Here is a 72,089-nt window from a genome sequence, read left to right as displayed (position 1 = left end):
TCCAGAATGGTTTTTAAAGGTTGACAACTAAGAGTGTTTTTTCCTAAGTTATTTTGTAAATTTCAAGTAATGAGATGATATATGTTGAACTAGGATGGAAAAATGGTATGTATTGGTCAAATTTGATAAAACAAGATTAAGAATAAACATTTGAACCACAATGTCTTTACTCAGCTAGTATCAGAAGAGCATACACACATGTAGCCTTATTCTTTGTTTTTTTTATTAACAAAAATGCAAAAAGTGCCATAAACCAACACTTTTTCCTGATTCCCATTGAACCACCACACAATTCTTGTGATATGATGTAAGATGTGTGGTAATTGTTACAGTTGCCTTTATTTCCTTGCCAATGTGGCCATAATTACAGTATATATACATTCTGTATAAACAAAAAATATGGTTATATAGAAAATATAAAAAAAAGAACATTCATATATTTTTCCAGGGTAATTGTTATCACTTTCTCTTATTGTAGCTTATCAAAGAAATATCTTTGTGACTATAAAAATACTGTGACTATTACTACCAATATGAGAGAAAAAAAAAACTATGACCCATTATACTGTGGTGGCAGGATACAGTGTGTTTTCTAATTTACATAGGAATTTTACGATTTTTTTAATCTTAAAATGTGGGGGTCGTTAGTAAAAATTTCCTATTTTTTTTAGGTGTTGTTAGGTTTATGGTTGTTGGGATTCTCTGTGTCACGCTCATGAGACAGTAGTGTAATATTAGTCAATTCTTTACCCACCATGGTATTACAGTGGGTCTGTACCTGTAAAGACCAATCATTGTGTGCTGAAAAGGTGGTTGTCCTTAGTATTGTGTGGTATTGTGTCAGTCCTGGTGGGAGCAGCCTTAGCTATTTGTCTCCAATGCAAAATACTATAAAGAAAGCAGCATGATTGTTGTTAGCAAGTTGTGAAATTAACAATTTGCATTCTGGTATCATCAGAATTTTATGTCTCCACCCATATGCAGTAGAAAAACACACATTGTTCATTCGGTGTTATAAAGGTGACCATTACACAAAGATGATGTATGCTCTATTAAAAATGTTAAGGACCAGTTAAAAACGTTTTATTTATAAGGCAAATTAAATTTTTTTCATTTTGGACAACGAACATATCAATTTCACCAAAAAGAATGGGGGAAAAAATCTGTCTTTTATGTTTGTTGTTGATGTGTGACAATTCTGTCTGTAATGTGTAGGGTTTATTTAAATTAAAAATTGAGGATCTGTTTCAACAGGCTATAATTAGATAATTTAAAAGGGTGAGGTCTTCAAATCAGAACAGCTTATTTAAACCACTTGGGTCAGGTCCTGTATCTGAACTGAATACAAAGAAAGATAAAAGCAAGGTCGAGCTTAAGCATTTCTATTTGTCATCGATATATTTTGCACTGACAGAATGGACAAGAGTCAGTTGCATAAATTTATGTCCTTTTTGTATAATGTACCTGGCCTTATCCTCTCTTTCCCTGTACCATTTCCCCAGGATTTTGCATTGCATCTAAATATGAAATTTCTCTTTAACCGAATATTAGTTCAGCACTTGGGGAATTGAGGTACTCTTGTAATCTATTTTGCTGTCATTCCTGTTCAACTCCATGGGCAGGTGAAGCTTCCTATGCCCAACAATAGTATTCTATTCCAGTAAAAAAAAAACTTTTACTTGAACACGTTAACATATTATCAGTTAGTCATAAAACTAGTGCATAATATTATGTCCAGGAAAGGGAAGTCTAGCTGGACGACTTTTATGTAATCTTATGGAATTTTTGGTGAACATTCTGATATCTGCTTATTACTACTGACATACAGTGGTGTGAAAAACTATTTGCCCCCTTCCTGATTTCTTATTCTTTTGCATGTTTGTCACACTTAAATGTTTCTGATCATCAAACACATTTGACTATTAGTCAAAGATAACACAAGTAAACACAAAATGCAGTTTTTAAATGATGGTTTTTATTATTTAGGGAGAAAAAAAATCCAAACTTACATGGCCCTGTGTGAAAAAGTAATTGCCCCCTGAACCTAATAACTGGTTGTGCCACCCTTAGCAGCAATAACTGCAATCAAGTGTTTGCGATAACTTGCAACGAGTCTTTTACAGCGCTCTGGAGGAATTTTGGCCCACTTATCTTTGCAGAATTGTTGTAATTCAGCTTTATTTGAGAGTTTTCTAGCATGAACCGCCTTTTTAAGGTCATGCCACAACATCTCAATAGGATTCAGGTCAGGACTTTGACTAGGCCACACCAAAGTCTTCATTTTGTTTTTCTTCAGCCATTCAGAGGTGGATTTGCTGGTGTGTTTTGGGTCATTGTCCTGCTGCAGCACCCAAGATCGCTTCAGCTTGAGTTGACGAACAGATGGCCGGACATTCTCCTTCAGGATTTTTTGGTAGACAGTAGAATTCATGGTTCCATCTATCACAGCAAGCCTTCCAGGTCCTGAAGCTGCAAAACAACCCCAGACCATCACACTACCACCCCCATATTTTACTGTTGGTATGGTGTTCTTTTTCTGAAATGCTGTGTTACTTTTACGCCAGATGTAACGGGACACGCACCTTCCAAAAAGTTCAACTTTTGTCTCGTCGGTCCACAAGGTATTTCCCCAAAAGTCTTGGCAATCATTGAGATGTTTTTTAGCAAAATTGAGACGAGCCTTGATGTTCTTTTTGCTTAAGTGGTTTGCGCCTTGGAAATCTGCCATGCAGGCCGTTTTTGCCCAGTCTCTTTCTTTTGGTGGAGTCGTGAACACTGACCTTAATTGAGGCAAGTGAGGCCTGCAGTTCTTTAGTTGTTGTCCTGGGGTCTTTTGTGGCCTCTCGGATGAGTTGTCTCTGCGCTCTTGGGGTAATTTTGGTCGGCTGGCCACTCCTGGGAAGGTTCACCACTGTTCCATGTTTTTGCCATTTGTGGATAATGGCTCTCACTGTGGTTCGCTGGAGTCCCAAGGCTTTGGAAATGGCTTTATAACCTTTACCAGCCTGATAGATCTCAATTACTTTTGTTCTCATTTTTTTCTGAATTTCTTTGGATCTTGGCATAATGTCTAGCTTTTGAGGTGCTTTTGGTCTACTTCTCTGTGTCAGGTAGCTCCTATTTAAGTGATTTTTTGATTGAAACAGGTGTGGCAGTAATCAGGCCTGGGGGTGACTACAGAAATTGAACTTTTAACTGTGATAAACCACAGTTAAGTTATTTTTTAACAAGGGGGGGCAATTACTTTTTCACACAGGGCCATGTAGATTTGGAGTTTTTTTTCTCCCTTAATAACATAATCTTCATTTAAAAACTGCATTTTGTGTTTAATTATGTTATCTTTGACTAATAGTTAAAGGTTTTTGATGAGCAGAAACATTTAAGTGTGACAAACATGCAAAAGAATAAGAAATCAGGAAGGGGGCAAATAGTTTTTCACACCACTGTATCATAAAGCATGTATAAGTTAATATATACCACGTACTGTTTAGTCAACATTATCTCACATTTGCAAAATTCATCATTTTTATGAATTAATTTTTTTTTACCATTCACAAAACAGTCATGTAAATAGCTTTCTAAATGTTATATCAAGTTTCACAATGTAGCCTGCTTTTTAAATAATTAAGTCATCTCATTAAGCCAAGTTTTGCACTATAATTGTGTGTCTACATTCAAAGCTCACTGAAATAAATTGTGTAGATGATAGACAGGTTTGTTATGTATTGTAAATGACAAGGATTACCCACATCACACTAAACAGTATAAGATACAAGGATTTGAGAATTAGCATTAAATTAGCATTATATGTGATAGTAGGCCACGATGTCCATAGACATGACCCGAGACATAATATTTTCCTTTTAAAAGAAATACCAAGCAGGAAAGCATGTTTTCATAGAATGTTTCCCATTGTAACCAAAATAGCCCTTTGTAGACACCATCTTATCCTACAGCTCTGTGGTGTTCCCATGTGTGCCTTTTCTTACTTCACCTAGCTGCAGGAAAATGAGTGTTTACATTTTGAACAATAAGTTTAATCAACACTCAGGGTGCCATTTTTCAGGGTCTGAGAGGGATTGGAATCATGTGTACTATAGGTTTCTTTAAACTGTCATCATTTATATATTGTTTTTCTTTTTAAATATAAAAACACAATTTATCTTTAAAAACAAATCTACCCAAACACACTTAAGAAACTGTGACACAAATTCACACTGTTGAGGGAAATGAAGGAACTATCCAAAGTGAAGCGATTGTTTTGACTGCAGTAGGGGTCTGTACATTTGTAGTAGATTAACTGCATTGTGTTAATTAAACTTTATTTCTCAACAATTACCCCAAAAAATGCTATTTGTGATGTTATATACAGCCAAAGCTTGTCCTGCTGAGTCCTTTTGTTTTTTACAGAGATTATTTTTGCTGGTGATTTTGTAGACATTGGTACTTCCAAAAAAAAAGAAATAATAATAATAAGCACTTCCTTACATATAGATTGTATAGATTTTCATGTGGACAGGCTGTGGCTGTAGCACTTTCACATCTTCATTTGGAAAGTGTGTAGCTGGGTGTGGATCGTGACTGTGTTTGTGTACTCTTGTATCTGTGCTCCCCCATATTAGTGTTACAGGAACAGCAATGTCTTTTATTGTGGAAACATCTTTTCCTTTGTTTATTTCAGTGTTATCTATGGACAACTTGAATAAAGTTGACAAAACAGCAATTTTTCATAGTGTGAATTTTTTTAATCTGACTGTTTTGTGTGAAATTGATGCCCTATTTTCTTCCTTTACAAATATACATTTGTTGTAATATGTAATAAGCAATACTTACCAGTAGATGGCAATTTTAGAGACAGTTCTAGTTTTTTTATTTTAAAAAAATGTATATAATAAAACATGATACCAGGAATGACACCTGTATGTTGCGGATTGTGAGCAATATATTTGCCTTTAACAAGATGGAGGACAGAAACACAGTACATTTAAAAAAATTCAACAAAAATCCTTTAATAGATTTTAAGTTGAAGGCATAGATACGTATATGCAATTTTGCTGACCTGAGCAATTCTATAATACAAGACTGTAAATGATTGCTCTTGGTATTTATAAGAAAGTCAGAGAGTGTCTGTAGCAAGAGATATAACTCATCTGAAAAAGGCCATTTCAAATATGTCAAACTAGAACGCAGGCACAATAACATCTGAAAACATTTACTGAAATGGCAGTACTTCTGAAAAGGCAACTGTTGTCCTGTGTCTCCAGAAACAATTTTGGCCTACAAAAATGGGCAAAACAGATGGGACATAAACCTGCAAGCGCTGTGATATGCATCATAAACCAAGGCAGTGCCCTGTAGTTGGTAGGTGTGTTTCAAGTGCAGTGGTAAAACAGTGATTCTCCAAAAAGAAGGGTGGACAAAAAGCAGGATTTTAGGGCACAGGGATTCTGAATGACACAACTATTTTGTTGTTGCTGTTGTTGTTTGGCATTGTACACTGTAAAACACCAACAGACAGAAGTACACTGAGGCCCACCCAGTGTTAAAGTAATGGATAGCATGTGTGTGTATGGTACTCAAAGCTGTTGGCCTGCATGATTTTATGCATTGCTGCCACATTATTGCATGATTAAATAACAGCATGAATCAGTAGGTGTTCTTGTGATCCTAATAACAATGTGTGCTCAGTCAATATGTATGTATGTAGGTATGTATGTAGGTATATATGTTTGTATGTTTGCATGTTTCCTTTCAAAGGCTACACTCGATGCTGCGTGAAAACGCTATGGGAACATATTTTCGTGTTGCTGGTTGTGAAGCAAATGTGTATCAAACACGCCAAATTTTGGCTTATATAACCTCGGTCAGGTGTCGTCGTCTGATGAGACGCACCTGCAGGTTATAAATAGGAGTAAACCGGGAACATTTCTCAGATCTTTTGTCTTCATTACCGCATTGTGCGCGTGTGTCACAAACAAATCAAGGCAAATTAAAAAGCAAAAAAAAGTGTTTAACTCACCGATATAATGGTGGAGTTTAAAGTGAGATGCGTCCCTCCATGCAAGAATTTCCTCTCGGAGGGCGATCTCCACACTTTTTGCTTCAAATGTTTGGGTGAGTCACGCTCTCCGAGGGCTTCAAGGAGACTGTGAACACTGTGATCTTCTTCTCATGAAGGTGCTTCGCGCGCCTCGCGTTCTTTAGAGAGCCACGAGCCACGTTGCATTCCTGGGGATCACAAGCCGATCTGGCCCAGGCGCGCGAGATGAAGTCTCCCCTCCTTTCTCTCGCCCTCTCTTCCGATCGAAAAGTCTCTCCTTCTACTTCACAAGCGCCCTCCGGTGCTTCTCGTGAGTGTGTAGAGGAGAGTCACTCTCTTGCTTTTGTAGAAATGGAAGTAGCTACCTCAGAACGCTCTTCTAAGGAAGATAAAGAATATGAGAAGCTGTTCAAAGTCATAACGCGTGCAGTTGAGCGGCTGCACATTGATTGGCCACAGGAGCAAGCCTTCCCCAAACGTTCAAAATTAGACGACAGATTCCTGTCGGGTGGCCAGGAGATGGAGCTAAAACGCTGCTCTCTCTCCTTTTTTGACGACCTCTATTGTTCATGGAGCAAGCCTTATTCATTCCGTATTTTTGTACCATCGATTTCGTTTTATGCGAATATCGTTGATGCAAAAGCACGTGGTTATATGGTGATGCCCCAGATAGAAGAGATAGCTCGCGGGCTATCTCTCTCCTGGGACATAATCCTCACTAAAGAAGCCAACACTTCCCTCCAAGCTATGTAGAACTTCTTCTACCCTGGTAGGAAAGGCATTTTAAGCAGCAGGTCAAGCCAGCGCTTCTTTGCACACCATGGCGGTCTTGCAGGCGTACCAGGCCAACCTGCTAAAAGATTTGAGCATGAGCAGATCTGTGAATGAGTCAACATTCACAGAATTACGCCGGACAACTAACTTGTCCCTTCGTGCGACCAAGCAGGCGGCCCGTGCTATCGATAGTTCCATGGCTTCCCTGGTGTCCGAGAGAGGTACCTGTGGTTGAATTTGACAGGCATCAAGGAAAAGTTTTGAACATTCCTCCTTGATGCCCCTGTCTCACCTTCCGGCCTGTTCGGCGACGCTGTAAATTCCGTCGCCACCAGGTTTCAGGAGGCTAGGCTGTATGAACAGGCTTTGGGAAATTTCTCCCATGGCGTGCTCAAAAGTCGAGACTGTCGAGTGGCTGACAGTCTCGATCAGATCTGATTCTCGCCAGATGGAAGGCGCTGAAAGAAAGCACCAGCAGGCGGGCACTCCCTTGTAAAGACCCGAAGAGGGGCGCGTAACATTCTTTCCTATAAGAAGGTGCCCTCCCCGGCACCCCAGGTATGTTAGTCCTTCGGTCATATCCTGCTGTACTCCAGGATGCCGAACCATTAACATCCCCCCGTGCAGCCAAAGTGCCTAAACTTGTGCCCCTTTTGGAGAAACTGGCTGCGTGGAAGCTACTGCCAGGCATATCTCCCTGGGTGTTAAAGACTGTAGAAAAAGGCTACAGGATTCAGTTCGCACATCGCCCTCCTCGTTTCAACGGCGTGGTCACCACTTCCGTGATACCGGAAAGGGCGCATCTGTTGACTCTCGAACTGCAGGCGTTGCTGGAGAAAGAGGCCATAGAACAGGTTCCCCCTCCAGACATAGAGTCAGGCTACTACAGTCGTTATTTCTTGATCTCCAAGAAAAACAAGGGGCTGCGTCCAATCCTAGATTTTCGCGGGCTAAACCGCTATCTCAAAAAGTACAGATTCAAAATGTTGACTGTCAAAATCATTGTCTCACAAATCCAACTAAGGGATTGGTTTGTGACAATAGATCTGAAGGATGTATATTTTTACATAGAAGTCTCAGGAGCTAGCGCTTCGACATCGGGATGTTGTCCCAGCTTATCTCCCTTCTTTAGGATTGAGACTCAACGCTGCGAAAGCGTTGCAAAGCGTTCTCTTTCCGGCTCAGAGGACAACATACTCAGGTGTCACATGGGACTTGATCGTTATGCGGGCACAGCTGTCTCCTGAGCGTACCGAATCCATTCTTAATGCACTGAAGGAAATCAGGCTAGACCAGAGAGTGACTGTACATCACTTTCAAAAATGTTTAGGCCTCATGGCAGCTGCATCCACGGTGATACCTTTGGGCCTTCTGCACATGAGAGCTTTTCAGTTGTGGCTAAGAGCAAGGGGATTTTATGCAAGGGCCAATCCCCGAAGGCAAATAAAAGTTACGCGCAGACTTTGTACCCTTTCTATGTTGTTCAGACCCCGGTTCCTGACTTTGGGTCCCACTCTAGGTCCATCTTGTCGTCGCAAGATGCTAACAACAGACACTTTCCTTACCGGCTGGGGTGTGGTCTTGGATGGCCGTCCAGCCCAAGGGAGCTGGAGAGGCCATCTTCACGCATGGCACATCAATTGCACCGAAATGATGGCTCTATTCTTGGCGCTACAGCATTTCCTCCAGCAGTTGAGAGGCTACCATGTTCTAGTGCGGGTGGACAACACATCGGTAGTCTCCTACATAAATCACCAGGGCGCACTGCTCTCGCGCCGCTTGAACAAGCTAGCGCACCAGGTTCTGTTTTGGGCACAGAGTGTCTGTTGGCCGACCAGAGTGTGATTCTCGGACCTAATATCTCTCCTCGACGGCCCACCATTGGTGATTCCAGTGAGGAGGGATCTTCTGTCTCAGGCGCAGGGGACAATATTTCATCCCCGGCCCGAGCTTTAAAACCTTCACGTTTGGCCCCTGAATGGGACCAACTAAGTCAAGCTGGTCTTTCAGCCAGCATAATTGACACTATTTTAAATGCTAGGGCTCCCTCCACTAGGAAAGCCTATGCCCTCAAATAGAATGTATTTGAAAGTTGGTGCATGACGAAGCAGGTTGACCCAGTCCACTGCCGAATTGTTTCAATGCTGGAGTTTCTGCAGGAAAAGTTGTCCTCGCGCTTGTGCCCTAGTACTCTCAGGACATACAAGCTGCTATTTTAGCCTGCCACGTTCCGACTAATGGGGTTACGGTGGTAAAGCACCCTATAGTTGCCCATTTTATTTGTGGAGCTAACAGTTGAGGCCACCCACTAGAGCCACTGTCCCGTCATGGGATTTATCTATCATGCTCGAAGGTCTAATAGACACCCCTTTCGAACCACTAGAGTCAGCGCATGTCAGGTTTCTGACCCTCAAGATGGTTTTTCTAATGGCCATTACCTCTCTGAAGAGGATTGGAGACCTGCATGCCTTGTCAGTCTCCCCATCCTGCCTAGACTTTGCCCCAGGGCTCGTCAGGGCCCTTTTGCATCCTCACCAGAACTATCTTCAGAAAGTTCCATTTTCAACCATGCACCCTGTTGTTCTTGAAGCCTTCTGTCCTCCACCTTTTACAGCTCAGAAGCAGAAGAGACTTCACCTACTGTGTCCAGTACGTGCTCTTTAGATTTACATCCGCCAGTGGCGTAAGTCTGAGCAGCTCTTTATATGCTATGGGGCCGCAACCAGGGAGCGGCCGCTACTACACAGACTCTGTTACATTGGGTGAGAGATGCTATTGCCCTCTCCTATGAGGCGCGTAGGCTCACTTCGCCTCTAGGAATTAGGGCTCATTCAACCAGGGGAATTGCCTCATCTATCGCTCTGGTGAAAGGTATTCCCCAGCAGCAAGTGTGTGAGGCGGCAGGTTGGTCTAACATTTGTTAGATTTTATAGCCTGGATGTTCATGCTACTCCAGGCTCACAGGTCCTTGAGTCAGCTTCCCAGAGATAGTTCTAAAACCTCCTTGGCCTTTGTGCACACACGCTACACAACCTGTGGGTCCAGACACTTGCAGTGGGGCGGCGTTGGTATTCTCGTTCCCATAGCGTTTTCGCGCAGCATCAAGTGTGGCCTTTGAAAGGAAACGTCTCGGGTTACTTTGCTGTAACCCTGTTCCCTGAAAAGGAGGGAACGAGATGCTGCGCTCCAATGCCGCACTGACCGCGTGACCGGATATCCCTTCAGACAAAATCGATCTGAGGAATGTTTCCGATTTACTCCTATTTATAACCTGCAGGTGCGTCTCATCAGACGACATCACCTGACCGAGGTTATATAAGCCAAAATTTGGCGTGTTTGATACACACATGCTTCACAACCGGCAACACGAAAAGATGTTCCCATAGCGTTTTTACACAGCATCTCGTTCCCGCCTTTTCAGGGAACAGGGTTACAGCAAAGTAACCATAGACGTTCCCCCCATGATTGCTTCTCATATTGCCTCCTAAAGTGCAAAGTAGGTCTGCGTCCTGTGATGCCCTAAGTTTCCTTTCAAAAGCTACACTCGATGCTGTGTGAAAACGCTATAGGAACGCTCCTCACATGACCAGTTGTTGAAGCAAACACGCCAAAGATTTTGGCATATATAACCTCGGTCAGGTGACGTCATTTGATTAGGTGCACCTGGAGGTTATAAATAGGCATGAACCGGAAACATCCTCAGCTCTTTTTATCTTCAAGGACTGCATTGTTGTGTTCGTGTGTTCTTTTTTTAAAAGAAAGCAAAAATAGAACATGTCTTATTACTCACCAGGAAGATAGCAGAGTTGGACAGGAGTCCTTCCCTCCGTGTAGAAGAATATCTCGCTGAGGGCGATCTCAACGCTTTCTGTTTTTAGTATTTGAGGAAAGAGCACGCTATCCTCGGGCTTGAGGGAGCACGTGAGTACTGCAATTTCCCCCTATTAAAGTCCCTCGCGCTTGGCTTGCCGTCTTTAAAACGAAACCGTGAGTCGCGGTGCATTTCTTGCGTGCAAATCTGGCGGAAGCACACTTGACGGAATCTTCCTTTTTTGGCTTAATGATGGCCCCTCCCCTTCTTGGCAACTTCCATGATGAGTTAACTCTTTCATGGAATAAGCCGTATTCATTCCGTGTTTTGTGCTATCGACATTGATTTGTTCAAATGTTGTTTATGTGAAAAAAACGTGTTTTTACATGATGATGCCCCAGATTAAAAGAGACGCTTGCGGGCTATCTCTCTTCTGGGAGCTCATCCTCTAGAAGTTTTCAATAAGGAATACAGACTCCTTCCTGGTACCCTCAGAAGGCCGTGGTTCAATCTCCGTCACCACTAGTGTTTCGGGGAGCAGCGGTCTCCAGCGAAATGTTAGGTGTTCAGTTCCTTCCTCCCATGTTTCAGGATGCCAAACATCTAACACACCCATCTAACCAAAGTGTCAAAATTTGTGCACCTTTTAGAGAGGCCGGCAGCAGGAAACCTACTGCCAGGTATGTCTCTTCAGGTACGAAGCACTGTGGAGGACCAGCACCCTCAGGAGGCCATGGATCAATCTCCCCCATAACTGGTGTTTCGGAGAGCAGCGGTCTCCAGTGAAATGTTAGGTGTTCAGTTCCTTCCTGCCATGTTTCAGGATGACGAACATCTAACATCCCCACACAAACAATCTAGCCGAAGTGCCAAAATTTGTGCCCCTTTTGAGAAGCTGGCAGCGGGGAACCTACCGCCAGGTATGTCTCTCTAGGTACAAAGCACTGTAGATTCTCACTTTGCTGGAAAAGGTGCCAGACAGAGAATCAGGCTATTACAGCCAAAATTATTGATTCTCAAATCCAACCAGAGGATTAGTTTGTGACAATCGATCTGAAGAACGCATATTTTCACATATAAGATGTACGGATGCAGCCCTGGCTCTATGATTCCAGGGCATCCGTATCCTGAATTACACAGACGACTGGGCGATTCTGGCTCAGTCTTAGCAGCTAGCGCTTTGACATCGAGATGTCATCCTAGCTCACTTCAATTCTTAGGATTGAGATTTAACGCCATGGAAAGCATTCTCTTTCCTGCTCAAGTACGACATATTAGAGGGATTTGGCCGCAATGCGGGCACAGCTGTCTCCTACACGTGTCGAATCCATTCTCAATACCTTAAAGGAGATCAAGCCTGGGGATTTCAGCCAAGGGCCAATCCTCCAAGGGCCAATCCCCAGAGGCAATTTGGGTTACGCGCCGAGCGCTTCGAACCCTTTCTATGTGGTTCCGACCACAGTTTGACTCTGGGTCCCACTTTAGGTCCATGTTGTCGTCACTAACTGCTAACGACAGATGCTTCCCTTACGGGCTGGGGTCTGATCTTAAATGGCAGTCCAGCCCAAGGGATCTGGAGAGGTCATCTTCTCGCGTGGCACATCAATTATCTCGAAACGATAACTCTATTTCTGGCCCTGAAATACTCCCTTCAGCAGCTGAGAGGCTAGCAGTTCCTAATGCAGATGGACAACACTCGGTAGTCTCGTAAATAATCGCCTGGGCAGAATGTGCTTGCGTCGCTGGGAAAAGCTAGCGCACCAGATTCTGCTTTAGGACATAAGACAAGTTCCTGTCCCTTAGGACAATTTACATTCCAGGGCATATGAATATGGGAGCAGACTCACTGTTCAGGCAAGCTGTGACACACAGGGTTTGGAAACCCCACCCCGAAGTAGTCAGGCTCCCTCCACTAGGAGAATTTATGCCCTCAAATGGAGTGTAATAAAAATTGGTGCATAGTAAAACATGTAGACTCATTCCACTGCCGAATTGTTTCAGTGCTGGAGTTTCTACAAGAAAATTTACCTCGGGCTTATGCCCTAGTATTCTCAGAACGTACGTATCCGCTATTTCGGCTCGTCATGTTCTGACTGATGGGGTTTCTGTGGAAAGCACCCCCTTTTAAACCACCAGAGACACTTACAGTAAGAGGGTTTTTTTCATGGCTTTGCAGGCTTGATGCCTCCCCATCTTGATTAGACTTTGCCCCTGGGCTAGTCAAAGCTATTCTGCATCCTCACCCTAACTATCTTCTCATAATTATGCACTCGAATCCTCTGTTCTCTGCCATTTACAGCTCAGGAGCAGGGAAGACTTCACTTACTGTCTATACCTCGTGCTCTTCAGATTTACTTTGGGATTTAGGGCTCATTCGACTAGGGGAATTGCCTCAACAATTGCATTGGCAAGAGGTGTCCGCTTGCAGCAAGTTTGACGCGGCAGGTTGGTCCTTTCCGAACACATTTGTCAGATTCTATGGTTTGGATGTCCATGCTAATCAGCATCCCAGCATCCCAAAGTTTCGTCGGAGACCTCCTTGGCTGTTGTGCGCACACAACACAACCTTGGGGGTCCAGTAGGTATTCTCGTTCCCATAGCGTTTTCACGCAGCATCGAGTGTAGCTTTTGAAAGGGAACATCTTGGGTTGCTTTACTGTAACCCTGTTCCCTGAAAAAGTGGGAATGAGATGCTGCGCTCCAATGCCGCACTTTCAGACAAAATTGACCTAAGGATGTTTCCGGTTCATGCCTATTTATAACCTCCAGGTGCACCTAATCAAATGATGTCACCTGACCGAGGTTATATATGCCAAAATCTTTGGCGTGCTTGGCACACATGCTTCAACAACTGGTCACGTGGACAGCATTCCCATAGCGTTTTCACACAGCATCTTGTCAATCCCGCTTTTTCAGGGAACAGGGTTACAGCAAAGTAACTCGAGACGTTTGCTGGTAAAGGCTTTCTGTGACCCTACAAAATTTAGGCATAAAGATAATGTATGCAGGCGGCACGGTGGAGTAGTGTTAGCACTGTCGCCTATTGCCCAGGTTCAATTCCTGTCTCTGTGTGCATGGAGTTTACGTGTTCTCCCCATGTTTGGTGGGTTTCCTCCAAGTACTCTGGTTTCCTCCCACAGTCCAAAGACATGCAGATGAGGTTAATAGGGCATTTCCAAATTGCTCAGAGTGTGTGAGTGTGTATGTGTGTGTTTGTGCCCTGCAATGGATTGGCATCCTGTGTACCACTGCTCATGCCCTAGGTCTCCTAGGATAGGCTTAAGGCTCCCTGTGACCCTGAATACAGGATAAAGCATTTTAGACCATGACTGAGTGAGTGAGTGAGTGAGATGATGCATGTATGTATCCATGTATAGCCAGATCCATAAGTATTTCGACAAAATATAAGATTTTATTTACTATTTGAACTCAAATTATTGCAGCTAGCAATCCATGATTAAAAGCTAAGCTGATTGGGAACGCCAATCAACCTAAGAATCAGGTCTACATGTCTTTAGACTGTGGGTGGACACCAAAGCACGCAGAGGAAACCCACCAAGCACGGGAAGAATATGCAAACTCCATGCACACAGAAATGAGAATCAAGCCTGGCTGGGAATCGAACCTGGACTCTGGAGGTGCAAGGCAACAGTGCTAACAACTACACCAACGTGCTGCCTATTTTAGCTTCATTTTTGGGACTTTCTGCTTTTTATGTTTTGTGTTCACTAACTGATAACTGTGTTTAACTGGGATGAAGACAGGTGACCAACTCAAACCTTTAAGAACATTCTCTTCTTTAGAGAACATATTTCTTTAGCTCTTAGGTTGCTTTTATACATTATGGTTTAGCTCATTATACATCTGTACAATGACATGCTGTTTTATAGCATTTAACCTGTGCAGAGGTATATCCCTATACCCAGTATTAATTCTATTACTAATTCTGTTACATTATCAGTAAACACTGTGAATCAGTGCCACCACTGGGTAAACCCAGAGTGTAGACTCTAGGGTGTAGCTGATTTGTCTAGATGTTGTGAATTAGTTTTTATTCACCAAACAAAAAAATACTGCAATTATCCACGTCAGTTATTCTTTGTGGTTTTCAAGGCCTGTTGATGTTGCTGAGCTCACCATCACATTCTTTTTTCAAGAATGTGCCAAATTGTTAATTTAAATTTACTGCTTTTTAAGTGTTTTTTTTACCTTACCTAGCCTAAGAATTGCCTTCTTTAATAGCATTAGCACCTCTTTGGCCTGCATATTAAGAGCTCTTAAACAGCTATAGAAAGTATTTAATTCAGAATTTCTGTCTTCTTAATTTCTGATAAACTGATGGCCACAACTAATTCTCTAATTACCTTAACTGCCATAAAAATGGAGGGACTTTGTAAGAATAGGCTGTAATTCCTAAACGGTTAATGCAATATTTTTGTCAGTCTCTTGACTTAAAGCTAAACGTGAGACTTTTAGTGAGTCATTAGAGTTGACGGACTGGAAAGGTTTGTTTTTTACAGACTGAAAAAAAGCCTGTGAGGCCAAAAGAAAGCCACTTGTTAGTGAGACTAATAAAAAAGACTTCAGTTTGCTAGACAGAATAAATATTGGTCTTTGGATCAATGAAGAAAAGGTCATGTGGTTTGCCCTGTAGCATTTCTGACTAACAGTTGTAATTTAAAAGAAAACGTACATTCTGAGACAGAAAGAACTTATAACCAAAAGGCTATTCCCAGCTTTGGAGCGCCTTTAAATAACAATGGTTATAAGCTGCTGAGCATTTTCAGTTACAACTGCCCATTAACAGAAATATCTACTCAGCCATCCACATAGTAGCATCTCTATGCATTTGGGCATTTAGATGTCTACAGATGGCTGTAGTGCCAGATGGGCTGGTCTTGAGTATTTCTGAAATCGCTGATCTACTGGGATTTTCACTCAGAACCATCTCTAGGGTTTATAAAGAATGGTCTGGGAAAAAAAAAACCAGTAAGTGGCAGTTCTCTGGGGGAAATTGCCTTGTTGATGCCAAAGATCAGTGGAGAATGGCCAAACTAGTTTAAGCCGATAGAAAGGCAACAGTAACTTAAGTTCTCAAACTGCGGTATCCCGAAGAACATCTGTATGTAAATGCACAACATGTTGAACTTTAAAGCAAATGTCCGATCACACCTGGTGCCATTCCTACTGTATCAGCTAAGAAATTGGACAATACATAACAGGTAAACATTGCCTGGTTTGATGAGTTCCAATTTATGCTGCAACATTTGGATAGTAGGAGCAGAATTTGACATAAACATAAAAGCATTTAACCATCCGGCTTTTATCAGCAGTTCAAGTGTGAGTGGGGTAAGGTGTGGGGATTTTTTCCTGGCACACTCTGTGCCCCTTAATACCAACTGGGTGTCGTTTAAAAGCCACCTACTGTACTACCTGAGAATTGTTGCTGACCATGTCCACCCCTTTATGACCAGAGAATAATGTGCCATGTGACAAAGCTAAAATCATCTCAGACTGGTTACTTGAACATCACAATTAATTCTCTGTACTCAGATGTATCTATGCCATGAAGAATTAAAGCACTTCTAAAGGGAAAAGATGCAGTACTACAGTAGCAAGATATAGTTAATGAAGTGTCCAGTGATTGTAAAGCCCATTGTCTCTATTGAGTGTCTCTTGTTGCCTTTGATTGATTTGACTGATTGTACAAGAGAACATTAACTCACATAAACATTTATTTACATAAATTTTAATTTATATATAAATAAAAATCTACAGTGTCGTTCTGAAAAGAAATTCCTATTATCAACAAGTGAAGTTTATCCTATTATCTTATTGTCTGTATTATGTAAATGTTTTGGTTAATTATTAATATACTGTAGTTAGTCAGTCATAAAAAAGCTCTAAATGCAGAAGTCACCGTGTCAGTTATACATCAGCATGTGAGGATCAGCGCCATTGTCAGCATGTCAGTTTAGCAACAGAGGCTAAAAAAACAAAGATGTTTTATTGTCAGATGGTGACCTCTGTTGGTATTTCACAACCATAATCAACATCCTGCACATAGCAGCATCCATTTTGTTTTCATGTTTAAACTAAGTGTTACATCCCAGGAACAGCAACTATTCCCAGAATTTATGCTTAATTTAATGTTTATTTACTATGGTATTTAACAGAAAGGTAGATACAAATATTATCATAACTTTAAGCCTTTTTACTAGTTTAAACAAAGTGAAGACAAAATTTTGTGTTATTCAAGCATCTTTGTAGAAACACTTTTCATTGCAGAGTGGAATCCTCAGCAAGCATTTAAATTAACGTTTTACATCTGACAACATCAAATTTTTTCTTATATATTGCATCTTAATTTTTCTTTAAGAGAGTTTTAGATTCCAATAGCATGACTATATTATGTTTATAGACTCTACAAAGCGCTTCTTAAAGTTTAGGGCATCTTGTAAAATCTTGTAACTGTCCATATTTGGTTTCTTTTGTCCTGCCTTCTTTAATAGTGCTGAAAATATATTCACCGATTCAAATAATATCTCTCTCATCTAGTGACCATGTCTGCTTTGAACTTTGATCTCTGCCTTAAACTCTGCTTTAAACTTTGACAAAGTTTGTGCTTGAACCTACATATTTTGCTTGCTGATAACCTGATCTTTGCCTGTGATGTGACACTGTTTTGTGATACCTGTGTTTGATTTGATTAGTTTTGTCGATTTGGTTCCTGTAATAAAATCTGGCTTTTCCCTGCGCACTTGCATCTTACTGTTGTTAATTGTTAACAGTACTCTTACATATAATTAACAAAATCATTTTTACGTTGCATTGCATTCTGTACTTGTGAGTATTGTGTTCATGGTTCATAAAGAAGATTAATTTTCATTTATCTTGCCCTTTACTGTGGTAATGCAGAACAATACATGGTTAAGGCATAAAATACCAAAGAACAACTGCACAAACTAAAGCAAACAAATAGTAACTAGCACCTAAAGAAATACATTGAGTAACTTGCTCTTCAAAGCAGCACAAAAAACTGTAATGTTAATTTTAGTAGTTACGTGATAATCTATCTACATGTTTGCAAACGTACTAACTAGCTTACTAATAGTTACATGGGTAAGGTTCAGAATTTGCTAGTAGACTTTATTTCGATGCTTCACCTTAGCCGGGCTCCGTTAGTCAGGTTAAGTAGGCTTGGAATTCTCCCCTGGTTTCCTGGAATCACCATTTGTTTGGCTTCTACTTTGGCAATAAGACCAATAAACATCACTTTTTTAGTCCCCTGTACTTACTACACACTCACGAATATCCAGAATTAGTGGTAAATAGTCCCCCTTGTGGTTTTTAAACAAAAAGAGATGTATTACATATAGTACATCTTGATCTCAAAAAGGCACAGGAAGCAAGATGTACTTTACTTCAAAAAGGATTTTTTAGGAATCAGACTGACATTAGCTAAAATGTTATCCACTTGTTATTATTGATTAAAAGACTTGAGTGCTGCTCAGCTAAACTAACATTTAAATGCTGTCACTCTACAAAATCCCTATTTTGACGTCATGTCAGTGGCTAAATGTTTCTTAGTGGTGGCATAGATTATGTTCAGATAACCAGTAAGTATATAGGTTAAACAGGGCAGTGGCAGAGTACAAACCCAACCGGACAGGGGTTTTACACTGGTAAAACAAAGTTACCAACAGTACCCCATGCCTTTATACAAAATAGGATCCTCTTCTCTGTCAAAAACTTGTACCAGCACCCAATCTGGTCTTAGAAGCTTCTGTGTATCTGGAAATTAGCAGTTGAAGTTGGGGTTGCCTAACGAGAGGGGAGCTGGTGAGTTGAATTTTCAGTTATTGAAATGCCTGCTTCCAATCACTGCGCTTTTTTTAAACTGGCCTCTCCCCGTACGGCCATAGGCTGTGCTAAAATTGGTCCTTTTTTGCTTCTGGAGTAAGAGCCAACTGAAAGTCATTATACAAACAAATACTGCCATCAGGTTTGTAGACTACGATAATGTGCATAGACCTGGGTTTAGTGGGCTCCACTATGACATCATCACAGAGCGTCACAGTACAGCTGTAATGACTAGCCAAAAGGAGTTTTAAAGTTATGCATACCCAATAGGTTAGGGAGATGTGGAAAACAAATCACTAAATCTGTAAATTATCATTCAGTTCCTAGTATTGTTCTTCAGTGTGGACCTCCTTATGAGGACAAAGAGTAGCAATAGCCGAGACAGCGGGCAGTGGTTCAATCATTTTTTTTTTTTTTTACAAATCTATATTTAATCACTGGCTTGAATGGAGTTGGCTCCTCTTCCCAGGCTTTTTTTCGCACCCTTCAACCTTGGCTGACCAGCTTATTTTTAGCCTTAACCTGTTAACTACTTCTACAAACGATGCAGTTTGTATCTGGCGGTAGTATTTCAGCGAGTGTGATATATTTGGCAACTTTGTATATGCAGTGGTGAAGGAAATTTCTCAAACCTAATATAACTGAGTACCTTTTTTTCATAAATATAACAAAGAGTAGTTATTTAAGTTAGTGTAGCCTTCCTCTTGGCATAAATCAGTTTGTACATTCTCCAACTTCTCTCATAAGGTGTTTCTGTTCACAGCTGTCTAATACCACCTCAAACCGCATACACAAATACCCTGGCACCAACAACTGTGCCATGGTCAAAGACATTAAGATCAATTCTTTTATCTGATATCTTATACTCTGATCTTTTATCCTAATTAAAGTTATTGACCTTGCCTACATTGTTTTATGCATTGTGCTGCTGCCTCATGATAGATTGATTAAATGCATTATATAGCCAAAGTAAGTGGAAACCCATCCTTTATTTGGTCCTTTCTCAAACTGTTCCACAAAATTGGAAGAGCATAATTCTATCAGATGTCTGTGTGTGCTGTAGTGTGCTCAGTGTATGATGTCACTGATGCCCTCGTGGCCTAATGGGCAAATCCACACAGGAATTCAGCAAAATATAGTGGGAGAGAAGTTAATAAAAGGGGACTAAATCTGCAATGGAACAGACAGGTGTCCACAACAAGCCAAAAAGTTTGAATGACTGAGCAGGTTGACTGCGCTTCCAAATGCATTGTTTAGTGAATGCACATTACGGTAGGTGGTTAGTGATCTCAAATGTATTCTAGGTGACAAATTTGTCACACACCAACTCTGGTTGTCACTGTTATTCTTCTATACCACATTTGATGAATACTGTTTAAAACTATTAACTGTATAATAGTGTTGGAAATTGGTTGTGCATTTAAAGTTGTGTACACGATGTAGGTGTTCCACTAATAATCAGGATTTACCAGACTGGCATAGGTTAGATGTTCTCCCAGCTGTAGGATTCCAGTGCATGATGTTTGAAACTGGTAGGAATGGACTGTATGAGGTACACTATATGGACAGAAGTATTTGGCCAAACCTGCATTGTATCCAAATACATATATATTTCAATGTATAGTTGGTCACTCTTTTGCAGATAGAACAGTATCTTCGCTGTTCTTGAAAGACTGTCCACATGATTTTGAAGTGTTTACATGGAAATTCGTGCCAATAGAGCATTTATGAGTCGGGTACTGGTGTTGGATGAGAAAGCGGACTCACAATCTCTGTCAGTTCTTTCCAAAGGTGCTCGATGGGGTTGATGTCAGGGCTTTGTGCTCAAGTTCTTCCACACCAAACTCATCAAACCATGTCTTTATAGTATTTGCTTTGTAAACTGGAGCATTCCCCCATGTGTTAACACAAAGTTGGAAGAATAGCATTGTCCAAGATGATAGAAAATACTTTTGTCCATGTAGTGTAGGTATGGGCAAACCATAACCAAATCCATTAACTGACATTAACTCGATTTGCTGAACTGATTTAAGAACTTCAACTTTATAGTGATGTAACATAAGGGAGAGTAAATGTACTCTGTTGCCCACAGAATGTACACTTTAAAGAGTCTCAGGGTATTTTAGACAGGGAAAACACTGACGCTGTACGTGTGTGCGTGTGTGTGGAAGATGAGAAGTTCCGTGCCTCAATTTAGGGTGTAGATTCGAATCTCGTTTGTAAAAATATTTTACAAGGGTAATAGAATAACTCTTGAATCTTTCATTTTAAACTATACTGTGTTTATAATCGTGTCGCACATGAATTCTAGAAGGCTGTGCTGATTCCGCTTCATTTAGGAAACGCTCGTGTTTTGGTGAAACACAACTGGCCAATCACAGGTCCGCGTGACGTCAGCACGTCACGTCAGCTGTTCTGTGTTTACATCAGATCGTTTTTTTCTCTCTCTCTCTCTGTGCCAGTCAAGTTCAGCGCTGTTGTTTTGCTGTATTTGAACGTCTCCATAAAATCTGGAGAAACAGCGTCCGCGCGATCGATGGGCAAACACGCGCGTGAAACAGTCATCGAGTCCGCCATCGTTTCGCACGGTGAGGGCAAATGGAGGCAGGGACTAACATCGACAGGGCTGGCAGTGCCCGTGTGCGTGTGTGATCAGCAGCGCCAGACTGTTTTGTTTTTCTTTTTTGTTAGTGTTAGACAGATTTGCACTCCTGTCATTTATAAAAGCGAACCCGTGTCTCCTTTTAACAAATATAAACAGATCATACAGTACAGTGTATATAGTGTGTAATAGAGTTTAATGTTGCTTCTGCTGCTGCTGCTGTTGTTGTTGTTGTTGGTTCGCTGTCGCTGTGCCATTTTAATCTTTCAACTTGGTGAATACTGCAGCTGCATTTGTTGACGGAGCACCATTTTTAAAGGTTTTCAAAGTCGCAGTGTTGAAGCTGTTTTATATACAGTATATACAATAATTATTATTATTTTATATTATTCTCTTCCTTCGTTTGTTGCGTTACTGTGTTCCTGCGAAAAGATAAACCCTGAAGCGTCACGTGTTTCACGCTACATTTCACAGATTTGAAGTGTGTCACTTCCAATATGACCACTCTTCTTCTCACACACTACTGAACTGCAGATTTTATTTCTGCTCAAACACAAACAATTCACAATAACATTTGTTCAACAGCAAACTTAGTGCAGTTTATGCCCACAATTCATGTCATCCTCAGGTCAGAGGTCAGAGGTCAGAACGGGTCAGCAGCAGATGGGTGTGAAGCTTGATTTCTAAATTTTCTGTCAGTTGTTTCAAGATTTTTTTTTCTTTTTCCTTGCCTGGTTTACACACAGTAAACACAGCCTCTGTATTGTTTGACATCTAGAAATAGCTTGGCATACCAACTCCACATGAGAGATAGTGACAAAAGCATATTGTGCCACGTGGCTACTTTTTAAAGAACATTACAGTTCAAGAAAGAGTACTCATCAATGTTGTATTGTCTATTGTTGTAGTGTGTTTAAATGATTATAACAGGTAACAACCAAATAAAAATTTTTTAAAAATTCAAAACCTTTCAGTTGCATTATAAAAGTAAATATTTTTTTAAGTTTTCATTTAATTATGTTTCTGATTGTCATAAGTTATAATTCAACTCAATAAAAATTTTCTCAATGTCGCATAATATCATTTTATGCCTATATGTACTTATTGTTTACTTTTGTTTAATTTAATGTTATCATATTAAAAAAAGAACTGTATATTATATAAAAGACTATATATTTAACACATTTGATTATTCCCTGGGACTGGTCTAGGCCACAGGCATACACTCTCTTCTTCACCATGGGTGGTGCTGTGAGTGCTGGAGAGGACAATGATGAACTGATTGACAATCTGAAGGAGGCGCACTACATTCGTTCAGAGTTGGTGGAGAGGGCTTTCCGGGCCATCGATCGTGCCGATTACTACTTGGAGGAGTACAAGGACAGTGCCTACAAAGACCTGGCCTGGCGGCATGGCAACCTCCATCTCTCCGCACCCTGCATCTATTCAGAAGTGATGGAGGCACTAGAACTGCAGCCTGGCCTTTCCTTCCTAAATCTAGGCAGTGGAACAGGCTACCTCAGCACCATGGTGGGCCTTATCCTGGGTGAGTTGGCTAGGATAAAGATGGTGCTGATCATTATTATTGTTGTTATTGTTATTTTTGTTACTAATTATGTAGTTGTTAGTCTTTCGGTTGCTCCTGTTAAGGCGCTGCCACAGCAGATCATCTGATCCGCAACACAACTTGGCACAGGTTTTACACTGGCCTTTCTGATGCAACCCTCCCATTTTATTTGGGCTGGGGATTGGCACTGCATCCAGTGATTGAGGTTTGGGCATTGGGTGGGAATCAAACCCAGGCCTTCAGCATGGCAGGGGGGAAAATCTACCACTGAGCCACCAAAACAACAATAACAAAAATAATAATAATAAGAATAAAAATTATAATGATGATCACCATAATCATTGTCATAAGCATCAAAGATTTTATTTAACAATTGAGGCTGTTTTCTTTAAATAAATTTCTCCCCTGCAGTAGAGGTAAGTTTTGTTCTTGCTTTTCTGGCCTGGTCTTCATGAGAGCCAGTTCCATCATGGTGCTTGATGGGTTTTGCAAATGTACTTAACGAAACTGTTCTTCCTATTTTAGAAAAGCTGATCTTTGTGTCGCAAAATAACAACTAACTGTATTATGACATAAAACATATTTACAGGTTCATTTGGTGTGAATCATGGGGTTGAGCTGCATGCAGATGTTGTTCAGTATGCCTACCAAAAGCTTGACTACTTCATCAAAACCAGCGACAGCTTTGACAGGTGAGATATGAGCAAAAGTATATTTTAAACTTTTGAAATTTTAAAATATTTTTGAAATATTTGTACTTTTTTTTTGCCACAGTACCTATATATCTTTTTTTTTTTATATAACTTATTTTTCCGCAGTAATTTATTGCATTGCATGTGTCTTACTCTATGAGGCATTTTTATAGTAAACTCACTACATTCCCGGTAGGATTAAGTTAAAAATTAATTCCAGGTTAATTCAAGATCAATTCCAGATTCTACAACAATAGTTGTTTTTGCTTTGTTATGATTTTATGTTTACTTTAATTAAGCAATTACTGGAAGGGCAACAGGAATTTTAAAAAGAGATGTATAAGTAATAGCATAATTTACCTTTTCCAAAAAAAAAAAAAAAGGTTAAAGTATAACGGTAAGTAAATTCAAGTGATGTGTGTGTGTATGTGTATATAGGTTTGAGTTCTGTGAGCCATCATTTGTGGTGGGAAACTGCCTGGAGATTCCTCCAGAGAGTCGCCAGTATGACAGAGTATACTGTGGGGCTGGTGTCCAGAAAGAATATGAGAACTACATGAAGAACTTGCTGAAGGTTGGAGGAGTCTTAGTGCTGCCTCTGGAGGAGAAGGTTTGTAAGTGTGTGTGTGTGTGTGTGTGTGTGTGTGTGTGTGTGTAGCTCAGAAATGTTCTTTAAACTGATCATTCTGTCAATATTTTTTAAATAATAAAAGCATAATATGCCGACATTATTTAATAAACAGTAGAGTGTATGAAATGAAATATATGATGAATTTATTATCACTTAAGGAGCTTAAGCAGATAAAATCAGCTTTATTTTCCATCTTGTAATATAATCCCACTTTAAAGCTTCTATCAACACTTCCGCCCTTTGGATATTTCTTCCAAGATTGTAATTCCATCTTCAAGTCATAATATACATTCTGTGATTTATTAAGGGTGAAACTACAAAAATCATTTACAGATTTTTCATTAGAAATTTATTGAATCAAAAGAAACTATGGTATGCACTTCTAGGACAAAACACCAGGCTAAGAGCTGAGTAGATGTCATGAAATAGCTCTGTTACCCATGACAGTTTTAAAGCAGAAAACAATATCTGGCAAATTACATAATTTTGCTCTTCATTTGAAGTATAGCACTCAACAAGGCTAATGTGAAGATATTAATGGAAAACAATTAGTGTGGCCAATTCACTCTTTCCTCTGAAGTAAATTATCTTGATGGATATAATGATGAATGAAATCCATCAGGGTGTCATCTGAGCACATGCCTTCGTAGGAGAGATTAGGCATAAAGATTTTACAAAGCAGTTAACCAGTATATATATATACATATATACATATATATACAATATATATATAAATTTTAATTGTAAATAAAATAAATGAATAAAAAAATCATTTTAAATGCAAATAAGAACCCATATTTTTCCCATTGGTGTGAAAAAGGAACCCACTGTTGGTTGAGTGCTATCATTTGTCTCCGTCCAGTAGAACAGGCATAAATAAGAAATTGCAACTATAGTTTTTGAATTTTGCACACACCCTCACTAACCGTTCATCTTTTTCAAGTTCCGAGGATTCGTTTGGTACCCATGCCGAACCACTTTGCTTCCTTGACTCCTAGCTCAGAAACTGAGCTTTCCAAGAGCTTTGTCAAGACAGTTACTGAAAGATAATTTAGCACAGAACTGTGGTTACATGCTTATGAGTAAAACGACAGTATGTGCTTTGCAGTTATTTTACTTAGTGATGGCTTACTGGTCTTTTGCAGTTGACCAAGATCACACGCACAGGACAGAACTCCTGGGAGACAAAGAAAATCATAGCTGTGACATTCGCGCCTCTGGTGCAGCCCAAACAAATCCTCAATGGGAGAAGCAAAAGTGTGCCACTACGTGAGTAGACTGCTACTACTTTGTCACTTAATATAATGATTTAAGGGGTAATATAAAATGATTCGACATTTTTCAGCCCAGTGCATTCTTTTTTTATTTTATGTAGAACATGCATGTTTAATCAATCTCCTATTTATAATTAAAGACATTATTTTTTTCATCACTTTTCATAATGGTTAAACAGTTTATGAGTGTGATTCAACATGCTCACCAATCTCTTGCCGAGTGGCAGAGGCACAATTACATGGATGCACAGTATTGGAAAGCAATCACAGAGCAAAGAAGTATATGTCATTAGCCAAACACCCTTAGTAAACACATATCACAAACATTGGAGAGGGACAAAGGAAAATATTAGAAAATACTTACTTTGAGGCTGCCGGTTTAGGTCACTGACGTTTTAACACGAGAAGTTCTAAAGCTTTTATGCAGATGATTGTTGGCCTGTTCAAGTTATGGATATACAGTGCCTTAAATATGCATCTTTTATATTCTGGCTTCATTTCAGTATTTTGTAGTCTCACAACCTGGAACTGAAATGGAAGTAATTATATATTCTGAATCCACACAAAATAACCAGATATTAAGTTTATAAATAAATTAGATAGTTGGCAATACTATTTACAAATGTATTTAAAAATGGCAGTTTTTTAAAAAAGAGAGTTTTTTTCTCCCCTTTGGTCAAAAATTTGTTATTTAGATCTGGTGTAACCAATTGCTATCAAAAGTCAAAAAAAAATTTAAAAAAAAAGGTCCACATGTGCCAGTGTTTTTCTGCTGAAAACCAGCAAACAAGGGAATTGTTTTTTCCAGTTTGATTCAACCATTTTTTAGCCTTGCCACAAATGGATATTATTCATTATCCTGAGAACATCATTCTCACACTGAAGCATATAGAAGCAGGTTCTATAACAGCAGGGGTGAATGGACACAGTAAAGTTTGTCTTTTCTATAAGGGGCAAACTGGGACTTTTGATTGTGAAGAATAACAGACCACAGTTATGATATCTTAATTTCTCTATATAATTCCCTGCTACTTCAATGCACTTATTCCAGAGTTTCAAAAGTGCTTGGATAACATCAAGGTGTTCCCAGTATGCTGGACCGATGATATAAATTTATGCTTCCCTTCTGAAATTCTAGGCATGTAGGAACTCCATTTATGGCCCATATATGTGGAATTGTCTTGGATTCATGGGCATACGGACTTCTTTAAAACATTAGCACAATTCAAATGTTTTACTGTGGCTAAGAATCTCATCATATTTACACCTTTATTTACAAGGAAGTCCCAGTTTAATTTTAACACCCCTCGTATTTGCAAATAATTGCAATCATCTGTCTTTATTATTCAGGGCAGTTCGGCAACAGTTGAAAACTTTCTAGAACCTGGATGTTTAAGCATATTGGCTAAAATGTTTCACACTGCTTTTCATTTAACCTGTTAGTTTTATTGGGCAGATTGCACAAACACAGTATAGAAGAATATATAGAAGCATGAACTGTAGACATGTATACCTGGATCAGATATAGATTATATTTATACAGTCTTTTGTTTTGTAGCTATCTTTGAGGTCCGGACACTGCAGGATTTGGCACGCATCTCAATCCGCCATACATTGCGCCAGCCAAAGGAGCTAACAGAGGGTCGTTCCAAAAGGCGAGTATCATTTCCTAGAGCTCGTGCCATGCAGCGCTATGGTCCTCGCTTTGAACGTCGTCGTTTCTGTCGTCGCTTCTACCGCCAATGCATCAGCTCCACCATTCTTCATGAGTCCATGATGCCCATGGCCACAGATGACTGCACTTACCCAGGAGGAGTGGAAGAAGAGGAAGAGGAGGATCTTGAGGAAGAAAGGAACTGCCACAAAACACAGAGAGACCTGCAGGAAGAGGACGAGGAGGAGGAGAGCACCACTGTTGAAGAAGAGGAAAAGATCAAGCGAGTTGAGGCACCCGTCAATGTTCTGAGGCAAAGGATCTTGTCACTGCCTTTGCCTGAGCCACTCAAGATGTATCTCCTATATTATCGTGAGAAATAAGTTAAAGAAAGGTAGTGCCAGTGGGCTTAAGTGAATTTTAAAGGTTTTACTTAAGAACCCACCCATTATTTAATCCCATTAAGACATAAAATAACTGCATTATAAATGCACCAAGACTTGTATGGGTTTCCTGCACTTACTTCTTACCACTTGTTTGAGCAATTTCTTTGAGTCACGTCTGTGATTTCGGTCTGATTTTAGAAACTGCAGCCCCATCTTTCAGCATCTATACAAAAAAGACTTTGGTGGACTATCAATGTGATGCCTTGATTTAACTGACAGTAGCATCATTTTTGGATGTTTACCAAGATTGGTGTGGTGGACTAAACCATTGTATATTTTTCTAGCTTTATGAAAGCTGTTGTCTATTGTTGAACTGCTTTCCTTGTTACAGTCTCTCTTATCATAACTTACTAGATTCCATTTGCATGTGTAGTGCTACTGTGCACCTGCATTTTAGTGTGATGTGTTTCAACACTGTATGCTGTGCAAATCAATTTATGTTTTGGGGTAAAGATACATTTAACATGTGATTAAGTCATTGTGTAGTCAGCGTAAAAATAACTGGTAAGAACTGTACGTCATGTGTAAGATAAATGATTTATTGTGCCCCCAGATTCCAGCATGCACCACATAAGCTGCTTATGAGCATGAAATGGAAACAATACTGTCTAGAGCAGTGGTTCTCAAAGTGCTTTCTGGAAAATTATACTCATGCAGCATAGCTGGGGGTCTGCAACTTTATTATTTATTTACAGTCCACAGTTACTGTATCAATCATCATATTTTAATTATTAACTGGTTAGTTGACGTTTAATTGGTTTAACCAAATCTCCAGTAGTTTCAAAACGAGTAGGTCTATAACTAATGTGCCAACCAATGTATTATGTATATGGATAAATCATGAAGAAAAAGCGCTATGACTTAAACAAATTTAAATAAATAGTGAGAACCCCTGGTCTAGGAAAGACAACCATATCATTTTTGGTCCCAAACTAGTTGTAGTATGTCTATGTCAGCTACATCTTATTTATATTTTAAATGTAACATGAACCATTCAGAAATTGTGTCCTTACTCAGGAATGTTTAACTTAGAGGTAATTGAATTGACCAAAAACTATATCAAAATTATTATTTTTTTGACCAAAAAAAAGATAAGATTGTTAGATTTTTATACTATGCTTACTGTGAAATAGGCTCAGCTATGAGAAGTACACCTTCTGGGTTACCATGCTTGCTTCTACTACAATGCATTTTCACAATTTTAAGTACTTTTTTATTTGATTATGGACACTGACATGGATGCTTAATGGCTCCTTAATTAAATAAAATCCAACATCCAAAGCTACCTACATGCCTGAAAACACCATTTAACTTAAAATGATTGTAAATTTGGTAATGTATGGGCTTTCAATAAATTTTAGTTTGTGCTGGCATTTTTAAGCATCTTGAAGCAATTAATAACAAATTTGTTAATGTATGCTTTTTCATATGCTCATGCAAATGCTTTGTTAGTCAAACGCAAAAAGATTTGCGGACCCCATGACCTAAGCATAATGCTTTCCTGTCAACATTTTTCATTATTTGAAGGTTTTGTCATTGTCTAGTGTTATTTTTAGATTAGATATGACCCAACTATTTGCATGTTAAATATACTTCAGTGCAATAATTTGTTTTAGCTTCATGTTCTGTTTTTTTCCCTCTAGAAGACCATCTTCTTTGCTTTGGAGAGCTATTTCAAGTGAAACTGTAGAGTTGGTAAATGTGTCCTATAGCCTGCACACCAAAGCAAATAAGCTCTACTTTTTTACAGATATCATACTTTGTGTTTTTTAATGATTATAAGTTTTTTTTCCAAAATGTATGTATATATTCATGTATTTATTCGTTTTGATTCATTAATTTTTAAGTGAATCCTTTGTCATGTTCAGCAGGGTGGTGAATCCGGAGCCTCTCTCTGAAACACTGGGCAAAAGACAGGAATACCAGTCCACACATGCCAGTCCATCACAGGGCACCATGTACACGCATCCTCACACACATATTTATATTATACACAAATTTACATACTGGTGGTGGGAGGAGACCATACAATATATAAAATAGGGTAATCCGCTTAGAGTAACTTAAGCTGATGGCAGTTAATTAGTTAATAATTAATGATTAATTTATTAATTATTCAGGTTAAAGTTTGTTTTAATGAAAATAAATGTTTTGGCTAAAATTGTTGGCCAAACTATTTAAAAGAAAATAGTTGTAAAAAGAAACATTATTGTAATATCAGTCACCCCATAAATTCACATAAAGACAGGTAATCATGCAACTTAAACAACTAGTCATGCCATAATATTTAAAGTACTGACAAGTAAAAACCATTACAATGGCACCTGTCAATGCAGCATTATTAGGCAGCAATGAACAGACAGTTCACAAAGTTAATTTGTTGTAAGCAGATAAACATGTAAAAAAGGAAATTAGTGATTTCAAGGAAATCAACTAAATAACTGGGTCAGAGCATCTTCAAAATGGCAGTTTTCTGAGTGGTGAGACCAGTATGCAGTGGTAACAAAAGTGGTCAAAAAAGTGTCTAAAAGTGGCTGCCCAAAAATCACTTGTGATGTATGTGGTCCAGCTGTTCCATTCCCAAAGAGTTACTGTAGGACAAATGGCTTAAAAGTTAATTTTGGCTATAATAGAGAAGATGTCAACACACTGTGCTCGCTGCTTATGGGGCAACAATAGTCACAGACTAGTCAGAGTGCTCATGCTGTTCGCTGTCCACCACTGAAAGCACTTAATCATCAAAACTGGACCATGGAGCAATGGATGAAGGGAGCCCGGTTAGATGAATTACACTTTCTCTTAAATTATGTGGACAGCCAGGTGCATGTGTGGAGGCGGCAGGATATACACTAAGGAAAGATGGTAAGCTATTGGAGTCAGTGTAAAGCTTTGTGTTCTGCTGGGAAAACATAGGTCCTGGCATTCCTATGGATGTTACTTTGACATATACTACATTGTTGCATTCCAAGTAAATCCTTTCATGCCAGTGGTATTCCCTTTCAGCAGTATAATGCACCCTGCAATAATGCAAAAATACTTAGGAATGGTTTGAGGTACATCATAAAGAGTTTTTATGCTTTCAAATTCCTCAGATCTCAAGCTGATCAAGCAGCTGTGTGATGTGTTGGCTGCACAAGGAAGACCTACACCATATTAGCCAGGTATTATCATTGTTCGGCTAGTCAGTGTAGTTAGCTCTTTGTGAACTATTTTGTTAGGAGTTATTTATTATAGTGAGGAGTAATTTTACTTTAGACATATTTTTAGCATTTACATGCTGTATATTTTACCATTCATTAGAGTTATGCAACTTTGACAGCATATCTAAAATGTCACTTTTGCTTAAAGTGGATCTATTCTGTTCCTTTTAATAAGTTTACCCAAGTCTCCAAAATGTGTGCGCTTTAATCGTCTGGACCTCGGACCTTGAAATAAAATGTCAGGTATTTCCCACCCAGCCTCTTCCTACTTGCATTCCTGACTAATACAAAAAAGTTTTTTTTCAGTAGCCATTTATCTATTGCATATGTATATATAAGGGCCTCATTTTCCCTTTAAGGTGACCTATTATACATATTTCACTTTTCAGTCATTTTTAAACATTTAGTTGGGTTTCCAATATGCATGTTCAAACAAAATACAAAAATGTAAGAAAAAAACATTTCCTGCTCTTTGTTTTTTTTCCATCTTTGCATTGCCTGTGACAAGGCAATTAGATTTTCCCCTTTATGTGACCTCGTAAGAAGATACCTCCAGATACTTGTTGCTCAGCTCCACGTTTGTCTGGTGGGGCATGACTCAGCAGTAGATTATTTACATAGACCCTGAAACAGGGCATTTGGGAAAATAGTGTAACACTTTGTATTGTAGCTTTAATATTGCTGATCTTCAAAATTTGAGGATATCATCCCAAATTAACACCTTTACTCTCCCCAAAAAAGTATGCTACCTGTTAGCATTACCTGTATTTAGGTACCTGTAACCTAGATTAATTTAGCTCATTAGGAAATGTACTTGTATATCAATTGTGTTTTTTACAACGGATATGCTGCTATTAAATATCCATTACAATTATATTGTTCCCCACAATTAAAGTTTAGAGTAGTTACCCATATCCTTGATAGAAAACTCAGTATAAAATTAGCTTAAAGAGTTACTTTGTTACAATTACTATGGTACATTGTGATCATCCCTCAAAATTATTAGCAACTAGCAACAATAGCTGGCTACAATAGCTTCACTTTGTGCCTAAATTCAACAAATGGTATAACTAAACATAACCTGCTAAAAAGCATACAGTAAACTTCTTTTTTTTTTTTTTTTTTAAGTAAAAAAAATCCACTCTTGAGGTTTAATACTCATGCAAATCCAGCTTTAAATTTCTCCCTTGTTCGGAAACCATTCAAACACAAACATAATTGGGATAACTGTTGAAACATTTCCATTGTAAATGAATGATAACAACTGTTTCTTCATTAGAAGATAGCTTCATTCACTGTTTTTTTTTTAAGTTTGTATTTTTTGTTTCTCTATTGTTGGCAAAATACTTCTGGTGGAGCTGAGCCTTAAGACATCTGGTTTCCTTCTACCATCCAAAGACATGCAGAGTAGGCTAATTGGCATTTCCAAACTGTCCATAGTGTGTGCTTGAATGCCCTCCATCCAGGCTCCAGGTCTTGCACAGCCCAGCACAAGATAATATAAGTGCCATAGAAAATGAATGAATATATTTATGGGGTTTGTACAACTCCACCACATATGTTCTGAGCATGTACATAAATGTACATTTCCTCATTTAAGAAACTCTTAGAAAATGTGTAAATCTCTACCATCTTTATACAAAAGTATAGAAATAATACTGAATTATAAGAAATCACCTTTTTATAAGAATTATAAAAATATCATTTAACACTTAAGTTTTACATACCCTAAAATCACACATCAGTTGTCACTAGTGAATACCGAGTAATTTTAGGGGGGAAGGCATGGTGTAGCATTTGTTAGCACTATGGCCTTGCATCTTCAGGGTTAAGGGTCCAATTGTGTGTGCATGGATTTTGCCTTTTCTCCCCATGCTTGGTGAATTTCTGTTTCCAGACATGCAGAGTAGTCTAATTGCCATATCCAAACTGCGAGTGTGCAAACAAATCGAGTGTGCGATTGTGTGCCCTGCAATGGACTGGCACCCCGCTTCCCTGGCACCCCCCTGGTCTCGCGCAACTGAGTACAAGATAAGTGACATAGAAAATTAATTAATTAATTAATTTTATGGGGTTTGTACAACTTTACCAAATATGTTCTGAGTATGTAATGTATTAACCAACGAAGTGGAGAATAATACAGTAAACATTAATCCATAAATCAACTTTAACGAGATTACTTAATCATTAATAAATAAAACAATTTTAGACACAAAGGGTTTTTTAATTCATAATTAAAAAAACAATGCAGTTGTGGTCTAAAATGAAATACAAAAAAAAGCTGGGTTCAGGTTCAGGTTTTGATTTATACAACCAGATGAATTAAACAAGCATTACATATGAAGTGCATTTTCATTAGTGTTCTCCCTTTTAAACTTTTATAACCAAATGGCTTTCCTGTTCATTATTTCTATACCAATGTAACAACACACAACACAACATCGAGAAAAAGCTAAACATTGTAACAAGATGCATACAATTGAATAGAAATCCAAAGATATCACAGGAACAAGACAACATAAAATAGTCTCTTAAAATCATTAATGCAAAAATGTGTGTACACATTAAATAATACACAAGAAAAAAAGACTACATTCTATGGCAAAAAGACACAAAAGGTATCCAGAGTTGTAAATAAAACAGACAGGTTCAGTACGATAAGTTAGCATTTTAGATGTTGCTATATGACTATTAATCTTTTATATATGTATACACATACACACAGTATACATGGGTTTAATTAAACCCTACAGTAGCAGCAAGCAATGGTGTCACCCTTACTGGTAAGGCAGAAGGTGGGATAAGGAGGATATTGCAGTTTATCAGTTAGATTATAATTTTTTTTTTCATAAATAGGGAATCTTATAGTAAATAATGAAGGAACAAAACCTTACCATCTACAGATGCTCTGAAAGGAAAAGCACAGTGATGTTGCAAAGCAACTGTGATGGTTTGTTGCACTGGCGCTTGCATTTCTATTTTAATTTAAAGCAATCTGTTCGTTTCAAGGGACATTCGGAGCAATGAGTCAGACGCTTGATTTTCTGAGTAAAAAGAGAAGGTAAGGCGGCACGGTGGCATAGTGGTTAGCACTGTGGCTTTGCATCTCCAGGGTCCACCTGCCTCGGGTCAGTGTCCGTGCAGTTTGCATGTTCACATGCTTGATGGGTTTCCTACCAGAATCCAAAGACATGCAGTTTAATTGGTATTCCCGTTCCCAAATTGCCCGTTGATTGTGTGTGTGCTCTGCAATGTCCAGGGTGTGCCCTAAGTTTCCTAGGATAGCCTCCATGCCCCCCCAGCCCTATACAGAATAAGAGGTATAGAAGATGAATGAATGAAGGGTAGGTAAGGCACCTTAGGACCCTGATTATTAGGTGTGTCTTGACCTGTTTTAGCTCCCCACTCCAATCCTTCCAACTTGGGTGACCCAAAGGAACAGCATTACAGCTCTAATTAATATCAGTTCAATCCAGACCCACTCCTTTTTCCTTCCTTTCCTCACACCCTTGGCTCCTGGTGGTAAAAGGAATGGGAGGTAGGATGTAGGTGCTGTTGGAAACTGGACCTGTGGTGTAATGTGCTCTCTCTCTCTCACTAGATAACTCTACAGCGCGTATTTGGAGGCAAGCAGATGGCCTGCTGCCACCCAGTGAAATCCTTAAATGAGCCTTTCAATTTGTTAAACCTACAAAAAAAAAAAAAAACATATCTACCTACAGTAGATACAACCCAATATCTGTACATACAATGGAGTTGTCAACTATGGTCTAGATATCTGTGCCACTGCACTATAAGACCAGAAAGAGGATGTAGAATTTTACTCTCAGGTATCAGCAAGACCAGACATTTAAAAAAAAAAAAAAAAAAAAAAAAATCAGACAGAAACCAACATCTGAACATCAATGTCATGAAACCTGCTCACTCATCTCTTCAGCAAAGCTCTTTTTTTTTGATTGCACATTTAACTGTTGTAAACCATTCAGCAGCAGAACTTCAGCATTTAAAGTAGTCCTAATTATGCTTGCTAAAAGTTAAGAAAAAACACAGACATGGTTTTTGTTTTGTATCATTTGAATGAGAAGATGCATCACCTTGGCCTGCCTCCTCATAAATGTATACATTTCAAGTATACATTTTATAATTTGGAGATTAGCAATAACCTTCAGCCTGTAATCCCAGACCATGGCAAAAAACACACAGTCTGTTTATAGTAAGAAAGTCAAAAGTGTTATTTAGGCACAAGGCCACGAGACTGTGGGTAGAGGGAAGATCCTGAGCTGGACGGGCTGTGGGCTGACGTTGGGGTGCTCACCTTCTTGCCTGTTTTGGGACGACTGGGGAACCATAAAAAAAGGAAAGGTTTAAAATATATTATATATAACACAGACATACATACAAATATATGTAATTACATTCATACATACATGTACCACTTACCATTTCATCCACTTTAATAAGAACATATGTATACCTGTTTATTTACACAATTAGCTAATCATGGCAGCAACATATATGCACTATAAAATATAAAACATTTTGAGATTACAGTTAAGTTATAAGATATGGGTCAAAAGCTTTAGGTAATGTTTATATTAAACACTACAATTGGGGAAAATATGACTATCACTTCAACTATGCCATAGTTGTTGGTGCCAGAATGAATGGTTTGAGTATTTTAGAAAATTATAAATTTTTATAACTTTAGAGTTAGGGTAATTGGCATGTCAGGGGTAAAAGGGAAGCACATAAAGCAAAGCACAAATCATGCATAGTGAGCACTGTACAAGCCTCTGGAGGAAGTAAAATGATCTGGGTTTTCATGCATTAATTGGTCACCACAATCTGTGCTGTAATCAAATCTTAAGGCAACTGAATGAATTTTACACTTTTTTGTATTCGCCTTTCTGTTGTTTGATGTGAACATTAAAGTGAAGTTCATGACCTGAATCTGCACGACATACAGATGTTCCTGCACACATACATAAATAATGATGCAGGTTTAGGTAAGGCCATTCACTAATGTATTGTTTTTGAAGATGAAACCTCTGCTAGAGCGCTTATCTTAAATTCTGTCTATAAAATGTTAAAATGTTTTTGTTGTTTTTAAATGTTTTTTTTGTTTATTCTAGATTCATTACATGTAAGTGAAATATTTAAGTCTTTTTTGTTTGTTTGTTTTATTTTCAAAGATTACATTTTATGACTCAATCTAGTGTCTCAAAATAATAATCTAAAAAAAAAAAAATCTCAAAAATATTCTGAGGTGTTTCTCATCTTTCATGTTCCTTTCACACATAGTAATATCAGCAAACCAGTGAATGGTAGTTTTGGCACTATGGGCGGGAAAAAGGAAAAGTCTTGATGGAAAAGAAAATTAGGATCTCCATAAAGTCAATCAGCAGATGGAAGCATGAAGCGCTCTAAAAAATGGTAAAAGATATTGTTGACTTTGGCCTTGATAAAACACAGTATAGCCATGGGCAAAAGTTTTGAATACAACAAAAACATTCACTTTCGCAAAGCCTGCTGCTTCAGTGTTTTTAGATCAAATTGTCATGTGTTATTATGGTATAAAGTAAATCCGCTACATACAAACGTTCGAATTAAGAACATTCATGCTGGAAGATGAATCACGTGTCCAGTGTATATTGTTATGTATATTGTTATGTGTGTGCAGCATGCATCCCAGGACATCTAAAAGCAGGCATAAAAGCTGCGCGATGAAGCTGATACTGTTAAGTGCCAAGCAATAACGATAAAGAGAAAAGTGTAAATTGAGAGACTGGAGTAAGGTGAAAAGTGAAAACTTTTTTTGTTCTTTTAACATAAATCATTCAACCAACGATTCTAAACATCAAGGACAAGATCATGGAACATGTTATTTTTGTACTGTGTATAGCCAATTGTGTTAGTATCTTAGTACCTAGATAATGTTTGTTGGACTTACAAAGAAACAGGACTTATGATCGAGCTCTCAGAATGGACCTCGTTTGTATGTAGGGGACTTGTACTGAAGTATAATAACAGCCCATTTTTGCATAATCATGGGAGTTTGTCAAAATTTGTGGGCTTTTGTTTGTCCACCCACCTCTTGAGGATTGACGACAAGTTCTCAATAGGATTAAGGTCTGGGGAGTTTCCTGGCCGTGGACCCAAAATTTCGCTGTTTTGTTCCCCAAACCACATCTTTATCACTTTTGCCTTATGGCAAGGTGCTTCACATGCTGGAAAAGCCATTTTTCGTCACCAAACTGTTCTTGGATGGTTGGTAGAAGGGGCTCTCAGAGGATGTTTTTGTACCATATTTATGGCTGTGCTCTTAACCAAATTGTGTGTATCATTTTTCATAAATTAATAGTAAATTACTTAAACGGGAAATTAAATAAATACTTTTAAAAAATATAAATGTAAATAGAATATTTTTGCAATAAGGGATTTTAAAAATTTTCATGTAATACTTGAAATTCAAAACAACTTTTGAATTAAATTACAAAAAAAGGATAATGTGCAGTGAAGTGCACTGTATTCCCAAATCCAAGTTTTTAAAAAAGTGGCGTCAAATCATTATGGCTGCACACAGCATCAGAAATAAACAAAGTAAAACTCCACAACCTTAAATGAAATATACTGTACATACAAGTATTAGCTTCAGACTAATCAATATACCAACATTTAATACAGAAATCTAAAACACTTACCGTACAGTTCGCGGTTTGAGAATAAATATATATATATATATCATTTAAGTTAGCTGCCTAGCTTGTGGCTAACCAAACGCAAATGTGGGGGCAGCTAGTTTCCCACTTCCAGAAGTCTCAGAAAGCTCAGATGTAATTCCTTATTCCTGCTTATGAAGGAATACAGAATTACAGTTTAAATAAACTTATCATTACACCACTTGTGGCTGTCCTTATCTGCTATGAGTAGCATCTTAAGCAGCTACTTGTATAACTAACAATTCACTTTACTACACAAGTTGCAGCACCTTGTACAGAGGAAAATTACAAATATGTATGATCAGTACGTATGACCAAATAGAAGTTACAATTAATGATTTGTGTAAACACTTTTGTATGATCATCCATCTTATTATGCTTTTTCTGAGATGAATGCTGCAGTTGTTGTCTACAGCTGACAAGCACATCATGCATGACTCTGGATGCCAGAATACTTAGATACCATCAATTATGGTGCATAGTGGAATTTTAGCAGCTCCCTGGATATTGTATGTGATTTATGTTGTATATGTGAGGGACATCATAATAACACACAAAAATGCCTACTGACACCCTCTGGCAGCAATCAGTAAACGTTTTATCTGTAGCTTGCCTGAACAGGGGCAGACAAATAGAAAAATAAGGTCAAAGAATTGACAGCAAATACAAGGACTTTTTACCTTGTTTTTGTTTTTTTGTTAAATCCACCAAGGCCCAAAGCTGAAGCATCCACTTGGATGTCATCCTCCTCCCTGAGCGCATCTTCTAAAGCAGCAGCCACCTTTGGCGCAATCATGGGCTCCTCGTATTCTTTAGTGGTGCGTGTGGGCAAGTCAAGTTCCAGCATCAGAATATTCTCAGCCTGAAAGATAGGATAGGGCAGTAAGTAAAAAAACAACAAGACAGAGTGGTTCCTTATTTATTTCTGATTGTAAAGAAAAAATAAATAAATGCACTAAAGCTTTGTGTTACCTATTTGTATGCCTCAAATACACTTAAATATTCTTTAAACTGAAACAAAGCTATTGAAGAAACTTTTTTCAGACCTTACTCTGATCTTATGTATGATAATTCCCAATAAATCCTACAAACATTTAAGCGCTTGTTCTTGGGATATCATGCTAACAATAATATCGTAAAGAAAGATGTACAGCCCCAAAACATACTGACTCCACTGAATCTGCTACAATACGATTCAGTTTAGTAGTTGCCAATTAATGCGTGAACAACTTTGTACAAACCTGGCAGTGAGGCTTAACATTAATTTTCTGAACGATGATGGTAAAGAGTAGACAATCTTACGTTCCTTGCTAGTCTATAAACACAATAATTTAATACTTCTCCTCTCCTCATCTGTTCTTTTTTTTTTAAATCAATAAGTAATCTATCCTAAGTTGTAACAATCACATCTCAATTAATTTGAATAAAATTTTGATTGCTGCCACGATTCATTTAAATTGTTGCCTTTAAAATGGATTCTTTCAACATATGTATTCAGTTAAATACATCCTTAATGCAAGCACTGTGTGTGTGATGTATCCTGGTGTAGACACACCCTATATCTTGGATCAGGGCGCATCATCATGGCCATGCGTGCATGCAGAGCTATCGGCCTGGTGTATCCCACTGCAGACACTGGCCGTTTCATCATCTGCTGATCACTAAGGAATGGTAAGACAGAGGGAGGGGCAAAAGACAATAATGCTATTAATTATTAATTAATATTAGAATTTAAATGTTTTAAGGTACATTAATGCTATAACTACTGTTAATATTAGTAATGATACTGTGTATATATACATATATATATACATATATTTGTTATTCTCAAAGTGTCTTCATGCGTACATATACAAACAAAATTACAAGTTAAATTATTATTATTATAATAATTATAAATTATTATTAAAATAAGAGTACAAATAACTCCCTTAAAGATAACCAAAGTGAACTGTAATAATCTAAAGACTTGTCGTAATACAGCGGAGCTAGCATGCACATACACACGCTTACATACTCTTGAACACGAGCAATGGGTTTCATTTTCCAAGAGTCATCCTCCTCGTCAAAGGTGGCCCTCAAAATGATCTTATTCTTTTCCTCTAGGGGAATGAAGTTCTCAATGATCAAATGCCTGGTAAGAACAAGCCAGAGGTAAAATGCAACATGAGTCTTCTGCAACTGAAACAAGCAGAGCTATTAATGAACTGAAATCTTTAAACGTACTTAAACTGGCGAAAATAGGACCCAAGAAAGTGATGTTGAGTTTCTACAGTATGTGTGTGTGTGTGCGCATGTATCCGAGTCCAAGTCCCTCGATTTTAACAGCATAAGTAATAAAACAGTTGGTCAAAACAGGTTTCAATACATTTTTGTAAATATGCATACACATTTATATTTTCAGCAGATAAATAGAAACACATGTGCTAAATACAATTTCATGCTCTTTTATGTAGTGTCTGTAACCTTTGCAATAAAAAAAAGGTTTAATTGTGAATTCAATCGTCATTCAGATGAAACTTACCCAATTTAGATTTCACATGAAAAAAAACATAAGCCTGAATAAGTGTATTATTCTAAAATACAAAATTAAGATATTTTACAATATTTACATAACCATGTAAAATTTTGATTGTTAAGATAATCTAAATTTTACATGGTTACGAACATGACAGAGTTTTTGCCTTTTACTGAACAACAATGTATGCAACTATTTTTACAGAGCATATGTGTTACACCAATGTTAGTATCAATACTTAAAGAAATATGAATAATTTGCATTTAAAATTATTATAACGCTGATATAAATATATAAAACTCTCTCTCCAAAACAGCTTAAGTTAGCAACTTGAAATTTTTAGGGAAGCAAGGTTGGTCACCATAAAGTATAAACTTCAGAAAAAGCTTCTATGCCACACACATTTTCTGTATTAAAGAAAATAATTAGCACCAATACTGTTTTGGCCGAGAATTTTCTACCCTGCACTTTTACTGAAAAAAAATAAAAGAAAAATAAAAGAACAAAATCTTCGTACTTTAGTTTGAGTTCTCTGGTCAGTTCATTCTGTGTCTGCTCCAGCTCTTGTCTCTCTTTAATGTGTTCCTCCTGGGCATCATGGATCTCTACCTTCACTGCCTGCAGCTTGGCAAAGAGCTGAGAAAAACAAAGCATAGAGATCAGCACAAGAACTATTTGCATGCTTACAGGCAAAAATTTATCTCCCAGGTGTAGTCACAGATGAACGTAAAAAAAGATGCATAAGATTTTCTAGGGATGGCTGGCCTAAAAAAATAGTAAAAGTTGCAATTAAACCTAAAACAAGTGCTCACATACTTGATCTTATCTAAGTTTATATTCAATAGCAACAGTTGACAACACATTGAACCTGAATCTAATAATAATAATAATAATAATAAATAGGGATGCACCGAAATGAAAATTCTGGGCCGAAAACGAAACCGAAATTTTTGGATGCACTTGGCCGAAAACCGATACCGAAACCGAAAATGGCTTCATTAAAAAACATGTTTAAAATATTTTCTTTTTGTTTGTATTAAAAAAAACTACAAATTAATTAAGCAATCAAACTTTTATTGATAATAAATAACAGTAATAAGGATGTTTAACAATAACAAAACTAAATAAAATTTCTTTCTGTAACAAAATTGTGCAAAAAAAATGCTAGCTGTTTTTTTACTTCAATTTTAAATTACTGTACCAAACAACAGTGCACAAACAGAAGAAAAATAAATAAATCCAACCTCTTACTGTAAACAACATAACTATACACACTAAATTGGTCTGCTTTTAATTTAAGCAAAAGAAGCAGGTTTATCTTTATGAACAAAAGTTTTTCAGTTTTCTGGCTGAAGACACAGTTCCTCTTCTCATGAAGAACATACTGCACTGCATAAAATCACGCGGCTCAATGTGGTGTATTAGCCTACGAAATCCGATGTCCTCCACGACTGAAAACGGCTGGTCATCTAAAGCAATGAATTCCATTACTTTCTCTGTTATGTCACGTGCTTTAGCACGTGACCCCCTCTTGAAACTTTTGCAGAGCAAATGTTGCATATTGCAACTTTGCTGTCCTCATCTGAAACTCTGAAGTGCTTCCAAACCGCCGACATACTCCGTGTTTGATGCGTAATGACAGCGCGAACGAGACGGGAGGATGGGAGAGGCGTGGCGACAATTTCGGCTTTTATTTTCGGCGCTTATTTTCGGCGCTTTCTTACGTTTCGGCCGAAACCGATAATGCTATTTCGGCCGAAAATTTTCGGCGGCCGAAATTTCGGTGCATCCCTAAATAAATAAACCTCTTTAATAAATAAATAAAAAGTGTTAAACATGTTTAAAAACATGTTAAGTGTCAGAACACTTACATTATCTTATGCTCTGGAAATCATCTATCACAAAGCCTATTTTATAATAAACTTTGTTACTGTGTTAACTGTAATATCTCATGTAGCAGATAACGGATATGTTATCTGCTACATCAGATATTACTTGGAATTTAGGGCTGTAGCTATCGAATATTTTAGTAATCGAGTATTCTACTAAAAACTTAACTAATTAATCGATTAATCGGGTAAAATGTACTTTTGCTTAATTAAACAGCAATGTAAAATATATAAGAGAAACAAATATTAATTAATTGGTTTTCTTTTTAGAAAAATCTACTTTTATTTTTTAAATGCATACAGCATTTTATCAAAAATAAACATTGTCATTATTCACAATACAAGGAATAGCTTAAAGTTGACTGAGAGGAATTAGGTGCATTACAGTGTCATAAAATTTCTCAGATGCAAAAACTAAAAGGTATTTCAAATGACTAAGTATCGAAAAAAAACTAAGGGAACATTAAAACAAATAATTATACAAAAACACTTAATTGTGAAACTTAAGTTTCAGAACTAAAAGTTTCAAAATCTACAGCTCAGGTATAAGCTCCCTTTCATTTTGTAGCCCGCAACAGAACACTCCATCAAATCAATCGAGGAATCGTTTCAGCCCTAATGTAATTCATTAGTGTTAAATTCCCAGTCACTGAGTGTGGAGAAAGACTTGAAAGACAAGTCCCTTAAACTATGAAAATATATCCCTTTCTCTGGCTGCAGCTTGCTGTAACTTTATTATTGTGCACAGGATGCACCATTCTTAGCACAGCTGTGCAAATGATACGACACTGTGTGTGGCACTGGGACAAGTGCATCAGGTTCATTACACTACCAACAAGAAAGATGTGTCTAATAAAGATGCCCCTAATTAGCCAAAATTAATAAAAAAAAAAAAAACTCTCTTACCTACACCAGATCACTATATTGTCAGTGTCCATCCTGTGGTTGAGATTACTGCAGCACCCAAGCAATGTATTTCATCAGCTGAAAAATATTTCTTGCCATACCTTTTTAAGTTTCTTTGTCTTTATGTCAACTTCCTGCTGCAATGAGCTGTATGTCTCCTTCAGCTCAAGTGTCTCTTCATCACGGCACTCCACTGCTTGCTGCATTTCCCGTTCGCGCCTTTTCTACTCCCACAAGAATACAAACACCAAAAATATAAACATATATGGGTTCAGTAGGCAAGATATGTTTTTATCCCAAATCATCGTGCACATATAACTCCTATTTATAAACTCCTATGTAAACATACAGTAGCTTTTTTGCTATAAATAAAATCACTACCATTCATTATATAAAAATCCTTGCTACTGTAACGAAGAGAGATTTAAAGAAACACACAAATTACAGTAATGAATAAATAATTAATAAGCTCTATTGCTCACACTATACAATCAGGTAGACAAGGTTTTTAAAAAAGAACACAATTTTCATATTTTGCCTTGCACACAACCAGCGGATTTGAAATAAAGCAATCAAGATCTAACTGAAGACGGTCATGTCTAAACCAAAACAAAAAAAATGCATTAGATGTTTTTATTGACATTTTTTAAAAAGTCCCTCCATTTTCACAGCTCAAAAGTTATTGAACAAACCAATTATTAGAAGTATGAGGATCACTAATGGATAAATATCCTTTTAAGGATTATTACTTTCATATAGTGGCTTTACCTGTTCAGCAATTTCTTGCCTTTTCTGCTCCAAAATTCTCTGCTGCTCATTAGTGTGGTCAACAATGTTCTTCCCTCCAACCAACAGCTTGCTCTCCATAGCCTTAGGATAAGGCAGAACAAATGTTATGAGTATAAAACCCCAGGTTCTTTACTACTTGATGTTTCTACCAAAGTAAAGCCTGTAAAGTAGCATTACAAGATCAGCTGCCCCTTTCAAGTTACCTTGACTTTAGCTGCCAACATTTCAGATGCCTCCTTTTCCCGACAGAGGTCATCCATCTTCTTCTCTTTCTCCAAAAGCAGCCGCTGTTTCTCCTCTGCCACCAGACTGTGATCCTCCATGATTGCTTTCTTCTCTTTCTCAAGGTTTTCCTGCTGCTCCCGCCAATAATCATCAGTGTTATTTTTATTCCCATCTGCCCCTTCTTCATCATCATCATCATCATCGTCTTCATCTTCATCATCATCCAATTCCTCCCCTCCCTCCCCAACTCTCTTCTTCCGCCTTTTCTTCTTCTTTTTCCCTGATCGTTTCTCCAACTGCTGCTTCAAACGAGCAATTTCCTCCTGAAACTCCCGCAGAAGGGCATCCTTGGGGTCCTCGTTAATGCGTGGTTTGTTCTTTATGTTTTTGGCACGGTTTGAATAACGTAGCGTAGTAAGAGTCTCCTCTACATTGTAGGAGGCAGGGCCAATGTTGGCCACCATGACAGTTCGGGCATTACCTCCCAAAGAGTCCTGGAGGAGACGGGTAAGCTTAGAATCTCTGTATGGAATGTGGGTGCTTTTCCCATCCACTAATGCAGAAATGACATTACCCAAAGCAGACAGGGAGAGATTGATTTTGGTTGCCTCCTTTAGTCGTTCTCCTTGCGCACCGGTTTTTGTTTGCCTTTCGCTTCCTGCCAAGTCAACCAAGTTGAGTTTTCCAACACGGATATGGTTCTCCCCATCTGGACCCAACTCGCTGCATTCAACAGTGATAACAAATATTGCATGTGAACGAGAACTATGTTCATTCATGTTGGTTGAGCCAACTGACCGATTCTGGTTTCCTACATTCATGACATGTTCAATCTCCCTGACACTTTTAGTGACAAATGAAGAAAGGTCTTTGACATAAACACCTGTGTCAGGTCTCTCTTTTAGCTCGAGGCGACGAGACTGGTCCTTTGATAACAGGTCCCTGATCTCCTCCTGGTAGATCTCCAAATATGATGCCCTGACCAGATACTGCTGGTTCTGTGATCGTGAGATGTGTGTGAAAATGTGCTCAAATGAGTTAGGAATAACCCCTCTTTTTTCTGGGTCATGGCGTACCCCTTCCATTGTGTACGTCTTTCCGGTACCTGTCTGTCCATAGGCAAAGATGGTGCCATTGAAGCCCAGCAATACTGAGTCCACCAGTGGCCTAAAGGTCTCATCGTAGAGGTCAACCTGCTTTGAGTTCCAGTCATAGACCGAGTCAAAAGTGAAAACTTTGGGATGTTCATGAGTGAACCCACTTCTTGGATTACGCACTAGGATCTGGCCCAGCTTTACATCCATAGACACCACCCTCTCAAAGTTTGCAGCACGCTCCTTTTCATTCATAGGGCGACACCGTACCACCACTTTCACGGACTCGGAGCTCTTGCTTCTGGACATGATTGCTCTTAATTGCAACGTGCTGCACTTGCTGACATCAGTTTGTTTGTTTGCTTGCAATGTTGCTTTACAGTGATTGCACTGCCAGCATCAGAACCTGCAATAAGAACAGAAAATGCTTAAAAACGGTTGCTTTACTAAATGCAGTAGCCTAAAAAGCAGCAGGCTACACACACACAATCTTATGATTAAGTTTAAGAACCAGAGTGTTGCGATTTCTTAATCGCAACGCAACATTTGTGAAACAAATAAATCAATTAATGATTACAAAAAAAAAAGGCAAATGCAACCAAATTCACAATTTGTGACATTAAACAAACTTTTATGACAGAGTTTAGGTTTCTTACAAACTGTATTTTTAATACAACTGCAGAAAGCATTATACCTGAGACTTGAATGGGCATGAGTTTGTCATTTTTGAAATAAATGATTTTTGATGAACTGGCATTATGGATGTGACATGTCTGAATCAGTCCTCTACAAACTTAAAAAACTTATATAATAATTAACATATAAAAAAATATAAAATTTAAACATAAGACATTTGAAATAGTAATTATGAAAGACCAACCACCTTACTACCTAATTTTATTCATAAGCAATTACAAATATATGCCATACTATATTGGATATTATTCTCACTTAATATCTTGCACATATATTTCATGATATTTACTGGACTATTTTTTTTACTATTTAGTTTAATAAAAGTGAAACAGTTTATGTCCCAATAACACTGAAATACAATTGCTCTCCAGATCATATAGCAGCAATTACAGCCCAAGTATTGAGATTGTAACTACACATGAAAAAAAAATTGTACTACACATAAATCATGTAGCGTATTCTCCATATTTTCTGGCTGCCAGTATGACTTACATGTGTGAATTTCTTTGCCACTAGATGGCCTTCTTGTCACTTGGCATTCCTGTCACTCGACAAAAAGGCAAAACTTGACATGCACACAAAATTATAACTCTCATCATGAGACATCACACTTCATAATGGAATTAACCTGCTCAAAGAATCAAAGCCTGCAAATGTGTTCCTGCTATATTCCCTGCTATAATCGGGATGACCGAGTTACTTCAGCCAGTCGATATTGCAGTTAATTGGAGTTTTAACCCTTTAAGACCTGCCATAAAAGGGCACCGCCAGAGTGTATCTTAATGTTTTTACACTCTATAGTGTCAGTCAATGCACATCAATGCAGTGCTTACACTCTCACCTTCAAGAGCATAAGTAATAAATGACAAGTATATACCATATTTTATATATACTCATTTGTATAAACAGTGTGTTAGGTGCATTATTTCACCAGTGAACAAACAAGCACAAAATGAACAAACATGAAACAATGGAGCTGTAAAATAAGTCAAGATACTTCATGTCAATATATTCTTATAATGACTAAACTAAAAGGAAGTTACCAATATACAAAACACACGAACACGGGCAATCTGCAGCAGATGAGCAGCAGGACAAATCATCGTCCTGCTCAGCGAGTGTTACTGCAGGACCGTCTCACACGCCAATGTTTATGTGAGGACAGTGTAAAAGTGTAAGTGTGTGTGAGACAAAGCACAATCCTGCAGTCATAAACAGAGCAAAAAATAATCGCTATGAATTAGCAGCTAGAAAATAGCAGAGAGAGCATGATGAGACAAATCTTGTGTGGTTCATGACATTACTGCACACGAGATTTGTCTTCTTGCACTTTCTCTGGTGCTACATTGCTACTAATCCATAGCGTTTATTCTTTGCTCTCTTTATGACTGCAGTCTTGTGCATTTACACTTTCTCTCACACACACAGGCATACAAAAATGAGTTCAATGGATTCACTGATGGAGATGAAGAGAGAGCCTTATTTTCTTAATGCGCTATTGCTTATTGTTATGCCTACCCTATATGCTCTGTATAGAATAATTTTAACTTTAATAGCTAACTATATCCATTATGATGTTTCTCGCTTACTTAAAAAGCGATTATAAATACTGAAATTACCAAAATTTCCTGTTCAACTGGTATGACATATAGTCTGGTAAATACAGTACCACTGAATATAAAAAATTGAAGCTGGTTGAGAAATGTAAACATAATAGTGCTTTGCAGCTGTCATTCTTATTGTTTTCTTTTAGATACAAGACATTGTTTAATCCTTTTTAAATAATACTCTTAAAGGGAGATCATTCAACCCAGAACCACATTAGCTTTAAAAACAGCAGCTGAAAATGCAGGTGCACCATTACTTTATGGTAATCTGTATGATATCATCCATAACTAAGTCCTGCCTTTGTCCACTAGGATTGGCACGCCTGTGAAGACCTAACCATTTTTGGGTGAGCCCAAATTGTTGTAACCAATTATAATGCAAAGGGCAGGGTCATTTTTAACACTTTAATGCATATATTAATAAAAAATGAACCCACTGCTGTCACCTGTACGTTAAAACACTTAAATATTTTTAATGCCATCGTTATTTTTAAAAGAAAATAACAATAAATCTTAGACCAATCTCTGACCTACCACAATCTCATCTTATTCTCAAATTCTTATTGATCAGTACTGAACAATACTCTAATCCTAAACTTATGGTCTGAATTTGATTTCCATTCAAGATCGTCCGGGACGATCAGTAATAAGCAAATTACGATTTTAAACTTGCTTATAATTTACAAGCAATGTCCATTATCTTTTAAGACAGTCTGAGACAAAATACATTCAAACTGAAAAAAATGTCATTGTTTGACTGAAATCAGATCCTTGAAATATAGCAACTCTTACTTCAAAGTTACCTACTGTACATTCAAGTGTCAGAAAAATTCAAAATACATTCCAAATTAGTGCAAAAGAAATGGCACTGTTTGTCTGCAAATTGTTGCGTGTGTGCCTAAACAGCTCCACCTTTTAACATTAAAAAGTTTACAGGCGTTTTAAAAAAGAGAAAGTGAAAAAATCTTTTTTGACTGATTTTCATACCTTGACGAACTAAATTTGCAAAATGTATTTTTAATCAACTTAATGAACTGATTAAACATTCTGACATTAAAGGACAACATAAGACATTGTATTTTCGAAAAGATTTTAAAATAAACGTAACATATTAGCTGTTCACAAAGTGTCGAACATTATGTGGAAAATGTCAGCCACGCCATTTCTCCTTCTTTTCAAAGAACACTGAAACTTGTGCTATCGTGGCTCACAACAATGAGCTGCACATTGCATGACCATGAGGAAGTTGCATGATCTAAATGCACTTCCAGCACTGAAAATACCTTGCAGTCCACCTGCTACAAGGTTTATTCATGGACAAGATGGGGGGGAAACGCAGTGTTCGGGTTGCACCCCATCCTTCAAGCATGAAGAAAGCATGATGGATTTCAACAGCTGATCCGGGAGGACCGAAGGAGGGGATTGGTAATGGTATTCTGAAAGAGTGGGATTTTTTTATCTCGATTTTAATTAACAGATAAATTAAAAGACGCGACATGTAAACACCACAAGAACAGGCAAAACACTCAGCAGCCTAGTCTGAGAAATGGCACAGTCTGACTTTATTGAGCTGCCTAAACCTTGACACAAAAAAGGCGTGGCCGCTGGGTGGAGTCACTGACCTTTTCTTTGCACATTTGCATCGTGACAGACATCCTTATCCATAGGGGATGTGATATACACTGAGGGACAGGGGACGCAAAAGTCTTGCCTTTCAGTTCCCTCAGGACAGAACGGAAACAAAGACTGTTAGCTATATCGTTTATTTTGAACCGGCGCCTGTTAGCCGACTATTAATTATACTCTGTGACGTTGAAAATCACACGGCCGCTGAATATCAACGTTGCCATGACAATAGAAAACTATAACGTGGAACCGAAGAAACTATTATGTTTATCGTTAATCTCGGGATAGCTGTAGTGATCTTTAAATAGAGTACATAGTTAGCAGTTTATTGATGAGTATAACATGCTTTTATTTTAAAGTAAGAAAACATGCACTTTGTTACATGTTATTGTTGCTAATTTGCTAATGTGGGGTGTGGGCTGGGTCCGGATTAACTGCTCTAATCAATTACTGAACGACTTCACATCAAATAAAAAAAAACAATACTGTACTTTCTATTCATGTGAAAATTTAAATACATTTAAGTTAACCTAAATTTGCTCAGGTTACGGTTATAACGAGTCTTTTTAGGGATCATACTAACCCTAAGACAACTGCAGCTACACACTAACAGCTACAGTATTAGCTAATGAACAGGTACACATTGAAGTCACAGTCTACCTCAAGGCAACAACACTATCGACAACCATTACGGTCAATTTATCTAATTTAATTTAGTACTGGTCAAAACTGCCAATCATATATAAGGCTAGGCTAACACACAATCTTTTTTTAGGAACATTAAAAGCTGATATAAGCCTAGTGAGTTAGCTATTAGCTGCTGTCTAACATTTTATGACCATTACCACTGGACTGATAAGGGTTGTTATAAACCTTGGATACACTGTGCACGGTTAATCTAGCTAACAAAAATGCATATAACGGTTTACAAATAGGGGCTAACCGACAAGCTAGCTAACTGAATCAGGACACGGCTCCCGGCAACCTCCCTCTACAGACAGCGGCCTAGCAACGCCAAACATTGACTGGTTTACGACCACAGCAGTTAGCCTAGCGAGCTAGCTCCATCCTCTATACACAACAGCTTGTATTGCTATGTTACGTTGTTTTCATTAAAATACCACTTAAGCACGCAAAGTTAGATATCTACCTGCGCGGCCTGTCCGTCGGCCATTTGTGCAGGCTGTAGCATGACCGCTACTCCGTGTGCTGGAGAGAATAAGTGTGTGTAATGTGTTGCGGTGGATACAGTGTTTGGATTAGTTATGTATCGTTTTAAGGAGAGTCGGCTCTTTGAATCGGATCCTTTTAAGAACCGACTTCCTTGCTGACGATGTACTGTTTATAGTCTGTAAAATGACCCGAAAGGTAAGTCAGCCTACATGACATGTGTTTAAATTTGGCATTCCCAGCTTTGTGTTAATTTACTGTGTTTACACCCACTATACCCCTTTCATCTTATAAAATGCTCTATACAAAAATTAATTAAATATAATACAATTAAAATAAATGAATAGGTGGCAATAAATACTGGTTGTCACTGTAGCCTCGCACCTCCAGGGGTTCAATTCCTGTTCTCCCCATGCTTGGTGGGTTTCCTTCTGGTACTCCTGTTTCCTCCCACAATCCAAAGACATGCAGGTCAGGTTAATTAACTTTTCCAAATTATCTGTAGTATGGGTGCACCCTGTAATGAATTGGCACCCTGTCCTAGGTGTACCCAGCCTTGTGCCCTAAGCCTTCGTGGATAGGCTCCAGACCCACTGCACACAGAATAAGTAGTATAGAAGATGAATGAATGAAAAAAATAAATAAACCGGTCAATTTGTTATGCAGAATTACTTGCACTCACCTGATAACAAACCTGCTGCTTTGTGTACCTCAAGGTGTACCTACCATTTTAAGGTGGCCCTAAAATACATGTTTAGGGTTGTTTATTTCTAATATTGTTACTTCAACTTAGTTACATCCATTTTTAAAATAGATCCATTGCTAAATCATGATCAGAACACAAGGGTCATTGATCAAGGTCTGCAGAAATGTATGTTATTAGTAAAGCACAGATACAACAAGCAAAAAAAAAAAAAAAATATATATATATATATATATATATATATATATACAGGGATGCTTAGGACTTGCCATTGCCTTTAAAAACCTTAATAAATTGTATACAATTGAATTTGTTGCTATTTTGTTAATTAGTACAAATTATTACAATTTTATGAAAGAATTTCAGCTAAACAACAATTACTGGTCAAAATATATAAAAAATAAAAAAAAAACCCTGGGGAAAAATGTACAGTATATGAGAAATCTGGGTACTGTAAGCACAAATACATACAATGCAACTAAATAGTATAACAATCTGCAAATGCATGCACTGCCTTACATACATCCATTTTCATGATTATGAAACATCAACCTAAACTTCGGTGACAGATGGAGTTTTATTTTTTTCACACTAAATGGCTTATGATGACTTATAAACTCATTAATATATAACAGTTTTTTAATTGCAAATACAGGTTTTTAATTTCTTCTTCTAATTCCTTCTTCTTTGGTAGCCGCTTTGTCCTGGTCAGGGTCATGGTGGATTCAAAGCTTTTTTACCAATTAGTTGCAGAAGACCATATATGAATTAATTCTAGGGCAATTTATCCTCCTGATGCATGAACTCTGTATACTATTGCACACAATGCAATTTCTTCCCATGCTTCTCTTTATTAGCACATGATAACTAAAAGTTGTCTTTGTAGTGTAATATTTTCAAATAGAAAGAAGTTTGGCAAAATAATGATACCTGATATATCACAGAAACAGAACATCGTTTCATGTCAACAAGTACATACCTATATAATAATTATAACATTCCTCATACGAGGATCTTTATAGGAAGTAAATATAGGCAATTGATCTAAAGAATCTTATAGTTGGAAGAATATGTCATGTCCTCATATAAAGACATTCAGCTTTCAAAATGTTAATGTAGACAATCCTATAACTAGTGTATTTTGGTATAGGTGAGACCATGCACAGGAAGAACGTGCACAAATACCCCATACATGCACAAACACTGACAACTAAGAATCTTTTTTTTTTATGTTGGTATGTGTTGGTTGACATGTAAAATGCAATTTATTATCAGTCAGCTTTATAAAAAGATACACCTAAAGAGTGTATATGCAAATGTTTGACATAAAAGATCTTTGCATTGCTTATTGGTGTGTTCAGTTTCGTTATTAAGCACAAACCAAGTGACTAATTTGGGTTCGTCACTTCACTATAATTAGCATCTAGAGGATTATTTACTGCCCCTGTGGTGTGTTGTTAGTTGTCTTATTGACAAGCGAACCACCAACAGACATTAACAAGTTTCTAGTTCACTTTGTACACTTTAACTTGTACAGTTCTGTGCAAAAGTCTTTAGCCACCCACCCTCACCCAGTATTTTGCTTACAAAAAGCCAGATTTTTTTTTTTTTAGGCTTCCTAAACAAGTTTTTGGCTCCAATTTTTAGTCCATACCCTTTACCTGACCGGTTTTAGAGGAATGCTTTTTGTTAAAACTACACAGTGACCTCTGAGTCATTCAAGCATAAACATCTAACTTAAGGCATGAACCAGTACAAAACAGGTGCAGATGATGACAGATGATCAGTCTGGTGATTAGTATAATGGTGATGCTGAAGGCTAAGTGGTTGGAACACATGAGTGGGGGAAATGAGGTTACTGCTGAGGCTGTTACATAAACAACCAATTCTAAAATTGTATTTTTAGGCACTCTGCAGCCTGTCACAGTAAAAAAAATAACTAAATAAATAAAAAAAAACTTTTTTCATTTAATTTTTATAATTTAATTTAGTATGAAAAGGTAAGAGGTCATTCAGGAGTTCTGTAGTGTACATTCTATTGTATTTTACTGTAAGTGAACATGAAGTACATGTATATATCAGCATTTTTTTTATCAATTAAACAACTAAATAAACAGAAGTGCATTAAAATAAAATGTAAAATCCTGTGAATACTATACATATGTGTGCTATTTTTCAACACGGTTATTTCTAAGCATGGAATGTTCTAAACTAGTCTGAGACTTTTTGTATCAAAAACCTTTTTAAGCCTTACTCTTCCGTAAATTATTCACCTGAGATCACTAAAGAAGTCAGATTTAACAGTTATGAACACTTAAGTGCAAGATGGTTTCTAAAGTTCCTCTTTTCCCTTCTTTTTGACAAGGTAGTCCATGCCAAAGAAAGAGGAGGATTTGCCATGGATATCTCTTTCTCGCTTAACAAAGGCTGAAAATGATGAGACACAGTTGCCTATAAAGTGGTCGGCTTGGCCCAAGATGTACAAGTCAAGCTGAGCCACATCTGGATGAACACTGACCACCTTTACCTGTGTAAAGAGAAAGCAAAAATGAGGCTGTGAACAAAAAGTAAAAACAAGGTAATTAAACCAAAATTACTTGTAAACCAACATATGACAATCTCAGATTACATAGATAAATAAGTCTACAATAGAAAACATTATCTTAAAATAAATAAATGTATCCCAAGGTGACTTATGTTAATCAGCTTTGTATCACTGGGTTTTTTTATTCTGACTGGTCAGAGTGTTCAGCACCAGCTTGGCAACAGTTCTGGTTGCAAGGGAAATCGGGTTTATTTTAACATGCCAATTGTATTCAAATTTTGTTTTTAATAGTAAGAGCATACACAAAGACCTGTATGGACATTTTGAAACAAATGAAACTGTCGATATGGTGAAAATTTCTGTACAGAGCTGTTTATTCTGCATTTTGATGTCTCCAATGTCATCACTTATGTTAATGGTTAATTATATTTCTTTTCCAACACTGGGAATTGTTCAAGATAGATGACTTTGCAGGCTATGGTTTGCTTCTGGTTTCTCAGTAACATATTAAGCTGCATTTGCTCTTATTAACTTCGAGCAAGAGAAAAAAAAAAGGAGAGGGAAACTGTAAGCGAATTACTCTTTGTGGCTGTTCTGTGATAATGAAAGGTGATAATGCAAACTAACCTGTTTTATGGATGTTCCAGAACATTAAGAAAATAAAACAGAATAAAACATCTGCACATAAGCAATTGTTAGCATTTGCAAGTTGCTATGGAGTCAGAGGAATAGTATACTTCAGGACATGAGGTTATTGGAAAATCATCCACTTGGTAATGTATAACACCAACCAAATGCCACAGCTTATTATTTTTTCTGTACCCTTAAATGTTGTCTTTTTTTGCTTGTATAAGAACCATGACTATTGCCATACTAAGTTCTCGTATGTGAGCCGTTACATTAAATCAGGTATTAAATCACATTTTGGGTAATTTGGGTTACAGATGTTTTAAGATTGCTGGTTCCATTGCTACATTTTGATACTATTTTTATTATTATTGTATCATGTCAAGTTGCTGAGATATGGCCAGTGCAAGTTTGTTTATGAGGGCTTGGGGAAAAAGGTTAAATCCTTTTTTTAGAATATTTGAAAAAGGATTCTGTGAGGCAGTAAGAAAGGGGAATCCCTCAGCCTCCAGGATACCAGGATTTGCCAGCTATCCCTAAAAATAACTTCGCCAGCAGCACCATTTTATAACAAAAAAATAAGCAAACAAATAAATAGAAAAAAAATGCATAACTGTCATAATCATATTATATATATATATATATATATACATATACACACCCCAATTCAGTAACATATCATGATTATTTTAAAAAATTTTAAAATTGGGGTAAAATGCTGAGATTCCTCTGTGATCCTACAGGTGGTGCCCTCTAAATTGTTAACACATTGGCAGGTGGCAACGTGGGTGGTAGGAACAAATTATCTGCTAAGTTTGTTTAAAATTATAACAAACTATAATAATCATCATAATAAAAAAATAAAATAAATAATAATAATAATACCAAATCAGGATACTTAAAACATACAAGTCGAATCAACACCTATATGTCATGATAATATCCCTGGTCCCTGGTGATTAATATCCCGACTGAATAGAGTTCATTAACAGGCTTTAATCCTCTTCTTTTTTCTTTGTCTTTTGGCTGTTCCCTTTCAAGAGTCGCCACAGCAAATCATCTGCCTCCATCTAACCCTCATCGAGCCCTACCCTCGGCATTAAAGGGCTTTAAACCAATTTTGAGAATTTAATTGCTCAATTCTGTTGAGGGATCAGGAATAAGGTATTTATCAACCGATTGTTTTAACCAGAATTGAAGATTTGACACATTTCACCTAGTGACCGTACTTGAACTTATTGACCTGACTTAAAATGATGCCTAACAAAAAAATTAGTACTTTACTACATAATACACTACCTCAACATTTATACAGGCTTTATAAATAAAATTATATAAATATTCTCATTTCTATAAGAGAAGGAGACAAAATGATTAAATATCTGGAATGGTTAAAAGTCTGCTTTGTCTGCTTTCCCCCCCTCTTTCTTCTCTCCTCCTGTCTCCCCCTTTCACTCTTTCTCTCTCTCTCTGTCGAGCTACACATGTCGTTCCTGAGCTGCCAGTGATCCAGACTCCCTCTGCCCTCCGGACCTGTCTGACCCATCCTGGTGCCCCGCTTCTGGCTGAAGATCTCGTCACATGGATGCCCCGTGTGTCTCTCCGGGATGCGTCTGGTGTCTGGGGATGGTTCTCTCTACCTAGAAGACGTTCTGGCCTTGACTGGTGTTGGCAACTGTTTCTCTGGGGACTTGACAGTTCGATAGTTCATGACTGGAACTTCTTACATGTCTACCTGGGTCTTCAATAACTACCTGGACTCCATATTAACATCAATTAACATCAGCTATTATAGCTGAACTGCCTCCCACCCTACACACTGTATAAATGCAAATCATTTACTGCTTTCTGTTTCACCCAAATGAGGATGGGTTCCCTGTTGAGTCTGGTTCCTCTCAAGGTTTCTTCCTATTACCATCTCAGGGAGTTTTTCCTTGCCACTGTCGGCTTGCTCACCAGGGACAAACTGACCATTTTGATTCATACAAATTCACATTTCATACAAACGTAAATAATTTTTTTTGACTGTGTAAAGCTGCTTTGCGGCAATGAAAATTGCTAAAAGCGCTATACAAATAAAATTGAATTGAATTGAATTGAATTGAATTACGTGAACATCAAATACAACCTTAATCTGATGCTTTCTACTGACATTTTTCCACTGAATGAGCAAATAACATTTTTTTTCTTTACCTCCTAGGCTAGTAAAGCACAATTGGAGGTCAACTCACCTTTCCTTTGAAGAGTTTCTCAATATCGGAGCTGTGAGACTCAGAATCAGTGGCAATGTAGACAGACTGAGCATCGATCTTTTTCACCCAAAACTTTACAGCACGCAGGATTTCCTTCAGGTCAGGCAAACACATAGTCATGGTCAGTGGCAGTGCTGTCTGTCGGTCATAACCCACACACTGAGGTGAAGCCATGAAGTGGGGACCAGCATCACCTGTCTCCAGCATTTTGCAGGCATTTTGCTAGATGTGGTAAAAAAAAAAAATTTTTTAAACGTAATCAATGCACTGTCTGTACAATCTAGAGCCTGCAGGATTCAAAAGCCTAGTCCTACTCCAACACTAAAGACTGGTAACAACTAAAGCTCTATGAGTTTAAGTAGTCCTGCAGCAGATCATTTTTTTAAATGTTGGATTGACACTTTATGCTGCTCATGCATTTTAATTTTGACAGATATTATACAGGTGTGAACACAACACAAAACTTGAAAATTAAATATGCAGAATCAGCTTTTTTACTAGGAATGTCAGTATCCGATATTAATCATTACCAAGAAAGTATTGCATTAAAAACAGCAAGACAACACTTGAAGCGACACTAAACTGATTAATTTGCAAAAATGTTATGCATATTCACAGGTGGACAAATACATTTAAATCTTGACATGCAATGTTTCCCCTACACAGACTTTACTTAAATGGGCAAATAACTTTAGCTAAGAATAGACTACTGTACTCATTTTTTATGTATTCACTCAGAATATGAATTTCAAAAAAAAAATTTTAAGAATGACGAAGCGAGATAGACAGCACCACTGGTAACATTAGCATTTGGTGTGAAATTAGGGCTGAAACGATTCCTTCGAGTAATACGATTACAAAAAATTATCGAGGCAAAATCTTCTGCCTCGAAGCTTCTTTTAAATAAATTTAAAAGCTTGCGTTATGTCTTTGCGCAATTATTTGTTTGACGTGACACAGCGCGCTTCCGGATGCAAGCCGCCAGTGAACACCTACGAAGAAAAAGCGCTTACGTCACCCAAAAAAGTGGTAGGAGACACAAACCGTTAGCTGTGTATTGATTTGAGGGAACGTTCCGTTGCGGGCTGCAAAATAGAAGGGAGCTATTAAAATTTATTTTAATGTGTGCCTTAGTTTTTTTGATACTTAGTCATTTAAAATAATTTTTTTTAGTTTTTGCATCTGTGAAAAGGCTTTAAAATAAGAATGTATGGCACTGTAATGCACTTAATTCATCTCAGTCAACTTTAAGCTATTCCTTGTACTGTGAATAATGACAATGTTTATTTTTTTTATAAAATGCTGCATGCATTTCAAAAATAAGTTTTTTTTTTAAGAATAAACAAACCAAATAATCTTTGTTTCTCTTATATACTCAGCAAAAAAAAAAAAACGTCCTCTGACTTTCAACTGTTTTTACTTTCAGTAAACTTAAAATGCACATATTTGTATGAACACTAAAAGAGTCAACACCATAAGACAAACTAAAAATGTTTCACAATGTGTCCCTGAATAAAGGGAGGCCACCAGCTGCTTGAAGTACTGCAGTGCATCTCCTCCTCATGGACTGGACCAGATTTGTCAGTTCTTGCTGTGAGATGTTACCTCACTTTTCCACCAAGGCACCTGCAAGTTCCTAGACATTTCTGGGGGGAATGGCCCTAGCCCTCACCCTGCGATCCAATTGGTCCCAGACGTGCTCAATGGGATTGAGATCCGGGCTCTTCGCTGGCCATGGAAGAACACTGACATTGCTGTCATGCAGAAACTCACGCACAGAACGAGCAGTATGGCTGGTGGCATTGTGCTGCTGGAGGATCATGTCCAGATGAGCATGCATAAAGGGTACCTACATGAGGGAGGAGGATGTCTTTCCTGTACCGCAAGGCATTGAGATTGCCTGCAATGACAACAAGCTCAGTCCAATGGTGAAGTGATATACCGCCCCAGACCATGACGGACCCCCCACCTCCAAATCGATCCCGCTCCAGGGTACAGGCCTCGATGTAACGCTTATTCCTTCGACGATAAACACGAATCCGTCCCTCACCCCTGGTGAGACAAAACCGTGATTTATCAGTGAAGAGCACTTTTTGCCACTCCTGTCTGGTCCAGCGAAGGTGGGTTTGTGCCCATAGGCGGCGTTGTTGCTGGTGATGTCTGGTAAGGACCTGCCTTACAACAGGCCTACAAGCCCTCAGTCCAGCCTCTCTCAGCCTATTGCGGACAGTCTGAGCACTGATGGAGGGATTGTGTGTTCCTGGTGTGACTCGGGCAGTTGTTGTGGCCATCCTGTACCTGTCACGCAGGTGTGATATTCGGATGTACCGATCCTGTGCAGGTGTTGTTACACGTGGTCTTCCACTGCGAGGATGATCAGCTGTCCTTCCTGTCTCCCTGTAGCGCCGTCTTAGGCGTCTCACAGTGCGGACATGGCAATTTACTGCCCTAGCCACATCAGCAGTCCTCATGCCTCCCTGCAGCATGCCTAATGCACGTTCACGCAGATGAGAAGGGACCCTGGGCATCTTTCTTTGGGTGTTTTTACAGTCGGTAGACAAGTCTCTTTAGTGTCCTGCGTTTTTAGAACTGTGACCTTAAATGCCTACTTTCTGTAAGCTGTTAAGGTCTTAACGACCATTCCACAGGTGCATGTTAATGAAATGATTATGGTTAATTGAACATGCATGGAAAACATTGTTTAAACCCTTTACAATGAAGATCTGTAAAGTTATTTGGATTATTGTTGAAATACACAGTCCTGAAAAAGGGACGTTTCTTTTTTTGCAGAGTTTATATTTTACATTGCTGTTTAATTAAACAAAAGTAACATTTTATCAAATTACTCGATTAATCAATTACATTTTTTGGTAGAATACTCTATTACTCTGATTGGCCGAGCTCTCTCAGGGGGGAGGGATGAGAGGTACTTGCGCTCCCACATTAATCACGGCTCTACAGCCAATCAGGGGCGTCTGTGAGCTCGCACACACGGAAGGAGCGGCTAGCGCTTTCCTCCGAGTGTGTTACTCCGCCCCTAATGGTGCGTGAGCGAGCAGTTCGAAAAGATGCGGTCGGCTGATGTCACGCGGTTCGGAGAAAACACGTGATAGTCTTCGCCCTCCTGGCTGAATGGTAGTAGTAGCCTTAATGTGGAAGCCCCCTAGTGACGGGGAGGAATTGGCTACGACTAATATTGGGGAGAAAATTGAAAGAAAAAAAAACAATAAAAAATAAAAAATAAAAAAAGAATACTCTATTACTAAAATATTCGATAGCTACAGCCCTATGTGAAATAGTAAAAAAGAAACAGTAAACACATAATTCCTCATAAATTACATATTTTGTGAAAATATAAATGGCATTGAGAAGCAGACTAAAAGGGGAGCATCTGGCTGCATGCTGTAAATACTGGCAAGTGGACCAATATTTATAGACATGCAGCCAGATATTTCCCTTTTAGTCTGCTTTTCAAGTCGGTTTTTACTTAAACTTTCACTTGGGTTAACATTAGTGTACAGATATTGGGTATAGAAACAAGCACAAAGCACTCACCCAGTCTGATCCAATACGGAGATGAATACCGACAAAAGGTCTGGCAAGCAGTGTGCTGATGTGCTTCTCCCCATCCTGCACAATCTTCTCATTCCACACAACATAACGCTGCAGACCCACATGCTCCTCTAAAACAGGAAATTGAGCTGGAGCTCCAGGAAGAGCCAGCACTGGGTGCTCCGTTGGGGGAAACCTGAAGTAATGGGTTTATCTGCACCTTTGTGATTGCTCTCTAAATTAAACACTTGCTAAAATAGTGTAATGAAATCATTAAAATTCTGTCTCAACTTATTCATACCTTTTAATCCAATGTGGAATATAGTAGGAGCTGAAATACAGGCCACCAAACGGGACAGAACGGTCAAAGTCCACTCCAAGATGGTCCCAGAATGGACCAAAGGGATTTCCATCCTGTATAAAAAATTTTTTAAAAATCAGTAATTATCCTAAAAGGCCAGTAGAGGGCAGGGCATAACTACTGATATCAAGAACACTAATTAATTCTTTTATCAACCTTTTATCTTTCTTCCAATTAAATTACCAAATAAAACGAACATATTTAGTGCTGAAAGTTCTACAGGTATCTGCATATTTTTTTCTTTCTGTGTCTGATCTTTAAATATTTTCCAAATACAGGAAATAGAACTACTGCTTTAGACACTACCTTTACATTTAAACATAAGGAAAAACCATTGCATTAAATAATAAAAATTTATCATATAACTCATCATATTGATACCTTTCTTATAATTATACATATACTTAAGGTCACTTAAGGTCTTTTTTGCATATGGGCTATCTTAATTAGGACACCAACGTGGAAAATATTTAATTAAAGAAACAGCACTCAATGTAATGTTATAACATGCTCTGCAACATCTTCCCATCAAAACCCTTCATACCTTCATAGGGCAGCTCTTCTTATCTGAACTCCGCTGGACGGCTGACTCAAAGCAGTAAGCAGATCTCTGGCCTGGTGGCCAGTGTGTAGGAGCCAGATGGTCCATGAAGTACTCAAGACTCACCACACGATGGTACTGCTTGAGCGGCTCCAGCTGGAAATATTCACTGTAGGGAACATGCACCTGTTACAGGGGAAGTAGAAAGAAACTTAAATGTACAGCCAAAAAAAATGTTACACTAGTGGACAGCTCTACAAATCTATCTTAATTAAAGCAATTAAACTAGGAACGCATACATTAACAAATGTATAATAAATAGTCCAGTAACCTTCCCATTATGATAATACTTAAGGGAAAATTTAATTTTCACATATCCCATTTAGGCGGCATAGTGGTGTAGTGGTTAGCACTATTGCCTTGCGCCTCCAGGGTCCGGATTCGATTCCCAGCCAGGCTCGATTCCCGTCTCTGTGTGCATGGAGTTTGCATGTTCTCCCCATGTTTGGTGGAGTTACTCCAGTTTCCTCCCACAGTCCAAAGATACGCAGGTTAGGCTAATTGGCATTTTCAAATTGCCCATAGTGTGTGAATGGGTGTGTGTGCCCTGCGATGGATTGGCACCCTGTCCAGGATGTACCCCGCCTCATGCCCTAAGCCCCCCACGACCCTGAATACAGGATAAAGTGGTATAGAAGATGAGAGTGAGTGACATATCCAAGTTAGGAAGGTGTCAGAGTGCAGTGTCAGCCAAGATACAGCACAACTGGAGCAGATACCTGTAGGGTTAAGGGCCTTGTTCATGGGACTCGAACCCCCAACCTTTCAATGAGAAACCAAGTAACCTACAGCCTTAACTGTTTAATCCATCACTGCCGTTAATTAATTCAATTCTTTAAAATGAACATTCCTAGGACTGATCTTTGAATTATTTGTAGCACATAAACAAAAATCAGATGTAGAGATCAAAGGACTGGTTTAAAAAAAAAAAAACTCCTTAAGGAGTTTAATGTCACATTTAAATTTGGGCAAATACAAGATGAATGATATAAGAAATGTGAAGCTACGTTTGTAGGAAAGCACCACTATCTGTTAAGTTTTTTTCTGGATTTGTAAGGAACATTTGTTCAGCGTTCGTTTGCGATGTTGGTTGGCATTGCCCTATTATGATCCCATATATTTTCAATGTATTTATTCTCATTTTATGACCAGTCAACGTTCACACAGTACAGGCAATTTGGAAATGCTCACTTTCACCACTTTAGTCTGTATACAAGGTTGTGGGGAGCCTGGAGCATATTTTAGGGGACTTAGGCTTAGGAGACAAGGCATGGTACACCCCGGACAAGGTGCCAATCCAAGCCTCCGCAGGGCGCATACACACAATCATGCACACACTATGGGCAATTTAGGTTTGCCAATTAACCTAATCTATCTTTGTACTGTGGGAAAAGACCGGAGCACCCAGAGGAAACCCACCAGGCACAGGGAGAACATGCACACAGACACAAGGGGGGAATCGAACCCTGGCGGTACAAGGCAACAGTACTAACCACTAAGTCACTATAATGACAAAGTATTAATTAGGTCTAATTAACGTGAGATATTTTGTGTCAATACCCGTATATAAGCCGTTTAAGTGAGCAGCGCTTACATTAGTGTACGGAGGCGCGTGGTGCCGATAAACGATCCACGGCGGAACCGCTAAAGTCCGGTTCAGCAGTTTGGCAAAAGCCAGCGAGCCGAGGAAATGGTCCGCCTGGTTCCCGAACCGACCTGAAATTCCCAACAAACACTGCGTTATGCAATTCTGCTGAGTTACATAATGAGTAGATAAAATCTGTCACTGATACGCGTTTACATCTAGCATAACGTTAATTCCTGCGCTAGTATCCCAACACCTTTCTCTAAAGGTATCGCAAAATAAACAGTTACCCATGCACGGGCAGTACACAATATATCCGTTTTCATCCCACGTCAAGTCACTAGCATTAATAAATGTGTTAAGAAAAAGAACCGCTCCGGATAGCCAACTTAGACAGAAAAGTTTAAATTGACATGGTTTCGCCGCCATTGTGAATCCCCTACTATCCCACAATGCACTGCGAAAAACGGCGCGTATGTTTAACCCCTAACACGCTGCTGCGAAACTGAGACACTGAAGTGACTAAAATTAATTACCAAATGATTTTCTGCGGATAACTACTGCAGTATCTATAATGTAGCAGCTTTTTTTTTTTTTTCAAATTAATATAAAACATATATCGGAAACGTGACAGTATTAAAGTTTAAGAGCTAAGTGCAATAACAGTATTAAGAGTTCACTTCTGTTTGCCCATTTACTTCTTGTGGTGTTAAATTCACACACTCAGGGAACAGTCACAGGGAATTGGAACAGGATATCAGTGTATTTATCTCTCATGCTAATGAGTCCTGGCCACAGAATGGCATAATGGTTAGCTCTGTCGCCTTGCATGCTCCTCCAGGGTCGAGGGTTTGATTCCCACCTTGGGTCTGTTTGCCTGGTGTTTGTATTGTTTCCTCATGCTTGGTGAGTTGTCACCAGGTAATCTGGTTTACACAAACTGTCCAAATACATGCAGACCAGGTTATTCCGAACATGGCATTCCCAAAAATAAAATCCCTGTAGTTTGTGTGATGGATTTGTGTACCCTCCCCAAAGTTTCCTGGGATAGGCTCCGTGACCCTGTTCAGGATAAGTGGGATAGAAGATGAATGAATATGCTAATAATTATGTGTAAATTTTTATGTTTCTTTTGCATTTCTTTCTAAAGTTAATCTCTTATCTCTCTTATAACTAAGAAATGTGGTTGGAAAAAATCATAAAGGGAGATTACAAACATATGGTAAAAAATTAGCCGTAAAAACCTTGCTGTGGTTAATAGTGAAAGTAAGACAATTTTCATATGCACGCAAAGTTACTCACAGGATTAAGACTAAACAGCTGCATGGCTATTAGAAAATCACTTGTTAGTAAGACTCATTGAAAAAAAGGCTTGAATTTGGTTTGCAAAAATAAAAAAGGTCATGTGGTCTGATGAATTCCAGAGCAATGGTTGTGTCAGAGTAAGAAGGTAAGCGATGCAACTTTCATGCATAATGGCTACTGTACAAGCATCTAGCATCAGAATAATGATCTTGGACTGCTTCAGTTGGTCAGGCTTAGCAAAGTTATGTGGCAATAAAATGAAGTTGACTAACTGAATGTTCTGAATGATTAGGGTATCACATCAATGGAGTTTTTATTCTGTAAAGGCAAATGAATATTCCAATACTCAAATTGTGATATAGTTCTGAGAGCATGAGAAATTATTTTCACACATGAACTGGCAACCACATTGTATGCTTTAATAAAATATAAAGGCGATTTAATGAAATCTCAGTGTGTGCATGCGCAGAAACATGGTGCAGCAAAAAGAAAATAAAAAAACACAGATACATAGTACACAGGACTAAAGAAAGTTTAGATAGATGATAGATGATAAAGACAAGTTTGAACAATACAATTAATATGTAGGACAATAAAAATGCAGGACACATTATCTTTGTGACTCAGGACAACTAGTTCTGTTGATGTGCAGTATTAAGTGGTCACTGCTTCACCTCATTCTTCTATCCTGATTCATCACACATACTAATGGAACACAGAGTAGTTTTTCCAGCACACTTAATAATATGATTTGAACTGTACTTTATTACATTGGCATGAGTCATAGGTCTACACACAATGGATTAAGACACTGCTCTACAGAGTACTGGTCTTATGTTTAGCTCCTGGTTTTGCAAATCCTAATGGACTGGGGATTTCAGGTTGAAAAGTCCAGTTTCCAGTTGCGGAAGTCACATCGCAGCAGGCTCTTCTGTCAGTTGCTATGGGATAATTGTGTTAAATGGCAAAAGCCTATAAATAGAATCCTTGCATACTTGTCTTTTGTTTTAAGAACCAGCAGTCTTCCAACTTTCTGTGGTTTAACTCTGGTTATGGAGTATATGTCAAGATACTTACATCAAGGTTCTGGCATCTTCTGTGGACAGGAAAAGTACTTGTTTGGGAGCCATTGAGGTGGTATTCACTATTGGCAGGCTGTTTTTTGGTTAAACAATGCAAAAATTGATAATGGTCACATCACAGTTACATAGATGTGATGGCACTTTATAGCCTGAATGGCCTGAATACCTTGCCACATATTCCATTTGTCCATGATGTTCAGAAACTGACTGTAAATTCTTTGTGCATAGTTGCACTTTGGCTGTCTGATGGCCTAGGACAGATTGTCTCTTGCTGTGCAAAGGGCTCCCCTGTTGTCTAGCCAACTGTTAATTAACAGTTAACTGTTGTCAACTGTCCATTTTATTTGAAGCAGTTCCTGAATAACAAGATTGGAATCTGATGTGGGCCTAGGCTATTGTAGGTCATCCATCGTACTTGTAGCTCATTCAAATCCTGTCAAACTATTCTGTCCATTCTTTTCTGACCTTTTTCATCAAGGCATTTTAGCTCCCAGAACCACTGATCACTGGATGTTTTTTTTTGTCACATCATTCTATGTAACTTCTAGTCACTCATTTGTAAAAAATTCTAGGAGATCATAAGATTTTGAATTACTCAAACCAGCCATGCCACATTCAGGCTCAGTGAGACCATTAGATCTTATCTATTTATCCATCCAGCCAGCCATCCATTCATCATTCTAGCAATAGATCTACCAATTTATCTATTGCTTGTTGGTATTTTGTATGGTGACCATGAGAGACTGGAAAGGCACCTATAAAACATAATAATAATTAAAAAAAAAAAATAATAATAATAATAATAATTATTATTATTATTATTATTATTATGTTGTTGTTGTTGTTATCATCATCATCACAGTATCCCCCATTCCTATGTTTGATGTGGAAATTAACCTCTTGGCCTGTGTCTCAATTTATGCATTGCACACCTGCCATATGGTTGGCTGATTAGAGAACTTCTCATATGTATAATGAAAATTTTTATATAAAAAGTAACTAAACTCCTGAAGAGGTATTGTAAGCATGTAATACAATAATACGTACAACAATATGTAGACTATACATACTAAAACATGCCTTTTGTGTGGTGTGAATATTCTCATTTTTAGCCAAGTGCAAAGGTTAACATATACTTAAAAAATGAAAAAGACAAGGAAGTAATATTTACTCTATATTACATTTATACATATACAGTGTTTAATTGCTGATATGAAAATTGCCAAACAGTATATGTTAACACTTTGTTTTAAATAAGGATTTGGATAAATTTAGTTACAGTATATAGCCAAATGTTTGTGGACACCTGACTTTTAAACCCTATGTGGTTCTTCGTCAATCTGTTGCCAAAAAAATAAAATTGAAAACACACAATGGTATATAATTAATTTTTTTTGCTATAGAATTACAGTTACAGTCATCTTCTGCCCAGATTCAGTTTCTTCATATGAGATAATATTTTCCTCTAATATATCCTGATACATTTCTTCATTCATGTCTCCTTTGATGACATGCAATTCCCCAAGAAACATATTTTCTTGCATTTGTTAAAGTGGTCTTGAAAAATAGTTTTCTAGGTTTTCTTGGCTCTCATTTTCTGACTAGAACCCGTACCTGAAATCTGTACTTTTTTTTTATAATGTTTTACTTTGTTAAGCCACACGGTAAGTTATTAATCATTCAAGCATAAAAAACTTTCTAACTTAAGGCATGAGATGATGACAGATGATCAGGCTGATGATACTAAAGTATGAAAAGTTGCAACAGACAAATGGGCAAATGAGGTTGCAGCTGATGTCGTTATATAAATACACAATTTTTTAATTGTATGTTTAGGCCTTTTTTTTTTTTTTACAAAAGTAAAACATTTGTTCCACTTTTTTTTTTGATCCACATCATTTAATTTAATCTAAAAAAATGGAATGACTTAAGAGTTTTGCACAGTACTGTATGTATGTACTGTATCTATGTATGTATGTATGTACTGTGTTATGAAAAAGTGTTTGCCCCTTCCTTATGCTTATTTATTTATTTATGTATTGCATATTTGTCGTAATTGAATGATTGAGTACAGAAGTGCATTGCATTCACAGAAAACAAAAAAAAATCACAGAAATTATCTTATAATTATGAGATATTATCTCGTAATTATAACTTACTAACTCGTAATTATGACTTAATATCTTATAATTATGACTTAATATCTCATAATTATGAGATCCTGATACTGGGAGATATTATTATTAATATGTCAAGCCTGTGCAGGTATCTAATGTGCTTAGGACTGTGCAGGGGAAAAGCACATTCTGCCCTTCTCGAGGTGGCCCTCTTCCTTCAGGAGCAGCTGAACCAATATGGAATGCATCATGGATACAAAATTATTAAATTGATCAACACAAACCATATAAAATATGTATTAATGGCACAATTTATGGGTTTTAGAAATGTCCAGTAGTTAATTCACCTAGTGTACAGTCATCAAGCTAAATGATAGGATAGGTGCTACATCTCCATGGGTGTGCCATAAGGCGCTTTCGAACAAAAGTGCAGTAACTTTCATTTCGGATGTCATGCGCTAAAATAGCCCCTGTCATGAACTGCTCCCCCTTATCTCATAATTATGAGTGACTTAACCACTCATTTTTTCACTCACTCATCTTCTATACCGCTTCATCCTGTATTCAGGGTCATGGGGACTGGAGCCTAACCCAGGAGACTTAGGTCACGAGGCGGGGTACACCCTGGACAGGGTGCCAATCCATCGCAGGGCGCACACACACACACTATGGGCAATTTGGGAACGCCAATTAGCCTAATCTACATGTCTTTGGATTGTGGGAGGAAACCGGAGTCCCCGGAGAAAACCCACCAAGCACGGGGAGAACATGCAAACTCCATGCACACAGAGCCGGGAATCGAGCCTGGCCGAAAATCAAACCCAGACCCTGGAGGTGCAAGGCGACAGTGCTAACCACTACACCACCGTGCCGCCTATAATTATGAGTTAGTAAGTCATAATTATAAATTATTAAGTCATGAGAATGAGATAATATGTCATAATTATGAGATAATAATTCATAATTATGAGATCAGGATCTCATAATTATGAGATAGTAAGCATAATTATGAGTTAGTAATTCATAATTATCATTTAATTTATTTTAAAAAAAAATCTGTCCAAACCTACCTGGCCTTATATGAAAAGGTAATTGCTCCCTTGTTAAATCAGGAATGAATTGTGATTTTTGTAAAGCTAAATTAAATTTTACTTGCCACACCCATTCTTGATTACTTTTGGGCCTGTTGAATCAAGAAATCACTTAAATAGAACCTGTCTGATGAAGTCAAGAAGGCTAAAAGATCTTCAAAACAAAAAAAAAAACGTTGTGTAAAAAAATTTGCACATTTATGTATTTAGGTAATCAGCCAGTCACATGGCAATACAAAAAAAGTAGTAGAACAAGGTGAAGAAGTTCTTTAATGTTTACACCAAACCTGAAAATGGAGAAAGCTTTGTGATTTTTTTTTTATCATGCCATGAATGTTGGTATTAGAAAAGCTTGTTGTGGAAAAACTATTGAGTGAGCAAGTGGGCATGTGTACAAATGCATTGTTGATAATAGAGCTCAGGAAATTACCCAGATTGGTTTGAGATGCCAGGAAGGATATAGTGACTCAAATTTACTCTTTACAATTATGATGAGCTCAGCATATACAAAACATCAACCTTGAGTTGGATGAACTACAAAAACAGAGTGCCGCATTGGATTCCATTCCTGCCAGCCAGGAACAGGAATCTGAGGTTATCATGGACACAGGTTCATTAAAACATGACAAAAAGATTCTTATTTTTGGTTGGCAGCAGAGTACTCTGGTGTAGTCTTCTGTTTTTGAAGCTAATATACCTCAAGGTTTAATGTGGTGTGCTAACTGAGTGCTTTTCTGCTCACCACGGTTGTATAGAGTGACACACTCATCTACAAGGTGTTTCAGCCTGCAGACTTTCTGCACACCATCATGAGTTTTTTTCTCCCACACCATCATGTAAACTCTAGAGACTGTTATGCTAAAAATCCCCATGACATCATTTTTTTTTTCTGAAATACCTACAACCATGCTATAGTCAGAGTCACAAAGAGAACATTTTACCCATACTGATGTTTGATGTGAACATTGTAGGCTGATTGGTATTTCCAATATGATTGTAGTGTATGATTGGATGTTTGAGTGTGTGTACACCTGCATGTTGCAACATACAGTAACTTCCCCTACAGCAATGACTACTGGAGCGAAGACATAGATCATGGCAGTCAACCATTTCTTACGGATGTCAGCTTGAATGGATGGAGAGATGAATGAATGAATGAATGCTATAAAATGTGGTACAAATTATGAAGCAGAGAGACGTCACCACTCTCTTTGTGCAATAAATCAATTGTGTATGTGTTCTTTCAATGGCTGAACAAAACTGAATTAGTTCATTTTCATAGTATTTTTTAAACCAGTATGTTACTAGGAAATGGTTAGATGGCTAGAAGCTTTTTATTTAAACATTTATGGTAACAGCCTCTTCCAACCCCCTGCTTAATCACCATATCTTTTGCTGTTTCCTTTCTCTTTTGTTGTTCCACTGTTTCTTCTGTCTATCACCTTCTTTCTGTCTCTTCTACCCTACACTGTGGCCCATCCCCCCACACTGAAATGTTCACTTACACATGCACACACACACACACACACACACACACACACACATGTGCAGACAGTCACACAAAGTTTTTCATTCTAGAGATGACGGCAGAGATAAGAATGCAAAGCAAGTCTCATCTGTCTGCTTATGTCTTACCTGAATTTTAAAAAAGTCGATCTGGTGAGGAAGCGAATCAGACCTTCAAAGGCCATGAGACAGAACTTAAAACAATTGCTTTCTATTGTGTTTCTACATGCAGCTTGCAGTAAGCATTTACTTAGCGAAAGAACAAATGTTTCCTTTTTCCGTAAGTCACATCTACCATGTGGCACAAAGACTTTTGTCTATAAAAGACTTCTGTCAATTATTTAATAGCTAATAGTATAAGAAATCAAGCATTTATTTACACATTCAACATGGGTATTTCATCATGAGTTCTGAGAACATTCATATGCATACGTCTACAGAGTTCTTGGAAATTTCAAGTTTTCACTAAAAATAAGCAATATCTTTATATCATTGCCTGATTAGCAGTGTTAGTAGTGCAGGGTTTGGAACATATGACGTAATTAAACAGGACATTTCTGGGTCCACCCATGCCCTTTATCAGCTTCAACCAGATCCAATACACCGACTGTCAAACACATGATACAGTACCAGTCATAGGATTAGCCTCTCTCTCTCTCTCTCTCTCTCTCTCTCTCTCTGTGCTTAATTTTTCCTGTTATTCCTCTATCATATAGTCATGTCACTCCATGGTATGAAGATGCATTCTTTATTTATTGCAACTACAGGAAAAGGACTCTCAAATAATACATGTGTTACCCACGGCTATTCGCATACATGCTCAAAGAAAGGAAGAAAAGTGGCACTATTTAATTAATCAATATATATGGGCAATTTGTGTAGTAAACACGGCTCAGAATGAAAGGAAGAGATTAGAGAGTTCCTAATCACCCTCTTAGATGCATCAAGACTGCGGTTGACTTCATTTGCTCCAACTGTTCCTCCCAGCCAAACAAACATCTGTGTTTTTTTTTCCTGTGTTCACAAACTTAACATTATCCTGTAACTACACATCTACAACTGCTCATCCAGTATTGCCTGGAAAAAGAGGGTTAACCACAATCAACAAATAAAGCAAATGCTTATTTCCTAAGATAGACTTCCCACACTTAGAGGTAGAGGACTAGTTTAGTGGTTTACTATTTACAAAGATGTGAATGGGATATTAATATCGCTGGGAAGTCACAGGGCATCAGTTCTAAGTGATGAGGCTATGAAGAGTTCCCACACTCTCTGTTGGTGGTTTAATGGTACATATACTATTCAAGAGTTGTTTATCACCAACCCTCACTCACGTACACCTACCATCTGTTTTTAACCAAACAGATGAAAAAATAACACCCTAACCCTTGCACCCCCCACTCTGTGGCAGAGGGAGAGAGAGAGAGAGAGAGAGAGAGAGTAAAGCAGTCAATTCTGTAAGCTGCTGACTACTCTGGTGAGGAAATCCACTCCAGATGTGTACAAATCGCCCGCTCTCTTAATTGCTATTGTCATGTTTGGGACTTGACCACTAGCAACTTACTTATAAAGGGGTACAGATGATTGCATGGTCTCCTCAGAATAAATCGTTACATTGGTTGTGTTTGACTTTCTCTTCCTATTTTGGCCATCATCACATTTGTGGAGGGGTGAAGGAGGAAATTGGCATTTGCATCTCCCATGGTTAATCACATCCTAATTAGGAGCTGGTTGGGTTGGTGCAGAGGAGTGGTTGAGCCTTTGAAACTCGCCCTCCCCTTGTTCTTCATAATGACTTTTTTTTACAAGCCTGTTTGAGGTGGAGAGAGCTGGAGTCGCTGGCAGAGCTGCCAGTGTGGCACATGGCGTTTCAAACAGCACTCTAAAATCAATCTAGAACTCTCAAATGACAGGCCACCCCTTGGCTGTAATCACTCTGAACCAAAAAGGCCAAAAAAATATATGGGCTTTTACATCATTAAATAAACATATGATAATGAAAGAAGGTTTCAGCTGAAGCCATAACATTCTGCATTTGCATGTGTTTTAAGCCATACCTCCTAAGAAAAAGCAGATATAATGTTCTTTGGTCAAAAAATGTGATGTTTAAAAAAGGTAACACATGTACATGAAATATATAAGAATGAGAGAAATAAAAAGACAGCACTGGGACATGTGCTACTCAATTAGATGTTCTTTTTTTCTCTAGGAATACCAATGCAATGCAATTCTATATCCTTCTTGCTCTTTTAAATATTAGTAGCTATAACTGATTATCTTTGATTCATCACACTCATATGCAGTGAGGGACATGTGAAGTCTTTTTACCTGGGGGTGCAGGAATTTTAAGCAGCATACATGTGGCATGTGCTATATATTATTATTATGTTAGCAGTTGCAGCTAGAGTTGCAGTTAAAAAAAATCCGGGAAGTCAGAGGTCCTGCAGTCCCTGTAGCAACGCTTCTTCCTGTATCCTTGTATACTGTCAGAACTGGAATAATCGGCACCCTTGGTGAAGGCTATAAAATAGTGTCTTAGTGGGAGCAGGTTTAATTTCACTTAATTTTGCTTCATATGAACTTACCTGTAACTCAAGCTCAGGTAATGACTGAGTACTCTGAAGCTGTGGAGTGGCAAATATATATATATAAAATTAATATAAATATTATTCCTTACTCTATAAAATAGTCATAATTAGAAAATGGCATTTCTTAATAAAGGCTGAAGTTAATCATCTTGTGTTCTTTTTAGATTATATTCTGGTAATTTAACTAACCACATAATTAAAAAGGTGGACTGTTGTACTTTTGAAAATATGAAAAGCCACATGGCAATACACTGAAAAACAGATTGGTCCATACACTTACCAGCCGGTTAATGTTTTACCCCAGTATACTCTTACAAACAGGTGTCAAAAAAATAAACAATCCCCCCTTTTTTATAGACAAGTTTTTTTCCATGTAATGTT

At 38.0% G+C, this 72,089-nt stretch overlaps 3 protein-coding genes across 3 annotated transcripts; 1 reads left to right on the top strand and 2 right to left on the bottom strand.

Annotated features, from left to right (window-relative positions):
- Positions 1-20,910: 20,910 nt before the first annotated feature.
- Positions 20,911-28,725, top strand: LOC128510829 (protein-L-isoaspartate O-methyltransferase domain-containing protein 2). The gene is made up of 6 exons (XM_053483353.1): positions 20,911-21,076; positions 22,302-22,636; positions 23,247-23,349; positions 23,788-23,959; positions 25,126-25,249; positions 26,813-28,725. Exons 2-6 carry the CDS (start codon positions 22,330-22,332, stop codon positions 27,289-27,291), a joined length of 1,185 nt encoding a protein of 394 aa, XP_053339328.1. The 5' UTR covers positions 20,911-21,076; positions 22,302-22,329; the 3' UTR covers positions 27,292-28,725.
- A 4,054-nt stretch (positions 28,726-32,779) lies between these two features.
- Positions 32,780-49,969, bottom strand: kif3b (kinesin family member 3B). The gene is made up of 9 exons (XM_053482876.1): positions 49,774-49,969; positions 43,579-45,100; positions 43,355-43,456; positions 42,688-42,810; positions 40,309-40,427; positions 39,291-39,407; positions 38,829-38,934; positions 37,954-38,135; positions 32,780-34,891 (listed from the first exon to the last, which is right to left on the bottom strand). The coding sequence occupies exons 2-9, from the start codon at positions 45,001-45,003 to the stop codon at positions 34,786-34,788; spliced, it is 2,280 nt and encodes a 759-aa protein (XP_053338851.1). The 5' UTR covers positions 45,004-45,100; positions 49,774-49,969; the 3' UTR covers positions 32,780-34,785.
- Positions 49,970-52,444: 2,475 nt separating this feature from the next.
- Positions 52,445-62,454, bottom strand: pofut1 (protein O-fucosyltransferase 1). The gene is made up of 7 exons (XM_053483308.1): positions 62,310-62,454; positions 62,029-62,150; positions 60,378-60,560; positions 59,774-59,886; positions 59,476-59,668; positions 55,900-56,142; positions 52,445-53,023 (listed from the first exon to the last, which is right to left on the bottom strand). Exons 1-7 carry the CDS (start codon positions 62,446-62,448, stop codon positions 52,829-52,831), a joined length of 1,188 nt encoding a protein of 395 aa, XP_053339283.1. The 5' UTR covers positions 62,449-62,454; the 3' UTR covers positions 52,445-52,828.
- Between the last annotated feature and the right edge of the window lie 9,635 nt (positions 62,455-72,089).

The sequence above is a fragment of the Clarias gariepinus genome, chromosome 22 (genome assembly GCF_024256425.1).
Source record: "Clarias gariepinus isolate MV-2021 ecotype Netherlands chromosome 22, CGAR_prim_01v2, whole genome shotgun sequence".
NCBI classification, from domain to species: Eukaryota; Metazoa; Chordata; class Actinopteri; order Siluriformes; family Clariidae; genus Clarias; species Clarias gariepinus.
This window is presented reverse-complemented; position numbering and strand designations above follow the sequence as displayed.

Excerpts from the sequence above, each read along its gene's own strand:
- LOC128510829 (XM_053483353.1), top strand. The coding sequence starts at position 22,330 with ATGGGTGGTGCTGTGAGTGCTGGAGAGGACAATGATGAACTGATTGAC. Across the intron at positions 22,637-23,246 it reads CATGGTGGGCCTTATCCTGG|GTTCATTTGGTGTGAATCAT; the intron begins GTGAGTTGGCTA and ends ACATATTTACAG. Across the intron at positions 23,350-23,787 it reads ACCAGCGACAGCTTTGACAG|GTTTGAGTTCTGTGAGCCAT; the intron begins GTGAGATATGAG and ends ATGTGTATATAG.
- kif3b (XM_053482876.1), bottom strand. The coding sequence starts at position 45,003 with ATGTCCAGAAGCAAGAGCTCCGAGTCCGTGAAAGTGGTGGTACGGTGT. Across the intron at positions 40,428-42,687 it reads AGACAAAGAAACTTAAAAAG|CTCTTTGCCAAGCTGCAGGC; the intron begins GTATGGCAAGAA and ends TGTTTTTCTCAG. Across the intron at positions 38,136-38,828 it reads GCCCTGATCCAAGATATAGG|GCTGAGAATATTCTGATGCT; the intron begins GTGTGTCTACAC and ends CCTATCTTTCAG.
- pofut1 (XM_053483308.1), bottom strand. The coding sequence starts at position 62,448 with ATGGCGGCGAAACCATGTCAATTTAAACTTTTCTGTCTAAGTTGGCTA. Across the intron at positions 59,887-60,377 it reads AGAAGAGCTGCCCTATGAAG|GATGGAAATCCCTTTGGTCC; the intron begins GTATGAAGGGTT and ends TTTTTTATACAG. Across the intron at positions 53,024-55,899 it reads AGAAACTCTTCAAAGGAAAG|GTAAAGGTGGTCAGTGTTCA; the intron begins GTGAGTTGACCT and ends CTCTTTACACAG.